The following is a 72089-nucleotide window of genomic DNA, read 5'->3' as shown; positions in this document are numbered from 1 at the left end:
GCTTTGAGATGCCACTTTTAAAGGTGATAAATAAAATCAAGGCTTTAACTTGCTTTAACTCCGCAAGTCTGAGTTCTCGTGTCTGTCCTATCCGAACTTGAAAGTATTACAATATGTATCTTTATAGCAGGTGGTGTACAGCTTTTTAGTATAGATTACACTTGTCTAAAATGTATTTAAAAAATAAAAACGATTACAATCTAATCTTTCCACGTTTGATCCCAAGATCCCAAGAAAAATAAATCTAAACGGGGAGAAAGCTATGCTGAAAGTTTATTAAGATACTTAAAAGACAAAGATATCAATTTATGTTGCATTTGTCTGATTGTGAATCAAAAAACACATATATTTAAACCCGCGTTTGCGATTTAAATCAAAACGCGATTTGAATCAATATAAATGTTTATATTGTAATGCCTAGGTGACTATTCATTGTTATTAAAATGACTTAAATTCGATCATGTTGTGATATTTAGAAATATACATTTGTTTGGTGCGAGTGAGGTTTTATTTAATCTCTGACGCAGGGAAACGTTTCATTTTTTCAAAGAAATGTTTGTTAAAGGAAATTCATGGCTCCCATGGGATTCAATCACAGACCTTGTGACATGGGAGTCAGGAACCTAATCCACTGCACCACCAGCAAGGTCACATGCAGAGTGCTGAAAAAGCACTACAGAAACATTATCAACAGACAATGTACAGCGTGTATTATTCTTGTGTTGCGGTACATGAATATAATTATATCGTTATTAATTTCTTGAGATACGCGATTCCATATAATATTTCCTTTTAATCAAATTCTAAAAGTATGCTTGTTGACTCCGGTATCACGTTAGTTAAAGACTTCGATGCTTAAAATGTTTAGGGAGAAATGGAATATTGGTTTGTATTTTTTCTTTAAAGTACCAAGACCAGCCATATACTGTATGTTTATGTTCCAAAATTAATACCGTTTATGGCCTTCACACGCGTTGCAGTATGCTCCTATTCTTTTTATGCTCAGCTACTAAGATTTCCCTTCAGTGGTAAAATTCCATATAAATATTAAATACTAAAACGGACACCATAAAGACGTTTACTGTAAATCTTTCTACGACAGACCAACGGACCACGAGTGTCCCTGTTGGTCAACCAATCACGTACCGTGGTACCGCGCGTCATCGTGCGTCACAATGCGCGACGCCGTAGCCAATTACCTCTGGTACGTGTCTGTACCGCGCACTTTGAATGGCTGCATCTGTATGTTTTCTTTAAAGTACCGAGACCAGCCATATACTGTATGTTTAAGTTCCAAAATTAATATCATTTATGGCCTTCACACGCATTACAGTATGCTCCTATTCTTTTTATGCTCAGGCACTAAGATTTCCCTTCAATGGTAAAATTCCATATAAATATTCAATACTTAAACGGGCACAGTAAAGACATTAAATATACATATACATACTATATACAGTACAGTTTGCATATGGTAATATGTTTATGTTCCTAAATCAATCTCTTTTATGAGCATGTGAAAGGCATAGTGAATCGATTCTCAAAAATTACTGTACTTTGCATGATTGGAAACAAATGCGTGATTGCGAAATGCTGTGGTGTTACTTTTACAAAGACGGTCAATGAAAAAAAGAATGTGGACCAGGGCAATACTTTGAATTTACACTTACAGCTTGTCCAAGGTCATTCATTATTAATACTATTAGTGATATCTTCGTTAAAGACTTTGATGGCGACAGTTCAAACATGAGAGGTTGAGCTTTATTAGCTCAGGAAATTCCGGATTCTATTATTTTGCTTGCGGTATTATAGGAGAATTTACAGTAACTCGCGGTAAACTGCGTAAAGCGCACCACAAAATAATGCGGTATTGCCCGCGCATTTTAAATGGCTGCATCTGTATATAAATCACAACGTCTTTCACTAGTACAAACTTATGTGCAAAAATTGCCTCGGAAAATAAGATGCACAACATAAAGCATTGGAGAAATGCAAGAACACATTAAGAAACAGTCTCATGACTTGAATGATCTCCTAATTTTGCAGTGCAGTGTTTTGTCACTGTCACTTATTAAGTAGACCACAGATTTTGCTTTTAATTATCTTGCAGTCTGTGGGAGAAATTGTTTTGAAATTGGAATTTACATGAGCTAGAGTTTACAGTTTTTCAGGGTTGAACCTAATTTACTCTCCAACTTTTTTGGAAAAAAGCTAAATATTTTAGAGGCCACAGCACACCATATTTATATATTAGTGTAATAAAAAAATGTATATGCTTTTGTATAATATGGTTTAGTCATAATAGATATAATAGGTCATGATTTTAAACATTTAACTCACAAAGTAAAACAAATATCTGAATTTCACATTAATTAATCTGTGGAAGAATGTCAATACTTTTCTGAGGATGAATTAACAGACATAAACTGTTACACTAAGGAGAAATCAGCTGAATGGATCTACTATCACTATCTTACCATCATCACGGATTCACTGAATAATACTTTAGGTTCTTTGTCATTTTTTTCAAAACTGTAATTTATGATGTTTTAAATGAACACAACAGATCTGGTAATTGCATCTTAACGTAAAACATTTGAAAACACATAAAACTAAATCAGTATAAATATTTTATTTTTTTATTATGATAGCAGTTGGTACTCTATCAAAAAACTAAATAAACTGCATTTACCTTTTTAATCACAAATTGGAAAAAAAAATTAAACCTGAAGGCACATGAAATCTGGTAGATATGTTCTGGATGTGGGTAAATAACGCAATGAGAAACCTAAATATAGTCTGATCAAGAACCATTGATCACAGGACCATTTTCAGGGTCCTGTTTTGTGTGGCGAAGTACATGAGATATCAAAATGGTACGAATAAGATACAATGTTTTATTATGTAGTAATATTCTGTAAATGTATACTAATTGTATAATATATAATATCTAAAATAATTCTGATTCTTCTAGAGGTTGTATACAACTGTGTTCCTTTATGTTTAGTACAATGCATTGTTTTTTTTTCTAATTTCTGTGTCTTTCAACAGAAATTCACATATTACACAGTCCTTCTGTACCACAAAAAGAAGATAGAAATTGACAACTTTGTGGGATCTATGAAAACCCTGGCAGAGGGCATTGAAAAAACCCACAAGGGCACTGCAGTAGGCAGCATTGTGGGAGCTGGTGTTGGAATTGCAGGATCAGCTGCTACTATTGGTGGGATACTACTTGCTCCTTTTACTGCTGGTGCCTCTTTAGCACTTACAGTTGGAGGGGTTGTTGCAGGAGTAAGCGGTGGTGCCACTGTCCTAACCTCAGATATCACTAAGTACTTTGTTACCAAGAACAAGACAGATGATGCTAAAAAAATTCAGGAAGAAATACAGAAACACATGAGGGAGCTCCAAAACATAATTGAATATGTTGGCCAAATGATGAAAGTATTTAGAGAAGATCATGCTTCTTACATTGAAAATATGGCAAATAATATGCTGTGCCAGTGCTTCCAGGCTGTGAACTTACTTGGGCCTTTAGATGACATTATAGCTGCGGGGGCCAGCGTTGCAGGCCGCGTTGTCAGAGTGGCTGGTGGAATTCTTGCCGCAGCCACCATGATTTTTGATATATTAATCATTAAAAATAAAGCAAAGGAATTCAAAGATGGTTCTGAAATTGCTAAACAAATAAATCATCTGATAACAGATGTTGAAAAGGATCTCAATCGAATTGATGAGCACATACAAAAGTTTCAAAAACTAACTAGTACAATTTGCTGTGATAATTTTGAAGATCTTGCTTGACCTATCAAAAACAATGATTAAAAGAAATTACAAAAGGAGTAAGAGATCAACCGCACAAATTAAGAAAAAAAAAACACAAATCGAAAAGTACAGGAAATAATGCAGTAGAACTTCAAAATACTGTAGTATCCACAGCATTCGTCCACCCAAATTCCATGTAGAAGTAAAACAATCTTAAAGCATATTTGGTTCACAGTAAGATTCAGTTTCTAAAAGACACTTTGTCATGAAAGATGTCAATATCCACCAATGCAAATACGTTAATCGATGCACAGCACTCATCATGTTCTATTCACTGAACCTTTATGAATACTGTAAATAAATGAGTTAGTTATTGCATTGAATGTATCAAATGCTACTAAATTGGAAAATAACACAATGCATTCAATTCAATGACTGTAAAATAAATGCAAATCATTCAAATTAATACTACAGCATTTCCAGAAATTTCAAAAGTGATAATCAGACAAGCGAAGACATCAAAAGAAGAGACACGGTGTACGATACAAATGCTACAAAAGAAAGAAATGAGACTCTGGAAACTGTGTGAATGGATAATCTATTGTGAATCATGATGACACCATGCACTGAACCTTTAAACAACACTGCACTGTAGTCAGAAGGCTGCCTACACATCTGAAAGAGGACTTGCTATTACACAAAAAAATTGAAGTCATTTAAGTCTGATAAAATCTTAATACAAATTGAAATTAATATTTAATATTCTCCTCTGTAATGACATTCAGAAATACTTCAGTCATGTATTTTGGATACATACTACCTGAACACAAGTTTAAAATTGTGTATTGAATATTGTTCCATTTCTGTTTAACCTAATTCAGATGTCTGTGAATAGAACATGCTTTATTTTGTAGCTTAGACAGATCGCTGTGACTGAATGTATACTGTTTTCCTCTGTAACATGTTTAATGTGTTTTTTAATAAGATATAAATGTGGGAGGTGGGAATGTAAACCAAGATACCCAGCCATGTTGTTAAAGTGGATTCATTGGCTATTTTCAGGAAACAGCTGGATGGAATCCTCAGATTATCTGTTTTTGATTATTGTTTGATGTTGTTAAATAAAGAACTATCTTTGAAATTAATAACAAAAGTATATGTGCGTTTTGCTGAATAGTTAATTCACTCGTACAACATTAAATACAGTGCTCAAGCTGATTTTGACATTTCATCAAATACAACTAGAATGGGGTTTTGTTTATTATTTTAATTATAATTTTGCCATTGAGACATATTTTAAAAAAGGCATCTTCCTCTCTTACTGTCTCTTCTTGTAAAAAAAAAACACTTTCTCCTATATAATAACTTCCATTTTGTCTCAATCTTATTCTAGTGTATTTCAAATCACCTTTTATAGATTTATAGAAATGTACTCATTTTTCATCAACAGAGGATACCCCAGCAGTGTGATTGACAGGGCCCTTGCCCGAGCCAAAAACACCCCCCGGACCATCAACCCGATCAGGAACTCCCGCCATAACAACCGCATTCCTTTGGTGCTTCCTTACCACCCTAACACACTTCCTATCCCCAGGACCATTAACCAGAACTTTTCCATCCTACAGGATGATCCCTCCATTGGGGCCCTCTTTTCTGATCGACCTATCATCTCATATCGCCGACCACCTAATCTGCGTAACCTCCTTGTTCACAGCTCCCTTGACCGCCCTCAGCAACCATCCACACCAGGCACTTTCCCTTGCAACAGAGCTCGCTGTATCACCTGCAAGTACACAGCCACCACCACACTCATTCAAGGCCCCTCAGGACAATTCCGGATCACCCAGACAGCATCTTGTACCTCCAGCAACCTTATTTACTGTATCTCTTGCAGTAAATGCCCAGCCATCTACATTGGGGAAACAGGAAGGAGACTCGGAGACCGCTTCAGAGAACACGTCAGGGCTGTGAAGATTAAAGATCTCTCCAAGCCCATTGTTTCTCATTTCACCTCTGATGGCCACGACCACTCTAATCTCTCCGTCTGTGTTCTCAAAGACGGTTTTCCGAACTCATACATCAGAAAGACCACCGAAACTAAAATTATTCTGCAGCTAGGATCACACATTCTCCCTTCCCTTAACGACAGATTACTGTTCTTTTAAATTTTCTCCATTCATTGGAAGTTTCATTTCACACCTCTCTGCACCCATTCTGACTTCACACCTCTTGATTGGCCTCTCTTTCTGTCCCCTGCTCCCGCCTCTCACTCCTCCTCCCTCTCAACCTTTGTTCTCCCGCTACTTTACCTTTGCCTACTGCCCTGTCTCTCTCACACCTGAAGAAGGCTCCACGGCCGAAACGTTGTGTTCTCTTTCTTCTTTTTTCCAGCATGGAATAAACCTATTACTTGTTCCTTTGCAGCCTACGCATGCTGACGCAGCTACCCACCTGAACTATTATAACATATTCAATGTTAAATTATATTAATAATGGAATAAAAATGTGAATAAGGAAACGTGAATACTGTCAACTGTTCAACCAGTTTAATTCAAAACATTTTATTCAGTGGGGCAATTTAACAGACGCCTCAAGTCTTAACACGAAATCATATAGATTGTAATTAAAATCGAGAATAACAAAGCGGTACCTGGTTGCATTTTTAGAAACCTTAGTTTGAATAAACCGGATCCCAGGTGCAAGTGACTTCATAACGTGAGAAGGCATTATGCTATATTTTTTATGCATCAGTTGAAGCCTTCTGAAGTCTCTCAAAAACATAAAAATGTAACATAATATCGTGTGGCATGATGGGCAACTGATTCTTTTAATTTTAAAGAAAATCAAAAATAAGAAAAAACGTGTCTGCCTAAAACAGACACTGCATGATTTTAAAATCTAAATAGCTAAAAACACTTAATCCAAAAATGGGTGATTTTCCTTGTGATCAGATTAGAATCTTTGTGTAAGATGCAATTTTTTAAATTTTTGAATTAAACATTTTAAACACATTTCATACAGATACAGTACAATCACATTCTCATTTCTTCCCATGGTATGAAGCAACTTAGCAGGTAGCTGAGAAAATAGTGCACCCACTGAGCTCAGTCAGAGCAGAGGTGGTGCTGTAAGAAGACTGTTCTGCAGCTTGCAGTGTTTATGGCACTGAATGTGTCTGCCTTTAAAACATAGAAAAGGAATGTCAATCATTTAGTTTAACTTGAAATCTTTTAATTGTCATTAAACAGCTTTCTTACCAGTTAGTTTTATATTTGAAACCATCGTTAAACAAAACATTGTTGTACTTTCTAATGACATTACACATAGAAAGATGATACAGTTTAATCATTTTTATTTTTTTAAATACATTTTAGAAGAGTTTAATCTATACGAATATCACAGACTATTTTGGATTGTATTTCTGAATGTTAAGTCACAGTTCAATATTTTATATACATCTAAAAGTCAGGCATCAGGTGCATAACTATTAGTAATCAATAATTAGTATTAAAATTCTCACTGTGACAAATTGTTACACTTCCGCATCTTGTAAAAACATTAATTTGCAAAACTGTGTTCAAATATACATTAAATCCGACTATAAAAATAAGTAAACTATATTAACTTATAAAATAAAAAAGAAGGTAAAATATAATATAAAATTAAACCAGGGTTAATTTTTTTCTGTCTCTTGCTACTCTCTCTCACCCACTATGATTCAGACACAGAATGGTTAAAAATGGGAACAGGTCAGGCAGGCAGAGGGAAGGGGGAGGGGGGAGAAGGGAGGCGTCTTCCCACCTTTATGACTAAACTGCCAAAGAGAAAAGGCTTGAGAGACATGCAGAGCCGAAAAAGTTTGGTGCCGTGTTCTTTGCTTTGGAAGAATTTTCACCTTGAATATTTGCCCACCAGCTGACACACCAGCTGACACACAGAACCAAACTGAATACAAAATGTACTTGCAAGAATAACGATTACAAACATTAAAAAAACATTGCTTTACACTGTTATACTGTACAGTGTAATAAAACAGTTTATGGTCACTACACTGTGAGTAATGCTGTTCACTAAACCTCTTTCCCACAATTTCACAGGGCAAGGTCACATAGCTCATTCAAAACTGGATATAATTTTGTCTTGCAAAAATTGTGATATTTGTCAACATATTTACTAAAACTCTCCATCACAGCAATCTCACTGTGTTAGTCTCACTGTACGCCCCAGTGCTCACTCAATGTTCACACTCCCAGTAAAATAAAAAAAACGTTTTCCACATTATCACCTCGCACCAGGGGGGAAGGAAAAGTGCCCGCTGTCATTTTTTTTCACTGACAGACGAAGTTGATTAAAAATCATTCAAAAGGGAGTGGTGTGTTAACACAAACTCTGCTTAACAGAGCCGCTTGTAAGAGAAAGGTGACTTTCTTCTAAACTAAATAAAGCTACAGTACAGACAGATTTTAAATTCTTCAAGCAAAATTAGCTGTTCGTCAAAATCTGCTATTTTGGAAGCAGTACACGACTTCTCAAAAGGTACCTTTTGTCTCTCGTGCAAACTCAACACAGATATATTTTTTATAATTCTAAAATTTGAATGGTATGCCTCAGGGACTCATTTTAGTATTGTAGCAAATACGGTTTGCGCAGAAAAAACAAAATACCTTCCCCCCCTCCCAGATGGATCTCGCCTCCTGCTGTTCCAAAGCTGTATGGTTTCAAAGTATGTGTGAAATATCTCGTCTTACTCCAGTTATTAATCCGATCTATTTTTACTAATCCGGCTATGGAAAAAATATGGCCAAAAGGATCGCTGCAAAGGTTAAATTCCAAGCTGAAAAGACAAGACTCAACATGTCGTCTCTAACTCTTCAGTTTACAGTTCATCGATGGTCGTTCATTATTAATATTGTAACAAACGACAGGCATACAAATGGTACAAGCCGGTTGCAGCCACTAGTACTGAAGGATGTTTTCTGTAGCTCAGCTGAAAAAACCTTCTGTTAAGCAACACAGGAGACCTGGGTTTGAGCCCATGTGTTGAAGGGTGAACTGGGGCAGGAGCACTGAAGGCACAAGCCCAAGAATCTGAATTTGTTATAATGTTATTAATAATATATTCTGTATTGCATTTAAATTGGAATGTTTTTAGAAATATATATAACCTTTGTCCCTCCTTTAACTTAAAGAATTGCATGAAGAAATCCTAAATCACAAAACCATAACTTTTAATAATTAATCCAGATACACACACTCACACCAACATCATGCTATAATAGTGGACTATTTTTATATATTCGGCTATGTAAGAAACAAAGTAATTCTCTGATCACGCTTTGAACCGTCTGGGTGCAGCTCACTACATTACCAACTACAAGGACAATATAATTTTTTTTTTAAAAGAAACGAATGGCAAACTGTTTCCTAAATGTCCACTTGTAATACTTTAGCTGCTTAGTTATACTATTCCATATTAATATAACAATCAAGTAATCAAGTGATGTTAAATCACTACAACATTTATCTTTTTACAATAACAAAAACTGGTGTTCTTACTACGTATTCTTAGAAAAGGATAAAACGTTATAGCTTTTTATGAAGTACAGAATATAAGATTAATAATGTTAGAACAAACACATTAAAACCAGAACCCATGTAAGTTACCAAGTTAAAGACTTTGATGCTGATACGTCCCAGTGTGTTTTTGTTATGTTCCACACTGCTGACCTTTGATTGTTCTCCCTCCCGCATTGGCCCACCATTACACCACTGTTTCAGTATGATGTCATCATCAATCAGCTTCTCAGCCAATCAGAGTGCATCTTATTCAGTATAAAACATGGTGGCTTTCAGAAGGAAGAGGCCTTTCGTTTGACTTCAATTCTGCTTGGCTTTGGTTATCGCTTCACTTTTGATTTTGCTTTGGCTTTGTTGGTTTCTGTTTGTTTCTTTGTACTTTTGTTTGTTTGTGTGTATATCCTTGTTTTGCATTTACCTTGCCCTAAGGTGTTATATGTTCACCTTTTGTGTTCCTTTGTACCCTGTTCCTGTTGATTACTCTCGTTTTCCCTTATTTGTATTCCTAGTTCACTCATGTTTTTGTGTGAGCTTTTGTGTATAAGGTTAGTTTAGGTTGTTGAGTACATTCTACAAACTTAGTTGATTTTGTATTAGTAACACTAGTTTAGTGCGGGTGAGTTCTGTTTGTCTTGTATGGTTTTGGGCAGACAGTGGAGGTTAACTAGGGTGTTGAAGATGCCGAAGACCGTGTGTTTTGGGTTTTCTTTTGTAGTCAGGTTAGCTTTCCCTCACTTTCCTAGCCAGCTCCATTTTGTTTGTTATTTTCTCTTCTTTGGCACCACTCTAGTTCCTGACCCCTATGTGTTATTGTCTTATTTCATACCAGTCACTTATTCAACTTAAAATCATCACTTTTTTACCGACCCTTAATATCACGCTTCCTAGTCCCTCACCAGAACCGACCTGCTTCCAAAAATTATCCTAAATGTTACACCCCTTTACCCCTAGACATTTGAGGTTGTAACAGATGCATAAAATATTCATGCATAATTAAAATATTTCTGATGAAGGTGGAGGGTTGTGTACTTTTGTCCTACTTAGCAATCTTGCTTTAATAAAATATTCAGACTTTTAAATGTATAATGATTAACATGCTGTAATACACAGTTTAAAATTATTAAAACTCTAAAGAGTATACAACTCATTAATTGGAAAAAGATTTTCCCTAAGCACTAACTGGGATTCGAAAGAGGGTGTTTTCTTGCAACAGACCAAATGCTATACATGAGAAGTTAATAGTGCCTCAGCCTCTTACCTCAGCCCCAACCTGCAGGTGTCCTACTAAATATTTTGTCACTCCTATCTCCTGCCATCCAATATAGCTCAGTGGCAGCTCCAACTGTTCAATCCCTACCTTCTACTTCATCTATCCCATCATTCCCTCCCGCACCACCTGCTGGTCATGCTCCTGCTTCCATCTCTCTTGCCTCATTCCCCCTTAACAGAGATTTTTTTTTTCTCCGAACAGCTTTTCCTCTTTCAGCTCCTCCTAACACACTGGTGTTTCGTCCTCCTTCCATTCCTCTCTTACTCCAGCAGCAAATTTTAAAAGAAATTTGGGAACCAGATGCATACTTGAAACCTTGTACAATACCTCGTTATTCAGAACTCTCATTCTTCTCAATCATCCTTTCCATCACTATCTCCAGCTGGCACTGGGCCATCCTGTCCTGTCAGGGATTGCTCCTCACACTCTCGGCTCTTACTGGACTGCCTGGAAAAGTTTCCAATCCTTCCACCTCTAAACAAACAAAGTTTCTATCTTTCGATATTCTCACACTTTTATCTGCCATTATAGAAACTTGCTCAAAATGCAGGTATCCACTACTAAGGCATACCTCCATCCAGTTCTTCCACAAACTCCTTTTTGGCATGACTTGTCCATCTCTTATTCACCCTCAAATCACTCTCTTTCTAAAATGCTTCCAACGATCCGAGAAACCCCTTCCAAATCAATGCACACCATTTACCTAAGACATCCTGGCATCCTGCATTTATGTTCTCAGATCTGATTATCGCACACCCTGGGTTGACAGCACACTCGAATCTTTACTTATGCTAGCATTCTTCGGCTTCCTGAGATGCTCTGAATTTACTGCTACTTCTGCATCCTTTGATCCTTCTTCCAAGCCTTGTTTATCCAAGATCAATAACTTATCTCCCAATACGTTAACCTTCTATCTCAAGAAAAGCAAAACTGATCAGTTAGGGTCTAGCACCCTTACATATTATTTCAAAATCCATTCTTACATCAGCCCATATGAGTCTCTATCCCATTATGTGCAACTTCACACCAGAGCTTTGCCTACTGATCCTCTGTTTGTGAATGAGAAGGGACCCGTGGCTGGTTTCTCCATCACAATGTACACCTGCTGGATTTCCTGATTAATTCTCTGGCTTCAGGGCCTCTTCCTCAGCTGCTTGACAAGGCATCCCAGAGTATCTTATCAAACAACTCGGCCGCTGGTCCTCAGAAGGTTATCATGCATATATTAAAACCAATCCTGATATCCTCAAACAAGCATTTTCTCTCCTCAGATGAACTTAGGTCAATGTCCATTGTTTTTTCTGCACTGCTGGTTGGGGTCCCACTTGGTTCATTTATGGGAGGTTGGCCCTCAGCTAAGAGTCTTCACATCTCAATAAACAATTCTACTTTCTCTCAATCTTTGGCTGCTGTCATTCCTTGTGAATTGTTTTAGGGATCTCACCCAGCCATTTGTTTAGTCCAGATGCCTCCTGTGAGCTGTCTTTTTTATTGTCTCACCCAGGTCTTCTCTCCAAGACAAGAGGTGTCGGGTCTGTGCTGACTGGAGGTTGGTATTGACTGGCCAGTGTCTCTATGAGTCTCTATGAGTGTGGGCACACTAAGGGTTCCAAGCCACCTTAACATTGCTACTGTAGATGCTGTAATCAGCTACAAAAGCTAAATTTTACTGCATTTAGTGGTCACCATCTCTTATATGCTGGCCGGACAAGAGACCTCCTACTGACACAGACACAGACAAAGCAGTCCAAGACACTCCAGGTTGGATTGAACTGTCATCTTTGGAAGATGTGGTAACAGGAAACAAAACAGATCATAGAACACATTGAGGGACTGTTTGTACTGCTTAGCTGTTGACACTGACTGACTCTCCCAGATATCGAGAAGAGAGCACTGGCTTCTGTCTAGAAAGCAGATCAATTCATTTTAACTAGTCAGTCAGATCTAATGAGCTTTACTGCCCTTAACAAAATTGGACACTTTTCATCTCACTTCCTCCAGCTCCCCCCTGGAGCAATAACCCATATTAGTGTTCATGACCTTCAGGCCCCTCTGGTTCCCAGTAGAACCAGGAGATGGGGGGATTGTGTTTCTGTACATTGTCTGCTGTTGTAAAACAAGTTATCGCTTGGGTTTAAAGACCCTCCCTCAAATCTGGTGTGGCTCCTATATTTACCCCTTATTCTCAGGACTGACCCTGTAGCTCAGCTGGGTTCTTAAAAGCTCAATCAACAGTCTTCTAGATCAGCTAAACTGCAGGAGGCTGGATTTCACACTGGGGTATAACAGACCCTGGTGTGAGAGTGAAACGAGGGAGGGGAAGGGATGTGCTCCTGCAGAGCTCTAGCCCTCCTGACCTGCCGTCTTTCCTCTCCCAGTTACTCTTACCACAGTTTATAAACTCCAGCAGTGCTCTACTTGCTCTTGTTCAAATTCCATTTTAGTATTTAAACAAAATGGTTGGTTAGGTGTATTCTTGATACACCACAAGGGGGAGCTCTTCCTTCAACTCACTTAGCCACTGACGGAGACTCGTAAACTCATAAACCTTTACAGAGATTACGTGACGGAAGTCAGTAATGAGCTCAGTCAGACCCACTTTAATTCTTTCACGCCAACACCCCTTAACCGCAATTCACATTAACCACATTTGACATGCTTCCATTAATCATTATTCTACTTCCTATACCCTTATATAATAACCTTACCCAAGTGAGGAACCTGGTTGAAAGCCCTATTTTTTGTAGTACTCTAAACATATACTCATAAGAGATACGATCGTAAGCTTTCTCAAAATCCAAGTTTAGGACAGCTAATCTAATATTCCTCTCTCTCACATAACCTATGGTATCTCTAATCAGTATCAGGCTGTCCGTGATCCTCCTCCCTGCCACACCACAAGCTTGATCTGGATGAATGACTTCCCCCCCAGGACAGATTTTAGTCAAAGCGTTAAACACTTGGAGAGCAGTTTAAGATCACAATTCAATAAAGTTATCGGTCGCCAATTTGCCAGGTCTGTGCGATCATTCTTTTTGAATAGTTAAATCACAACTCCCTCTTAAAGCTGTCCTGTATTTCTTCTAAAACCTCAAATTCTTTAAAAATCGTTAAAAGATCTAATGCTAAAATGTCCCAAAAGGCCCTGTAAAACTCAATGGGTAGACCATCCAACCCTGGAGTCTTGCCCATTTTGAAGGTCTTCAAACTTTCCATTAACTCCTCTACAGAAAGGCCTTTTGATAAAACAGTATAATCTTTTACACTCTTTGGAATCACTTTCACAAATTTTTCTAACAAATCCTTAGACACTTGTTTCTTGCCAAACAACTCCCCATAGAAATCCTCAGCTACAGAAGCTACGTCTTCCGTAGAAGTTTGCTAAACCCCCTCTCGTCCCTTCAATGCTGACATTAGTCCCCTCCCTGCAACCCTTTTCTTGAAAAAGAATCTTGTACATTTTTCACCTTCTTCAAGCTCTTTCACTTTGCTTTGAAACATGTTTTAAATATTTTCTCTAGAGATTTAAAAGCTAATTCTTTAGTTATTTAATTTCCTCACTGAAGTCCCACCACTCTTGCAATAACTTAACATACCTCTGTAATCTATTTTGTAATCCCTTTTCAACCCTTCGTATCCTAGCCTGTTTTCTCTTCCCCATCTCTATGAAGAATGTTTTTGTACGCTCCTTCACCTCCTCCCACCACTGTGCTCTTGTGCCAAACAGGTCGTACAAAGACTGCCATTCCTTATACAGTGCCTTGCGAAAGTATTCGGCCTCCTTGAACTTTTCAACCTTTTGCCACATTTCAGGCTTCAAACATAAAGATATAAATTTTTTATTTTATGTGAAGAATCACCAACAAGTGGGACACAATTGTGAAGTGGAACGAAATCTATTGGATTTTTGAAACTTTTTTAACTAATAAAAAATGAAAAGTGGGGCGTGCAAAAGTATTCGGCCCCCTTGCGTTAATACTTTGTAGAGCCACCTTTTGCTCCGATTACAGCTGCAAGTCGCTTGGGGTATGTCTCTATCAGTTTTGCACATCGAGAGACTGAAATTCTTGCCCATTCTTCCTTGCAAAACAGCTCGAGCTCAGTGAGGTTGGATGGAGAGCGTTTGTGAACAGCAGTTTTCAGCTCTTTCCACAGATTCTCGATTGGATTCAGGTCTGGACTTTGACTTGGCCATTCAAACACCTGGATACGTTTATTTGTGAACCATTCCTTTGTAGATTTTGCTGTATGTTTGGGATCATTGTCTTGTTGGAAGATAAATCTCCGTCCCAGTTTCAGGTCTTTTGCAGACTCCAACAGGTTTTCATCCAGAATGGTCCTGTATTTGGCTGCATCCATCTTCCCCTCAATTTTAACCATCTTCCCTGTCCCTGCTGAAGAAAAGCAGGCCCAAACCATGATGCTGCCACCACCATGTTTGACAGTGGGGATGGTGTGTTGAGGGTGATGAGCTGTGTTGCTTTTACGCCAAACATATCGTTTTGCATTGTGGCCAAAAAGTTCGATTTTGGTTTCATCTGACCAGAGCACCTTCTTCCACATGTTTGGGGTGTCTCCCAGGTGGCTTGTGGCAAACTTTAGACGAGACTTTTTATGGATATCTTTGAGAAATGGCTTTCTTCTTGCCACTCTTCCATAAAGGCCAGATTTGTGCAGTGTAAGACTGATTGTTGTCCTATGGACAGACTCTCCCACCTCAGCTGTAGTTCTCTGCAGTTCATCCAGAGTGATCATGGGCCTCTTGGCTGCATCTCTGATCAGTCTTCTCCTTGTCTGAGCTGAAAGTTTAGAGGGACGGCCAGGTCTTGGTAGATTTGCAGTGGTCTGATACTCCTTCCATTTCAAGATGATCGCTTGCACAGTGCTCCTTGGGATGTTTGAAGCTTGGGAAATCTTTTTGTTTTCAAATCCGGCTTTAAACTTCTCCACAACAGTATTACGGACCTGCCTGGTGTGTTCCTTGGTCTTCATGATGCTCTCTGCGCTTTCAACAGAACCTTGAGACTATCACAGAGCAGGTGCATTTATACAGAGACTTGATTACACACAGGTGGATTCTATTTATCACCATCAGTCATTTAGGACAACATTGGATCATTCAGAGATCCTCACTGAACTTCTGGAGTGAGTTTGCTGCACTGAAAGTAAAGGGGCCGAATAATTTTGCACGCCCCACTTTCAATTTTTTATTTGTTAAAAAAGTTTCAAAAATCCAATAGATTTCGTTCCACTTCACAATTGTGTCCCACTTGTTGGTGATTCTTCGCATAAAATAAAAAATTTATATCTTTATGTTTGAAGCCTGAAATGTGGCAAAAGGTTGAAAAGTTCAAGGGGGCCGAATACTTTCGCAAGGCACTGTATCTTTCCCTGAACCTGCTCGTCACTTCCTCATCCTCCAGAAGTGAAAAATTCAGCTTCCACACACCCTTCCCCACAGTAATGGCCTTTGGAATAGAAAGTGTACATGAGAGTAGACAATGGTCAGAGAAAAAAAAAACAGGGGTTGTGCAAGTAAAATCACGTATCAAAACAAAATCTATGTGTGAGGCTTGGGTCCCATTAGACTTGTGCCATGTGAAACCTGCCCTCCCCTGACTATGAAGTTTGAAGGCATCTTTCAGTTTAAAATCTTTACATACCGTTTGCAATAATATTGATGATTTATCAAATTGGACCCGTCTCTCACACCTCATTCTGCCTTCTCTTTCTAAAAGGCAATTAAAATCTCTAGCTAAAACCAGTGGTTCCCATGCCAATAAATATTCTCTCAATTCATGAATTAGGACATATCTATCTGTCAAGTGGGCAACTCGGACAATAAAAACCTAAAACCTAATAAAATCCATGTAAGTCTCCCTTTCGTTCCCAATGCACATAACTGAATATAAACCAGTCAAGTTCAGGTACTTTTCTGATGTATCTGAATAGTTCTGGCGCAGCTGTTATAACAAAGATACTTACTAACTTTTTTTTCATACGAGCTCTTGCCGTTTTTAAATCGAATATTTTTTTGAATTCGCTAAAGCGCACAAAACACCAGCATCACTCATCATAAGCATCTGACCAATCACATTCCTGAATTTTAAACCCATTTAGTATTTATTTTTAACTTGTTTTATTTTTTTAAAATAAATTACACACCAGTTTGAAGTATTCTTGCCATTTTTAGCATATTGTAAGGGGATTTTTTCAAAACATTTTATGTTTTTAAATCATATGAAACACAATCAACCCACTGTAATTTCCCATTGATAATTCTTGAGCTTTATAACTGTGTATTATTTCTTTTTAACTTTTAACTTTTTACCTTGTTTTAATATTTTTTAAATTATTTTTGCATTTTACAGTGCTTTTTTAATATATTGTGAGCATTTTAGTGTCATTTTAAAATAGGACTATCAATGCTCCTGACTTTTAAACCTGTATTTATTCTGATATAATTCTCTCCACCTGCAGATGAGGGAGGTATTTGATTTTAACTTTGTTGATTTGGGGGGAAAATGTACATTAATTTCCTTGTACATTTCCTTCCTTGTTATCACAAGTGGGAAACCTGGCATTTTTGGATGAATTGCAATCTTTACTGCAAGGCCTTCAGACTGATACAGAAATGATGGGAGATTTAAATGAAACATTTGATAAATCAGACATGAACAGCATAACATCTAAAATGGCAGAACCCTCTTAAGTACAGAAAAAGTTCTGGCATATTCATAATAAATAACATTTATTTAATTTGAAGCATAAAATTTGCTTTAAAAAGAAAACCACAATTTGTACGATATCATATTTCAATATCAACGTTCAGATGAAGGATTTGAAGAAGCAACAGCGATAGGAAAGTACATTGATTTTAGGACAATGTTTGCATCTGAATAATCCTTGGTCCTGGAAAGAAGGGAAAAAAAGGTTTTGATTCTCAGTCTTCAGGATCCCCCAAAAAATGTGCAAATTTGTTTCCGATGTATTTTGGATAAAGATATAACTCTCATAGAAGATACATTTTATCAGTTGAATACAGTCGATACTTTCGACTTTTTATATGATGACAGGACCTACATTTAGGGCTCAGTACTGATAACACTGCTGCTATTGATGGAGTAAAAATAAGTGATGTACTGGCAGTTTGTTTTTTTTCTGAGGCAAGAAGTCCTAGAACACCTCCTATAAAAATGTTAAGATTCAGAGTAAGAAATATTTTTCCACCTCACCTAATGCTATTGCATTAACGAGGCTGGAGTTGGCTTCTTATTCACCAGCTGCTGCTTCGCGTTTCTCATTCCATTTTAAATGCTGCTGCTGTGATGTTATGTCATCTTTCGCCTGTAGATGGCTCTCTACAGTCATTTTTAAAAATACTTATCCAGATGTATTACTGTACATATCCTCAGTAAAATGGAATATGTAAGTAGAGACTGTCCAAATTGCATTTTTGTATGAAACACATTTCAGAAACACAACTCACAATAAAACAAACTGGCATGTTATACCACGAGTAAATAAGACAAAGGCAAAACGTAAATTCACTGGAACTTTCTGCATATTTTCCACGACCTTGCCTTCTGATCATAAAAAATCTCAAACTCTTGCATTTTGCAAGAAATTTTAATATAGCAGTTTTAAATGGGACATTTAGAACATGGCATATGAGAATATATGGTTAACTGAGGATGAGCAGAGGGTGATCGCACTTTCTGCTTATTGCTGTGAACCTACCTCCTGGTTATAAAAATGTCTAAAAATTCTGACACAGATGTGTGAGAGACAATGGAACTTCAGGACATTTTACTGTACCGTTTTTTAAATACGACCCTCTGAACATGGCATGAGAGAATACATTGTCAAATGGTAAATGCAATGTTTGCTATATTGCTAGGGCTCTCCCTCCTGATTTTAGAATCGTCTCATATTTCTGACATCAAGGTGTGAGACACAATATAACAGACTGTCAAAATCCTGAACTTCAGGACATTTTACGGTACCATTTTAAAAATATGACCCTCTGAGCATGGCATGTGAGAAAATGGCATGTGAGACTGCATTGGGAAAAGGTGAATGCAATTTCTGCTGAATTGCTATGGCCCTCCCTCCTGATTACAAGCTCGTCTCACAGGTCTGACACTGAGGTGTGAGACACAATGTATCAGGCACTCATAATCGTGAAGTACAAGAGATTTTACTGTAACGTTTTTTTTTAATAATGACCCTCTGGCATGTGAGGACTTGTAGTCAACAATATAGCACACATTCTGCCAATTTACTTTGTCCCTCCTTCCTCGTTAGCAAAACATCTTAGTATACCGACACTAAGGTAAATGTCTCTAAATCCAGAAGTTAAGTTGTCAAAGTATATCGGAGTCAACCGATACTGATCAGGTTCTGCTGATGCTGAGCCCGCAGCCTTCACCATAAGGTCCAATTCCCCAAGCCTGCTAACCTTATATGTCCATCCCTTCTCATCAAAATTCGTATTTTCACAGGGTACCCTTCAGAAATCGCAGTATAGAATGAAAAAACTCCAATAGATATCTGCCACTGTTGGCGATTTTCCTTTAAGATAGATAGAAAATACTTTATTAATCCCGTAGGGAAATTGACAAATGATTCTCCAGAAATTTTATGGAGTGTATCACTTTCACTGAGACGGAGAAGTGTTAAGCTGTATGTGAGTCTTTGTGGTTCGGTTGTTAACCAAAAGGGTGGTGGTTTGAGACCTCCCAGGGACGCTGAGCCTTTAAATGAACACACCCTCTTCACTTCATTTCTCCATGGCCGGTCTTGTACGGCAATCAAATACAGAGCCCGTAGGGGGCAGTAAGCTCGCATATATAGCTCACTGTGTATAAAATGAAGAAGCAGAGGTTAGTTTCTCATCTGCATGTTGCAGAGCCTTACGCAACTCGTACCAACAGCTGAGGTTTGATCCCTGCACGGGCTATTAGTTGAAAGACCATTGTAAATGAGGTGTAACAGATTTATCCAGCTGGCTTTTATGTTTCATACTAAATTGCTATCTTGAAACCAAAATAATTAGAAATATGGAACACAACTGTTGTTCCCCATGAAGGAAAGCTGTTTTACACTGACGTCACTCCTTTTTATTTAATCCAGATTTTAAAAACAACTCCGACCTATCAAAGGAAAATGTTACACAAAAGTTGGAAAGCACACTCTGAATCCATCTGTATATTTGATCTCCGCAATCCGTTCAAGGCTGCCTATGTTAATCGTAAGTGTATAGATGAAACATTTAATATATTGTTCAGTTTAAATCAAAATGCTTTACTACTACAAGAGAGAAGTATAGTATGGAGGATGCGACAAATGTGTGATTTCTTGGAAGAAAACTACTTTTCTTTGCGTTCGAAATTAATTCGAAACAATTGACACACAAACCCTTTGTCTTTTTTAAAGAGATTATATCTTTAAACAGACAAATGTATAAAATGTGTTTTTTTTACCTAGAGATTTTGGACAGGGGCGATGTATTACTAGTAGAGGCTGCTGACTAACACTGTACTGTCTGGAGATCAGCTCCATTTGCAATAAAAAAACGTGCGTAACAAAGCTGGAGAGCAGCTGAACTTGTGCTCAGTAGTCAGTATGGTGCTGAGGGTTCAATACTGTCGTTGTTGTATTAGCACGAGCTGCACAGGCTCTGAATCAGACCATTTCAATTAGTCTGATCAGTGCAGGACAAGTTAATGTAGAATTATTGCTTTGTCTGTCTCTTGTTTGTATATAAATGGATGTCTCTGATAACTTAATGTTAGTTTTTATTTTAGTTTTACGATGTAGGTCATGCGTTGATATATGACATGTCTCATTCCTGATTCAGCTCATGTTCCATAGGAGAGAAGAGATTCCTCCTGTTTCTCGTACAACCATATCAGAACAGAAGCCCATGTCACCCAGCTCTGATTCAAGATCGAGTTGCATCTTCAACATTTTGTTTTTGTTTCTGATCATAATTTTCTTTAGTTATGATCAATATTGAACTTTTTCTAAGTAAAACAAAACGAATCAAACATGCAGGCAGATTTTTGAAAAGTATTAGGAGTTGATAGGGCGCTCCTTCGGAATAGTCGTCAGAAAATGTGAGAAAAGGAAAGTTACGTAAACTCTCACACACAGCATTAAAGACCGGAATCTGATCATAAAAAAACTAGCTGTCTCCCCGTCGGTAATCAAACCCCGGTTTCCCGCGTGACAGGCTGGGACACGAACAACTTTACTAACTAGGAGCGCTTGCTAGCTATAAGGAGGCATTTACTCTTAAATATGTTACTGTTTTGGGTTTCGACTTTAATTTTCTCGATACCAGTTTTTTACAAAAGTAAAGGCACATGGCACATGTGTGGCACATCACGTCCAAGTTTAGTGACAACTACCTCAGAGATTGTAAGCTGGGTAGTTTCAGATCACTTTTTTTAAAGGTTCAAGCAAACCCGAATACCTTTGTGTAATCGTTTTTCATAAAGTGTAATTGTATTATAGCATGTGCCCCTGACGATTTTCTTGATACGTTATATGTGCTCTTGTTTGTATTGTATGTAGTTTTGTTGTTCAAATAAAACGTAAAAGACACAACTTTCCGGATGCGGCTGCTGTAAAAATAAAATGACATCAAGGGTGCTGTACGCAGAGGTCTGAAACCTGCTCCACAGAAGATCTTTATCCAGAGGTGTAAAAGAAGTCGAGATCTCGCCATGAGAGGGGAAGCATCTCAGAAAAAGCAGGTGCAGTCGGTTCCACGGTCATAACGCCACTAAGTCGGGCGACAAGAGCAAAACCCACCCGGCTTCCTCCGGGCAAGTAATGAGACAAAGAGACAGTGCACAGCGGGTAGCGTGGCCGAGCTGTCTAAGGCGCTGGATTAAGGCTCCAGTCTCTTCGGGGGCGTGGGTTCAAATCCCACCGCTGCCAGGTGCTTCTGTCGAGACCCCCTTTCAGCTGGCTTCAGACGAAAGGGAGGGAACTGCTTTCTGGCAGTCTCTCGAGAAACTAAGCAAAGTGTTTAAAGATACTTTCTCAGCTTGACATCAAGGCACAAAACAAAAACCTTCTTGCGTCCTCTCAACCCAAAAGCGCTTTGTCACTTTTTGCGTTATGCAGGGAGCGATGTCTGCCCAGATCACTTTTGTGTCAATGCAAATCGTAGTGTGCCCTCCGTTTTAATGTTGGCTGTGCTGGCGTGCTGCTTCTGTCTGTGAAACTTGAATGTTCTGCTTCTTCACACCAAATCGTCGGCGGGGGTTGAGCTTGTTAAATCTTTGCGCATAGCGCTCCTTTGGAAGTACTTTGTCCAAGTTCAAAAGCAATCGTGGGATTTACTTCATGCGTGCAAAAAGCATGCCTCGCACGACAGATTTAAATGGGGAATGGAGCCTGCTTCTTGCTGTTTTTCCTGTGGTTGCAGTTACAAAGTTGATCGTGCTTTCACATTCTGTTAACAGTATTCACTGGCTGAGCTTTATCAGTTGGTTCGTAAAGGAATCTCTGCTTCGGTTCCAGAAAAGTCATCTGTAGTGTGTTTTTTTCCGTGCCCATGGCAGTCTTTTAAAGCTGGTAGTAATGGCGGCGAAGTTAATTTTTTATCCTCTTTAAAAGAATAAGGACGGGCTGGGGCGAGCTCCATTTACCACTCTTTCAGCTAACCGCCGAACTCGCGAACTGATTACACTGCAGAGCCACAGGCGCCTCGCTTTTCTCCATTCTCTGGGTCAGGGTGAAAAAATTTTTTTGCTGGTATTAGCTGGCCTGCTGGGAGTACCTCTTCTTCACTGATAAGCAAGATTTGTGTTTCATCTTTCGCAAGCTGTATAGATTTCTTTCAAAACAAGTTGTTCCAGAACGGAAACGGACACTTGCATTCACCTGAATTAAAAGGCATGGGATTTGCCCATAAGGATAAATTCTGTACAGTAAGACAGGAAGAAAGGCACCGCTAGGAATCGGACCCAGGATCTCCTGTTTCCTAGACAGGCGCTTTAGCCAACTAAGCCACGGCGCCGGCAAAGTGCTGTCCTTTGACAGCCACTTGGACACGTCTCTACTGCTCTGAGACATCTGCGTTCGGTGTGCACCGAGCCTGCTCGCCTTGCAAGTTGCCTCATTTACATGCGATAGTTCCACCACTAAGAGAAAGGATGAGAAATGGCTTTTATCTGTCACTTTTCATGTCAGAGGATCTCAATCTGCTTTCCCTGTACAAGAGGATGTCCAACTCATGTAGCTAAAGACGTAGACGACAGTGCTCTACTGAAATCTTGATCTCACAACCCTCGGCATGACTCCGCTGTGTTCTGCTTTAGACAAAGGGGGGAAAAGACTTCTTTCATCACACGTTTTGCACTGTTTACGGTGTTTGCAGTGCTCTTTCTTAAATGAAAACCAGGAATCGGCACCATATGAGGTGAGACTAGATAATATTGGAACAAGTAGCCTTGCCATTCCATGCGTGACGTGAGCAAAGTGTAATTCCTGTCTTTATAGTGTGCTTGTTAGAGACATAGCTGGCACCCAGAGCGCTTTAAATCCGGGAGTCAGCAGCCCAAGACAAGAGAGTTTCCTTCGTCTATGTTTTTTGCGTGAAGGGGGAAACCATGCGTGTGCTGCAAACGATCTTAGTATCGAAGTGCCGTCCCACATAACCGATCCGAACAATCTGCTTTACAGAGGAGCACTGCCGGAGCTTATCGTTGGCAAACTGAAGACCAGGCTGACCTCTTCTGTGACTCTTCAACACTGAGTCTCAAGGTTGTGAATTCAAGCTCCACGCTGGCGGGAAATTCCATAGGTAATGATCACATTTTCTTGCATGCTAATCAAAAGAAATATTAAGAAACTTTTCCCGATACCAGTTTTTTACAAAAGTAAAGGCACATGGCACATGTGTGCCACATCACGTCCGAGTTTAGTGACAACTACCTCAGAGATTGTAAGCTGGGTAGTCTCAGATCAGATCACTTTTTTTATCAAAGGTTCAAGCAAACCCAAATACTTTTGCAAGAGACATTTCAGAATCCCAGACAAATCCAGTACGATTGCTGGATCCTTTGAATTCGACTGAACTATTGCACAGATCTGCAGTCCACCATTAGAATACTGTGGGTGTGCTGTATGAGCCATACCGCCCAAAATAGTTCTAAAACAGGAGAAGCATCCTCGTTTAGGAATGTGGTATAAAGTGAAATGGTCTGGGAAGAGTCCTACATTTGAACAGTTCAAAATAGACGTAAAGGGGTATTTACGGACTCTTTCGAAATGTAAGAACAAGCTGTGCGGACCTTATCTTTATTTACTTTGTGTAATCATTTTTCATAAAGTGTCATTGTATTATAGCATGTGCCCCTGACGATTTTCTTGATACGTTATATGTGCTCTTGTTTGTATTGTATGTAGTTTTGTTGTTCAAATAAAACGTAAAAGACACAACTTTCCGGATGCGGCTGCTGTAAAAATAAAATGACATCAAGGGTGCTGTACGCAGAGGTCTGAAACCTGCTCAACAGAAGATCTTTATCAAGAGGTGTTAAAGAAGTAGAGATCTCGCCATGAGAGGAGAAGCATCTCAGAAAAAGCAGGTGCAGTCGGTTCCACGGTCATAACGCCACTAATTCGGGCGACAAGAGCAAAACCCACCCGGCTTCCTCCGGGCAAGTAATGAGACAAAGAGACAGTGCACAGCGGGTAGCGTGGCCGAGCGGTCTAAGGCGCTGGATTAAGGCTCCAGTCTCTTCGGGGGCGTGGGTTCAAATCCCACCGCTGCCAGGTTCTTCTGTCGAGACCCCCTTTCAGCTGGCTTCAGACGAAAGGGAGGGAACTGCTTTTTGGCAGTCTCTCGAGAAACTAAGCAAAGTGTTTAAAGATACTTTCTCAGCTTGACATCAAGGCACAAAACAAAAACCTTCTTGCGTCCTCTCAACCCAAAAGCGCTTTGTCACTTTTTGCGTTATGCAGGGAACGATGTCTGCCCAGATCACTTTTGTGTCAATGCAAATCGTAGTGTGCCCTCCGTTTTAATGTTGGCTGTGCTGGCGTGGTGCTTCTGTCTGTGAAACTTGAATGTTCTGCTTCTTCACACCAAATCGTCTGCGGGGGTTGAGCTTGTTAAATCTTTGCGCATAGCGCTCCTTTGGAAGTACTTTGTCCAAGTTCAAAAGCAATCGTGGGATTTACTTCATGCGTGCAAAAAGCATGCCTCGCACGACAGATTTAAATGGGGAATGGAGCCTGCTTCTTGCTGTTTTTCCTGTGGTTGCAGTTACAAAGTTGATCGTGCTTTCACATTCTGTTAACAGTATTCACTGGCTGAGCTTTATCAGTTGGTTCGTAAAGGAATCTCTGCTTCGGTTCCAGAAAAGTCATCTGTAGTGTGTTTTTTTCCGTGCCCATGGCAGTCTTTTAAAGCTGGTAGTAATGGCGGCGAAGTTAATTTTTTATCCTCTTTAAAAGAATAAGGACGGGCTGGGGCGAGCTCCATTTACCACTCTTTCAGCTAACCGCCGAACTCGCGAACTGATTACACTGCAGAGCCACAGGCGCCTCGCTTTTCTCCATTCTCTGGGTTAGGGTGAAAAAAAACTTTGCTGGTATTAGCTGGCCTGCTGGGAGTACCTCTTCTTCACTGATAAGCAAGATTTGTGTTTCATCTTTCGCAAGCTGTATAGATTTCTTTCAAAACAAGTTGTTCCAGAAAGGAAACGGACACTTGCATTCACCTGAATTAAAAGGCATGGGATTTGCCCATAAGGATAAATTCTGTACAGTAAGACAGGAAGAAAGGCACCGCTGGGAATCGGACCAAGGATCTCCTGTTTACTAGACAGGCGCTTTAGCCAACTAAGCCACGGCGCCGGCAAAGTGCTGTCCTTTGACAGCCACTTGGACACGTCTCTACTGCTCTGAGACATCTGCGTTCGGTGTGCACCGAGCCTGCTCGCCTTGCAAGTTGCCTCATTTACATGCGATAGTTCCACCACTAAGAGAAAGGATGAGAAATGGCTTTTATCTGTCACTTTTCATGTCAGAGGATCTCAATCTGCTTTCCCTGTACAAGAGGATGTCCAACTCATGTAGCTAAAGACGTAGACGACAGTGTTCCACTGAAATCTTGATCTCACAACCCTCGGCATGACTCCGCTGTGTTCCGCTTTAGACAAAGGGGGGAAAAGACTTCTTTCATCACACGTTTTGCACTGTTTACGGTGTTTGCAGTGCTCTTTCTTAAATGAAAACCAGGAATCGGCACCATATGAGGTGAGACTAGATAATATTGGAACAAGTAGCCTCGCCATTCCATGCGTGACGTGAGCAAAGTGTAATTCCTGTCTTTATAGTGTGCTTGTTAGAGACATAGCTGGCACCCAGAGCGCTTTAAATCCGGGAGTCAGCAGCCCAAGACAAGAGAGTTTCCTTCGTCTATGTTTTTTGCGTGAAGGGGGAAACCATGCGTGTGCTGCAAACGATCTTAGTTTCGAAGTGCCGTCCCACATAACCGATCCGAACAATCTGCTTTACAGAGGAGCACTGCCGGAGCTTATCGTTGGCAAACTGAAGACCAGGCTGACCTCTTCTGTGACTTTTCAACACTGAGTCTCAAGGTTGTGAATTCAAGCTCCACGCTGGCGGGAAATTCCATAGGTAATGATCACATTTTCTTGCATGCTTCTGTAGGGTTTGGGCATTTACTTGGACAATTATTAATTGTAGCAGTAAATCACAAAATTGATTCTTTTGATGGCTTTAGAATCCAACCATGCAATATAACTCAAACAACGCACACACACAGGTACTAATACACGAGGATACATTTATTAATACATAGAATATGCATATAAACAGATCTTATCGAGAGGGTTATCAGAATACAAAAGATATATATTCAGTCAGTTACAAAGAGTTACATATATCAAGAGGACATACATTCAGTATATCATTCATTTAGACCGTTTCGTAATTGAACTTGGTTATAACTTCTACATTAGATACTCAAAACAAGTACATAACTCTTGTTGGGATAACAATTGAATTCTCGAGCAGTAATGCAGTGAAGTTGAATACTCATCCAATCTCTGGGGATTCAGATCTCCTGCGGGCACAAAGAAACAGTTGCAGGCTGTTGCTGTCCAATCTGCGCTCTCTGGCTCGGTGCCAGGCTGTGCTGTGCGGCTTGTGACGGTGCGCTGCTGATGCTCTCTGAATACTGGCTAGTTAGTTTTGGCTGAAACTAGCGAAGTTTGTGCACAGGAGAAAAGATGACTGTGAGTCCCAGCAGGTCAGGAAGAAGACCAGTTCGTTCCTGATGAAGCGCTAGTTCTGAATAGTAATTCAGCTGTCCACAGTTCTGACCTTTTCACCAGGCCTGCTGCTGGTGCTAACCTCGGGTGGATCCTCTGGTTACTCTCTGGCAACCTCCGCTCTCGACTCTTAGAACAAAGGAAAGTTCTGGCACTCGGACACACTGGCCGTTCCGTGGTTGTCCGGGCTGAGTCTCAGGATGGTCAGGAGGCGCGCTGCGAGAATGTCCTGCCCTTGGGAGCCTTCTGCTCCTGGGCCGTCCTGCCCTGGAATTCTCCTTTGAATTCCCTTTAGAAAAGTCCACAGAATTCTACACTTAAGGCTCTCTGTGTTGCCTGTTTTTACCTGGAAGAACTTCAGCTCGTTGATTGGCTGAAAGTTCCATGGGCATCAGAGTCCCACGTGGGTTACTCGGCCCTACCAGTCCCTGATTGGTTGATCAAGGTGAGATATGAGTCACTTACTCCTGACACTTAGGAATGCAGTCCAGATGTCCATCTGGCACTCCCTAGACAGATAGGCGCCAATGGATGACCATTGATCATGATAGCCAGGCTTAGCTAAGTGCACCCCCCTTTGGGAGCTGTCCCTTATCAAAAGAAAACATCTTTAAATCAGCCTGCATGAATAGTTTCTCTGTGGCTGCACCACAGAGATGAACAGAGAGATGAGGCCTCATTTGGGAAAGCACTGAAACACTTAATTCTGTCTTATTAACAAGCATTGCCGCTACACTGGGATAGGACATTCCACACTGGAGTATTATTATTGAGAGACAGGATCACTGTCTGTTCCCCAGGCTGGGGCAGGAGATCCCACACTGTATCATTATTATTGAGAGACAGGCTCACTGTCTCTTCCTAAGGCTGGGAAAGGAGGTCTCACGCTGTATTATTATTATTATTGAGAGACAGGTTCACCGTCTGTTCCTCAGGCTGGGACAGGAGATCACACACTGTATTATTATTTCTGAGAGACAGGCTCACTGTCTGTTCTTCAGGCTGGGGCAGGAGATCACATTGTATTATTATTTTTGAGAGACAAGCTCACTGTTCCTCAGGCTGGAACAGGAGATGACACACTGTATTATTATTATTGAGAGACAGCCTCAGTGCCCCCCAGGCTGGGTCAGGAGATCACACACTGATCTATTATTATTGAGAGACAAGCACACTTTTTGTTCCTCAGACTGGGACAGGACATCCCACACTGGATTATTATTATTGAGAGACAGGATCACTGTCTGTTCCTCAGGCTAAGAAAGGAGCTCACACACTGGATTATTATTATTGAGAGATAGGTTTACTCTCTGTTCCCCAGGCTGGGACAGGAGATCACACACTGTATTATTAATATTGAGAGGCAGGCTCACTGTCTCTTCCTCAGGCTGGGACAGGAGGTAACACACTGTATTATTATTATTACTGAGATACAGGCTCACTGTCTGTTCCTCAGACTGGGACACGAGATCACACACTGTATTTTTATTATTGAGAGACAAGCTCACTTTTCCTCAGGCTGGGACTGGAGATCACACACTGTTCTATTATTAGTGAGAGACATGCTCACTGTTTGTTCCCCAGACTGGGACAGGACATTCCACACTGGATTATTATTATTGAGAGATAGGTTTACTGTCTGTTCCCCAGGCTGCGACAGGAGATCACACACTGTATTATTATTATTGAGAGACAAGCTCACTGTTCCTCAGGCTGGGACAGGAGATCACATTGTATTATTATTATTGACAGATAAACTCACTGTTCCTCACTGTTGTTATTATTGAGAGTCTGGCTCCCTGTTCCCCAAGCTGGGACAGGAGGTCACACACTGTATTATTATTATTATTGAGAGACAGGCTCGCTGTCTGTTCCTCAGGCTGGGACAGGAGATCACACACTGTACTATTATTATTGAGAGACAGGCTCAGTGTTTGTTCCTCAGGCTGGGACTGGAGATCACACACTGTTCTATTATTATTGAGAAACAGGCTCGCTGTCTGCTCCTCAGGCTGGGACAGGAGATCACACACTGTATTATTATTATTGAGAGACAGGGTCACTGTCTGTTCTTCAGGCTGGGATAGGAGATCACGCACTGTATTATTATAATTGAGAGACAGGCTCGGTGTCTGTCCCTCATGCTGGGAGAGGAGATCACACACTGTATTATTATTATTGAGAGACAGGTTCGGTGTCTGCTCCTCAGGCTGGGACAGGAGATCACACACTGTTGTAGTGTGCTCTCACGAGGCACCAGTTCTGTAGGGGTTTGTGCATTTACTGGGACAATTATTAATTGTGGCAGTTAATCACAAAATTGATTCTTTTAATGGTCTCAGAATCCAACCATGCGAGATAACTCAAACAACGCACACACAGGTACTAATACACGAGGATACATTCATTAATATATATAATATGCATGTAAACCAAACAGATCTTATCGTAAGGGTTATCAGAATACAAAAGATATATATTCATTCAGTTACAAAGAGTTACACATATCAAGAGGACATACGTTCGGTATATCATTCATTTAGACCGTTTCGTAATTTAACTTGGTTACAACTTCTGCATTAGATACTCAAAACAAGTACATAACTCTTAGGAATTACATTGATATCAACTGGTTGGGATAACAATAGAATTCTGGAGCAGTAATGCAGTGAAGTTGAATACTCTTCCGATCTCTGGGGATTCAGATCTCCTGCGGGCACAAAGAAACAGTTGCAGGCTTGTTGCTGTCCAATCCACACTCTCTGGCTCCGTGCCAGGCTGTACTGTGCGGCTTGTGACGGTGCGCTGCTGATGCTCTCTGAATACTGGCTAGTTAGTTTTGGCTGAAACTAGCGAAGTTTGTGCACAGGAGAAAAGATGACTGTGAGTCCCAGCAGGTCAGGAAGAAGACCAGTTCGTTCCTGATGAAGCGCTAGTTCTGAATAGTAATTCAGCTGTCCACAGTTCTGACCTTTTCACCAGGCCTGCTGCTGGTGCTAACCTCGGGTGGATCCTCTGGTTACTCTCTGGCAACCTCCGCTCTCGACTCTTAGAACAAAGGAAAGTTCTGGCACTTGGACACACTGGCCGTTCCGTGGTGGTCCAGGCTGAGTCTCAGGATGGTCAGGAGGCGCGCTGCGAGAATGTTCTGCCCTTGGGAGCCTTTCTGCTCCTGGGCCGTCCCGCCCTGGAATTATCTCACAGCCCTGGAATTCTCCTTTGAATTCCCTTTAGAATAGTCTTGGAGCTCTGTGTTGCCTGTTTTTACCTGGAGGAACTTCAGCTCGTTCATTGGATGAAAGTTTCATGGGCATCAGAGACCCACGTGGGTTACTCTGCCCTACCAGTCCCTGATTGGTTGATCAAGGTGAGATATGAGTCACTTACTCCTGACACTTAGGAATGCAGTCCAGATGTCCATCTGGCACTCCCTAGACAGATAGGCGCCAATGGATGCCCATTGATCATGATAGCCAGGCTTAGCTAAATGCATCCCCATTTGGGAGCTGTCCCTTATCAAAAGAAAACATCTTTAAATCAGCCTGCCTGAATAGCTTCTCTGTGGCTGCACCACAGAGATGAAGAGAGAGATGGGGCCTCATTTGGGAAAGCACAGCAACACTTAATTCTGTCTTATTGACAAGCATTGCCGCTACAATTAGTAGGAAGTAAGATCCAATGTTTTGAAAATGTAATATGTTTTAAAGGATTAAAGGGAAAAGAAATACTTTATATAAACTAATTCAACTGAGCTCCTCTAAAAAATATAGCCTGAAGAATTGCCAAAGCACAATGTATCAATTTGGGTGACACTGGGGAAAAAGGATCACAACATTGAAAACCACTAGGCTTATTTTCAACAGCAAAATTTGTGCTTGATAATATTTGACAAAAAAAGGAATATTACACGCACGGAAACCAATATTTACCACTAGGATAGAATCCAGCATAGAACAGTTGGATAGAAGGTTAGTGTAACTCTATAGTGCATCACAGAGGTCAGTCTCTTCCCCCTCATTATGCAGGCTGACTTCACTGTCCTCCAGCGATAGTCAGCTGTAATCACTGATGCAGACATGATGTTAATACTCTGACAGCATCTTGGCTGATTTGGTTAAAGTGTTTTCCTATTAAACAGGAGATTCTGCGCTCAAATCCCAGCAGTGTCTTTCTTCCTGTCTTGTCTTACAAAATGTTTCACTATGGATGATTACATGCAGCTTGATTTTGTTTAATGCAAGTTTTCATTCCCTTACTGATGGCTCTCTACAGTAATTTTTAAAAATACTAATCGGGATGATTACTGTACATATCCTCAGTAAAGGGGAATATATAAGTAGTGACTATCCAAATTGCATTTTTGTGTAAAACACATTTCAGAAAATCGAAAACCAATTTTCAAAACTCACAATAACAAGACAAAGTTCACTTTCACTTTATGCATATTTACCACAACCTTGCCTTCTGATCATAAAAAGTCTTAATTTTAATATAGCAGTTTTAAATGGGACATTCAGAACATGGCATATGAGAATATATGGTTAACCGAGGATGAGCAAAGGATGATCGCACTTTCTGCTTATTGCTATGAACCTACCCCTGGTTATAAAAATGTCTCAAAATTCTGACACTGAGGTGTGAGACACAATGTAACAGGCTCTCATAATCCCGAAATACAATAAATTTTACTGTAGCATTTTATAAATTTGACCCTGTGAACATTGCATGTCCCTCCTTCCTCATTACCAAAACATCTCAATGTCCCAACGCTATGTACATTTGTAATTACAACACTTCACTGTTTCATTTATGAGTTGTGACATTGTGAACATGGCATGTTAAAGTATATAGAAAATCTAGATCAGAACAGGCTAAATGCAATTCCTAGTGATTTATCATTTTCTTACTTTCTAAATGAAAAAAATATTTTTTCAGTGATTATGACACTTCAGTATGACATAAAATATGCTTCAATGACAGAATAAATAATAATAATAATAATAATAAATAAGCATGGAAAAAATACCCAAAGTGGACATTCATAGTTGTGATTATAGAATGTTAGATATCGGGTGGGTAGCTGCGTCAGCATGCGTAGGCCGCAAAGGAACAAGTAAAGGACTATTCCTGCTGAAAAGAGAAGAAAAGAATCACAATGTTTCAGCTGTGGAGTCTTCTTGATGTGTGAGAAAGACAGGGCAGTAAGCAAAGATAATTTTCTTTTTATCTTTGCTGAGTGCAGTTTATCACTGATGACAACATCAAAGACATTAAGGAGTTTTTACGGCTTACAGCTCCATATCAACTTCCTTTCATAACTAACCTCATCAGATCCCTCAACTCCCAACTCTTCCAGTTTCTCACTTCAGAGAAGGATAAAAAACTCAAAATCCTCTACAGAGAAAAACCATCAACACCCTTATCACCTCCACCAATCCTAATCTTGGTGTTACTACACCCTCTGACCTTTCCCTTTCACCCCTTTGCATCCTCAGCTAACATATTTTAATAGTACAACAAAATTACAATAGATTGTACAGTATTTATGTTTAAAATCAAGGTAAATATGTCAAAATATCGAAGTCCAAATGCACGTTGCTAATGTAACAATGCTTGCATGTTCTTAAACAAATCTGCATTGTATTTTTAAAATATTTCAGCAGAGGATGCAACGGGGGTATAAATGACGACTCGACTTTTTCTTGGGTGAATATGGTTTTCTGGGGAGTTGCGACGTTGGGCATACAGTAATTGGACATTTCCCGGTGATTCTGACACCTGTTAAGCACTCGCATTTCCTACAAATATTAAAATGGTTAAGGTTTCGCTGAGAAATCCAATCGACCTTTGCGAAGACAATGTTTACATCGCAAAAGAAATCCATCCCTGGGTGGACTCGAACCACCAACCTTTCAATGAACAACCGAACACGCCACACAGATGGAATGGTGGGTCCATGTCTCCCATCACAACTTTCAGGTTAATTTTTTTTTTTGCCAGCTGGCAATATTTCTTCTGCACTTATAATCAAGAATTGAATTTCATTTCTCGCAAGCTGTGTGAATTTCTTGAAATACAAGTTTTCCAGAAAGAAAATGAATACATGCATTCAACGAAATCAAGCCATTTGTGATAGTCCGAAATGGTACGTTATGTACCACAAGATAGGAAAAAAAACATGACTGGGATTTTAACCTGAGTAAAGTTAGCTTGAAGTTCGAAAACGATTTTGGCACGCCTGTAGCGTTTACACGAAACCTCTTAGAATCGCGAGAATACTTTCTTTGTGTATAAAATACATTGTGAATGCTTTCTCAGCCTTTACTTTTTCGTTTATATGACATTTTTTTGACCAAGCACGAATATTCTTTTGTCCATATCTTCGCAACGGAAGCACAGAACGCCTTCAAACCAAATGCATTTTAAAATTTCCACAGCCTCTACATCTAAGTATCAGTGAGCTAATTATCTTTTTTTAAACCTCCGGTTTTTCATCGATGCGTAATTACGCAATAACTGGAACCCGGGGGACCGCTGTATACACAAGTTCACAACGCGAGAAATACTGTTCAATACGGCTTCGTGCGAAAAACCCGTATATGACCATAGGCAACAGAATAGTGCAGTCTCCAATTACTCAGACTGTAAGCACGGGAATAAAGCTTTGTCTGAATTCTGAAACCCTTCTTTTACGTCCTGTTTTCATTCAAGGTAAGAGTCAACTATATTCACAATACTACTGACAGCAGGAAGATTAAAATATTCTTTACTCAGTAGCTTATTAAAAACAGCTCCCATGATGTTCAAACCGATTTTTTACACAGAACACTAACACAGCTTTGCGTTCTGAATCTCTTTTTCTCGTGCGTTTATTTAATGTGGCACAATGCACTGGGATAGGGGTATTCTGTTCACAAACCAATAGCATTTAAACCACAGCTCCCACAATGCTGCAAGTAAGTGTTTTGCACACTAAGCAGAGAGCGATGTCTTCCTCGTTAGTATAGTGGCGAGTATCCCCACCTGTCACGCGGGAGACCGGGGTACATCAGGACGTGCATTGAAGTGAAAGCAGGATGTGCTGCGACATGCACTGTGCAGATCCCGCCACACTAAGAGGTGAGTGGGTCTGTTCGATCACAGCGCTAGACGAATCCCCAAACAGTGTGTGTGGCGACAAACGAAACGGGCCTGTTCCCGCCCGGTTTTGAACCGTGGAAATCGGGCCCAGTAGAATGTGCAGAATGTGGCGCTGCCTTGTAGAATTCTCCACTCTTGTAGAATTCAGGAAACAGTCTCTTTTTGCACGCTCCTGTACTTCACAGAGGTCTTGAGGACCGGTCATTTGTTCCCAATGTATTTCCGGTGCCTTCATGCACTCTTGTACCAAATGCATGTTCCTTCTGTACACGGAGCCGATCATTTGCAATTGGGCGGTGCCGACAGACCAGGACGAGCTCTGTCGGCTCAAAAGCAGCGCAGGACCTGCAAGAACAACAGAAAGATTAGCATCTAGTGGGGGCATCTTACTGAGCCCAAGATCTCATCAAGAATCGGCTCCAGCAACAGGGCTGGGCGGATTGTTCCATTCTCCGACCACTCTCGGTGTAAACAAGTCCCTCCTGGTCTCTGCTTGAAATGCACTTTCCTGCGTTTGCTTTGGTGTAACTGGCTTCCCCTGCATGGGCGAATGTGAAGAAGATCCTTAGTAAGTCATTGAAGAAAACCGAGAAGAGGTCGGAGTGGCCTCTGTCGTTCATCAACGACCCAGTCAGGCAGTACTCCTCTGTAAAGCGCCGTTCGTTCACATCGATTGGCTTTTTTTTGCCTTCATTCGTGCAAGTAATAAAAGCAGACGCCCCTATTCTGCCGTGACCCAGACTCAAACCCTGGTTGTTACGGCCACATCACAACGTACTGACCACTATATGATCACGGCGAGTTACTGAGACACACGGGGCAGGGTGGAAAAGGCTGTGCTCTCTTTGTGTGACATACAGATGCAGCCATTCAAAATGGGTGGGGTATGTCGCGGCATACCCTGGTGGGCGTGTCGCGGTATCACGCAGTATCACGCGGTTAATCGCGTCCTTTGACGCCATGCCAGAAAGTATCCGGTATCACCTTGTAAAACCGCCAGGGGGAGCTTAACCTCTCATGTACAGCATTTGAGCTTTTAAATTTGAACTGTGTATTACAGCATGTTAATCATCAGTCATTAAAATGTTGGTATATTTTATGAAAGCAAGATTGCTCAGTTGGACAAAAGTACACAACCTACCTTTATCAGAAATATTTATGCATCAAAGCCTTTACCGAAGATATTACTAATAGTATTAATTATGAATGACTTTGGACAAGTTGTATACTCAAAGTATAATTTCTTTAGCACATTTGTACAAGCACTTGGAATCTGTCCAAGCCCTACTTTGTCAGGCATTTTGTTTTACTTCAACGGGCATAAAAACTTCCTTGCTTTTAACAGGGCGTTTCATAATTTCTAACTACGAAAATGATTTAAAATGTGACACTTATCATTCAACTAAAGCTCAAAATATCACAAGGATCCTCAAGAGCACAGCAAAGACTGTATTAAAAGATACTTGTATGAGATACATGAGAATCCAGGCTTTTTTTATCAACGCTTTCTTTTCTGTATACCAGATCTTATGGAACCACTTCAGAAGGGTGTCAGCCAGTCAGATTCCGGGAATCGGTACATTAAAGGAAAAATACACATTCCATTTCTCCCTAAACATTTTAAGCATCGAAGTATTTAACTAACATGTGAAATAGCGTGTGAAAAAGTGGTAGTTTTAAGCTTTTCTCCTAATATAATATGGAATCGCGTATCTAAAGAATTTAATAACGATATGATTATAGTCGTGTACTGCGACAGGGCTGTGTAGGGCTGTTTCGCCTCAGTCTTCATGTGATTTCCCTTGTAGCCTACTGGTCTACATGCCTGACTACCAACTCACAGGTTGTGTGTTTAAATTCAGCTAGTGCTGGACTTTCCTTTTAACAAACATTTCTTCGAAAAAATAGAATAGCAATATTATGGACAATCAATTGACTTTTATATTTCAAAGTATCACAACATGATCGATTCTAAGTCATTTTTGATAACAATGAATAGTCACCTTCTTCCCTTCTGACAACGGTCCCTGCTTCTGCTTCCTGCTTCTATTGTGTGTGTGTGTGTGCAATAGAGTAAATTTTTATAGAGAAATGGAGGCTGGACAGTATGCGTTACAATATAAACATTTATATTGATTTAAATAGTCTTTTGATTTAAATTGCAAACGCATGTTTAATTATATGTGTTTTTTAATCATAATCAGGCTAATGCAACATAAATTGATACAGTATCTTTGTCTTCTAAGTATCTTAATAAACTTTCAGCATAGCTTTCTACCCGTTTAGATTTATTTTTCTTGGGATTTTGGGATCAAATGTGGAAGGATTAGATTGTAATCATTTTTATTTTTCAAATACATTTTAGAAAAGTGTAATCTATACCTGCCCAGACTGTACGCCTTCCTATACCCCGCCTTTCATTCCTGTCCTGCTCTTCCCCGCGCACCCCAGCCGGGAGCTCTTCGTTCTCTGCCCGGGACGAATGTATATTTTGATATTTACACCCGGCACTGCACCGAGGGAGTGTCTGCATTTATAACTTAGTTTTTAAAATTAGTCAAGCAATATGAAGCATCTCCTTTTACTTTTAAGTCCCTTAAATACATTGAGCACAGCTTTCTCACCACTTAAGATTGCTTTTTGATACCATCCTTACACAAAGCAGAAACTTTCCGATGACATACAGTACAAGTGGAAAGATTACAGATTTTAATCGTCTTTAATTTTGTTACGTTATACGTTTCAGGAACGTTTAATCTAAACAAACACCCCAAAACTATTCTCGATTGTATTTCTGAATGTTATGTTACACCTACAGTAGTTCACTGCTTTAAATACATCGAATTAAGAAAGTTATGTGTAGCACTTTAGATCTTTTTTTCTGAACCAGGGAAAACCTGATCATGTTTCTCTATAACAATAATAAAAAACTTTATTTTAAATATCACCTTTAAAAGTGGCATCTCAAAGCAATACAGTAGATCGAAAAACAGTTAAAAGGGACCAAAGTAAATACCAGACAAACGCAAACGCGTTTTTAATAAAATGCTTTTATTCATTCAGCAGAGAGTGAGAGAGACATCCAGCAGAGAGAGACACACACACCGGTTTCCATTGACAAAATTGTTTTTTTTCAATTCCTCTTGTCTAACAGGAATGTTTTGTTTGTGGACAGACTGTTAGACTAGAGGAAAAGAGCGCCTCCTTCTACGAAGCATTTCGTTGATCCGATCACAAATTCTTTTCCAGCCGCACGCAGTAAGGGTTGAGAATCTCTGATTCACCATGCTACTAATGGTTTCCCGGAGATTGCAAGGCAAGGCACTTTTGCCTCTGGACCCATCGAAATTAACAGACGTGGTCCACCCCCAGTAAATTTCAAAAGTCACAAGATTTCGAAACACGAGGGCGGCGTAGCGGTCGGCTCTTGCTTTCCCGTCTATGCCGATGCACTGCAAGTACAACCCCCCCTCCATCTCCTGAGTGATGGGTAGCAGTTGGACATCTGGGAGAATTATTCGTCCCACTGGCGTCTGTGAATTCCGCTGTGTTTCCTGGGGGGAGATAGACGGCGGGGACAGCATCAACAGATTCCTGCGTGGTGGTGAACGGAGAGGCCGGGATGGAGTGTCCTGAGGCGGTGTGTGCTCTGCGGGGGGCAGAGCTTCCGCCAGGCATTGCAACCTGCGCGGCGGGGAGAGGCACTTTTCGGGAGACAGCTGCTCAACTGCTTGACTGCTGGAACATACTGTCTCCTTCCTCTGCATTTTCAGGAGTGTCTCTAGCCTCCCAATCCTCCCCAACAATGCATCGTACTGCTCCCGCTGCTGCCGAAATGTCTCCATACAGGTGCTGCTTCTACAGGTTGGCACTCTGGCCAGTGGCCGAGAGCAGAGACCCACGGCCTGTGGCAAAATAACATAATTCATGTAAGAAATAAAGTCACACAGTAGTATTCATCAGTCGCGGAACAGACATCAAAATAAACTTTTCTTTTTTTCCGTCTTACCACTTTCTTTTATACTGTCCTGGTGGTAGATTTCGAAGATCGTTTCGCCCGTGCAGTGTTTTCTTGAAGAACAGGCTACGAAGAAATAATTATAATTGAATTTAAAATTCAAAATGGCAATAATACCTTGTAATATGCGCTGTAATCGCGTATTTCAGATGAAGTCTGCTGTATTTGCTTACCCTTCGCTCTTTGGAAGCTGGGGCGGCACAAGCACCCCGTCTCTTCCCGTAAAAGGTCTTGGTCTCCATACTGTACTGTGGTCACTGTAGTGCAGGTTCGCAGTTTTTTTTGTGATGGGAGCTCACCCAATCCCTTTGTGTATTTATGCTATATTCACATGTACGGCTAGAATGTTCATTGGCTTCCAATGAAAGGCGGGTGCCTTTTGCCAAAGTCTGGAGACATTAGAGGCTTGCTACACCCGGACTGTTAAACCAACGCATTAGCACGTCAAAGCCCATTGAGGAGCCGGGCGCAATAATTGTTTTGTCCCTTGATTTACTGATCTGCATTAATTATGGAAATCAAGTTCCTGCTCTTTGCAGACGACCTGGTCCCGCTGTCGCCCACAGAACAGAGGCTGCGCCAGAACCTGGCGCTGCTGGAGCAGCACTGTCAGACCTGGGCGCCGACAGTCAATCTGGACAAGACCAGAGTTATGGTTTTCCAGAAAAAAAGCCAGACCTCAGGGAAACAGGTACAAATTCACACTTAACAACGTTTGTATTATATTCCCTATTAATCAAACTCTACTCTACACAGAGAGGGGCTTGTCCCCTCCTCCCGCCCCTCTCTGTGTACAGTAGAGCCTCCTGTCCAGCCAGCACATGTCCACAGTCCACAACAGCGACATATCATAAAACGTTTGCACATATAGTTAAATTATTAGTTGTTTTTCAGGAAGTTAAAAAAAAACACTTGAAATACTTATCCAGTCTCTCGAAATAAAGTTATTTTTCAAGCAATGCAACAAACGTCTGGCAATGTGTTTTTTTTAATCCAACATTGACAGCCACATCTTAAATCTTGCCAGTCAGCTCTTTTTTCTCTATTTGAATTGTGGCTTACACTTCGCACGACTTTAAAAGCTAGAAAGACAGGTTTCAATTCACATTAGCTGGCGAGCCTTGTTAACAAAAAAACAGACAATACACAGGGAGGGGGAGGTCAAGCCAGAGAGAGAGTTTTTTACCCTCTGTCTAAAAACCCAAATAACCCGGGGCTGAGACTCTGGGGGGATCATTGCGTTCTTTCTTCTTTTTTTCAGCATGGAATAAACCTGTTGCTTGATTCATATGGATGCCTGGTTCCGCCGGGGATTCAAAACATTTTTTATTTTTTTTTAATCGGGTATCAAAGGGAATAGCAGTATAACCCTGTTCATGCACAAACAGTGGCATGTTACATTATTGATTTGGGTGTCTCCTCTTGCCAGAAAGCTCTAAATTGCATTTTGAGCGTGGTTTTTGACTTTTTTTAAATTGCATTTTGAACGCGGACAGCACATACAAGGGTTAATTGCACAATGAACTGCGCCAAGAAATTTAAAATATTCTTCTTTAGGTGTGATACAGTCTTTTAATACAGTCTTTGCTGTGCTCTTGAGGGTCCTTGTGGTATTTCGAGCTCTGGTTTAATGATAAGTGTCGCAGTTTATTTATGGATTGCAATTTAGAAAAAGTCAAAAACCCGCACTCAAAATGCAATTTAGAGCTTTCTGGCAAGAGGAGACACCCAAATTAATAATGTAACATGCCACTGTTTGTGCATGAACAAAGTTATACTGAGATTTTCTTAGATACGCGATTAAAAAAAAAAAAAAAACAATTTGAATCCCCGGCGGAACACATTCCATAAGAATCAGCGCTTTTACAGTATATATCGCCTTTAAAGGTGGCTTCTCAAAACGCTTTACAGGATAAAAACAACAAGAACAGCAACAACAACAATATTGTATTTCATTGCACTTTGAAAACCAAGTAATAATTTAACTATATGTGCAAACGTTTCATATGTCGCTGTTGTGAATGTCTGTGGAGTGTACTGTATCTTATTTGCCTTACGTCCTGGTTATCTCACTCGCCCTCCCCCCCCTCTCTCCCTCAATTCAATTCAATTCAAGGTGTTTTATTAGCATGACAGATGGGTACAATCAGTGTTGGGTATTTACTTTGCTTTGAGATTCCACTTTTAAAGGTGATATATAAAATTTTAACTAAAATAAATCAATGAAATCGCTTTAACATGCTAATGCATTGGTGTAACAGTCCGGGCATGGCAAGCTTCCAATGTCAACTCGACTCGATTGGAAGACAATGAACGTATTCTAGCCCTAAATAAATTAATAGCAAACATGGTTTATGTAAAAGACATTTTTCCAAGAAAGTTTATAATAATACGATCTATAGTTGAAATCTGAGCCTAAATATAAAGAAAAAGCATTTTCAGAGAGCAATCACGCTGTGTTTATGTAGAAAAAGCGATTAGGTTTATGAGCAATCTAATTACCTATTTGCTTAAAACGCTATATAAAATAAAGTTTATTTAAAGATTAATGATAAGTGTCGCAGTTTAAATAATTTTTGTAGTAGGGCTTGGACAGATTCCCAGTCCATTTTTGCAATTTACGTTGCAATGTCCAATGTGCTGCTGTAATACAGTTTAGAATACAGTAAGTCTAAACTGTATCAGCTTTATTTATGGGTTGCAATTTAGAAAAAGTCAAAAACCGCACTCAAAATGCAATTTAGAGCTTTCTGGCATGAGGAGACACCCAAATTAATAATGTAACATGCCACTGTTTGTGCATGAACAAAGTTATACTGCAATTTTCCTTAGATACGCGATTAAAAAATAATAATTTTTTGAATCCCCGGCGGAACACATTCCATAAGAATCAGCGCTTTTATACAGTATATTGCCTTTAAATACATATATTTAAACACGCATTTACGATTTAAATCAAAACGCGATTCAAATCAATATAAATGTTTATTATGTAACGTGACTATTCATTGTTAATAAAAATACTTAAATTTGATCATGTTGTGATATTTGGAAATATAAATTTGTTTGGTGCGAGTGAGGTTTTATTTAATCTCTGACCAAGGGAAACGTTTCATTTTTTCAAAGAAATGTTTGTTAAAAAATAAAGTCATAGTTACATGGGAATCAGGAAACTAACCCACAGCACCACCAGCACAGTCACATGCTGAGGGCTGAAAAAGCACTACAGAAAAATTATCGACAGACAATGTACAGATTTGATAAAGCTATAAAATAATGTAATTAGGCACAGAACAAGTTTACAGCACAGTACAATAATAAATGCTGACCACGACTTTAGAAGCATAAATTACCTTACACTCAATTTAAACACAAGCTTTTTAGCCCTCTAAGCTGGTTCATACAGAAATGTAGAGAACCAGGATCAGAACACACAGCTTCATTAGCGAATACATATGCAGGACAACTGGAGAAGACGTTTTACAGTGGATGGATTTTTAGAAACATCCCATCAGTGACATCACTGAAGTCAACTCCTAGGTAACTGTCGTGTGGATAGTTTCACAAGAATCAGACAAAGGTTTAAGCATCGCTTGTTCTAGATAAAACTGCAAATAAAAAAAACAACAACCCATAATGTACTTCTTTGCGGCTCTGTTTGCCACAACGTGAAATTAGAAAATAATATTACGTAACCAAAATCCGCAATATGGAAACAGAACCTGTGTAATTGTTGACAGATGATGTACTCGTAACATTTTTACAAGACGAACTACAACATTTAAAAATTGACTTGTATGTACTTGATATCTCTAATCAATCCACGGCGATATAGTTAAAGTAGAGTCCCCGCACAAAACGAAACTAAAACGCCCTGGGCATAAAGTTGCGCGCTTCTTATCAGTTGCTCAAAAGTAATTTGACCGTATGAAATGCATAATATAAACCTAGAAACATATACGTGAGCAGTATTTACGTAGTATCGGTGTCAAGACATACCTCTCAAATACTGTAAATCAAGTTAAAAATATCTCAAGACTGATTCTGGTCATAATGAAACCATGTTTCGTGTATGTTTTCTTTAAAGTACCGAGACCAGCCATATACTGTATGTTTATGTTCCAAAATTAATATCGTTTATGGCCTTCACACGCCTTACAGTATGCTCCTATTCTTTTTATGCTCAGCTATTAAGATTTCCCTTCAGTGGTAAAATTCCATATGAATATTCAATACTACAACGGGCACAGTAAACACGTTTACAGTAAATCAGTCTACGACAGACCAACGGACCACGAGTGCCCCTGTCGGTCAACCAATCACATACCGCGGTACCCCGCGTCATCTTGCGTCATCTTGCGCCAAAATGCGTGACGCCATAGCCAATTACCTCCAGTACGTGTCTGTACCGGGCACTTTGAATGGCTGCATCTGTATAAATTTAATTGTTCTATTTTTCAGGCTTGCATAGTCTTATTCATATTTCAGTTAAACCTTTTCTTCTGTAGTAATTTCATTTGTTATTAAAATTATTCCTGATTTAAGAATTTTGTAATAAGTTTCAGTTTCAGTTTAATCGTGCCCAGAAGCTACCAAAACTGGTAATGTTCACATAATGTGTAATGCAAAAGCAGCAGTTGGGGTGGGAAACAAAAGGCATTTCTTGGTATGAATCCTAAAACTTCATAGATGGCGTTCTAGGACTTCTCGCTTCAGATAAAGCTATCAATACATCACAGATTTCTACTCAATCAATATCAGCAGTGTTATCACTACCGAACGCTAAATATAGATCCTGGCAATACTTCATGAGTTGTTCGTTAGAAAATTGTTTGTTTTTTTTAACATATTTTCAATACCAGACAAAAAGTCAAAGTTTCAATTTCATGCAACTGATGAAATCTCTCTTCGATGGAAGTTATAAGTACAGTACATCCAAAATACTGCGGAATCAATCAAATTTACATGTTTCTTGTGGATCCAGAAGATCATTTTGAGACTCAAAACATGCCTGTCTTTTCTTTTTTCGAGGATGAAGGAGTAGCAGCAGGAGTAGCAGTAATGGCAAGAACGTGTTTAGAGTTCAGCACTTCTCATTTCTAATGCAGAGCCATCGACTCGGAAAGCACCGCCCGCAATAAAAGAAATTGCAGAATCGGTCTGTTCATGCTGCCTACACGCTTTGAATTGCTGGCATTTTCTGCAAGCGTTCCTTTTTGAGGGTTCATGAAATTCCTCACATTTGAGCCAACACTAAAATATTTCATTCGGGGTCGCCTAATTCATAGTGCAAACCGAATCTACAGGGGAATGCTGTGGCACATGAAGCCGTTTGTTAGTCTGTTGTGAGGGGCGGAATGCAAATCGAGTTGGTGAATAGAAAATGAAACAGGAGTCACTTCTTGAGCTACGAATTCCAAAAAGTATGAAAACCTGTGCATTTTAACAGTGCAGAATACTCACAAATTGCACTGAGTTGCTTGCTTTCTTCTGCTGCTTTTATATTTCAGTCATTCACTGTCAGCTAGCACTGGAACAATTCAAGAGAGGTAAAAACAGAAGCTGTCAGGAGTGGGATTTGAACCCACGCCTCTATTTGGAGACCAGAACACCCAAGCCAGCTGGAAAGACACATGTCCTTGAGTCTGGCGCCTTAGACCACTCGGCCACCCTGACAAGCAAGAGCAAGTGATGTGCTGAATGCACCAGTAGTTGACTAAACTGAGTTTCTTCCCTGAAATGATTTGCTTGCGAAGAGCCAAGTTGCCTTGAATGGATCTTGGAAATCAAATATACGGATGGATTGTTATTCGGTTGTGAGTTTTGAGGGGCGTATTATAAATTGAGTTGGTGAAAAGGCGCTTTTTGTTAGTCTGTCGGGAGGCTGCACAAGGTGTTTAGAGGGAGAACTTCTAAAAGGCAGGCTCCATAGGTAATGATCACATTTTCTTGCATGCTAATCAAAAGAAATATTAAGAAACTTTTCCCGATACCAGTTTTTTACAAAAGTAAAGGCACATGGCACAAGTGTGCCACATCACGTCCGAGTTTAGTGACAACTACCTCAGAGATTGTAAGCTGGGTAGTTTCAGATTAGATCACTTTTTTTTATCAAAGGTTCAAGCAAACCCGAATACTTTTGCAAGAGACATTTCAGAATCCCAGTCTAATCCAGTACGATTGCTGGATCCTTCGAATTCGACTGAACTATAGCACAGATCTGCAGTCCACCATTAGAATACTGTGGGTGTGTTGTATAAGCCATACCGCCCAAAATAGTTCTAAAACAGGAGATGCATCCTCGTTTAGGAATGTGGTATAAAGTGAAATGGTCTGGGAAGAGTCCTACGTTTGAACAGTTCAAAATAGACGTAAAGGGGTATTTACGGACTCTTTCGAAATGTAAGAACAAGCTGTGCGGACCATATCTTTATTTACGTCGTGTAAACGTTTTTCATAAAGTGTAATTGTATTATAGCATGTGCCACTGACGATTTTCTTGATACGTTATATGTGCTCTTGTTTGTATTGTATGTAGTTTTCTTGTTCAAATAAAACGTAAAAGACACAACTTTCCAGATGCGGCTGCTGTAAAAATAAAATGACATCAAGGGCGCTGTACGCAGAGGTGTGAAGCCTGTTTCATAGAAGAACTATATCCAGAGGTGTTAAAGAAGTCGAGATCTCACTACGAGAATGGCAGCATCTCAAAAAAATCAGGTGCAGTTCGTTACACAGTCTTAATGCTACTAAGTCGGACCAGAAGAGCGAAAGCCACCTGGCTTTCTCTGAGCAAGTAATGCGACAAAGAGACACAGTACAGTGGTAACTGTGGCTGAACAGTGGAAAGCACTGGATTAAGGCTCCAGCCCCTTCAGGGGCTTTGGTTTGAATCTCACCTTGTTAGGTGCTTCTGTTGAGACCCCTTCCAACTGACTTCAAAAGGGAGGGAGCTGCTTTTTGGCAGTCTCTCGAGAAACTAAGCAAAGTGTTTGAAGATACTTTGTCAGCTTGACATCAAGGCAGAAAAGAAAAACTTTCTTGCGTCCACTCAAACCAAATGCGGTTTGCCACCTTTTGTGTTATGCAGGGAATGACGTCTGCCGAGATCACTTCTGAGTCAATGCAAATCGTAGTGTGCCCTCCATTTTAATGTTGGTTGTGCTGGCGTGCTGCTTCTGTCTGTGAAACTTTATGCAATCAAGGCATTTAATGTTTTTTTTTTGATAATTGGAAAAAAAAGTACTATTTTTTTCTTAAATATTGATGGTTTAAAAACTTATTTAATGTGAAACGGTCATTGTGATTGTAAAACGGTCAAAACGTTAGTGAAGAAATCAGTAATGTGAGGAAAGGTGAATTGTGGGAGCCTCTTGACTCCCCGTGTCGTGCTGTGTTTCTCTCTCTTTCTACTTGGAGTGGTGCCGTCACTTCTGGATAAAGTCTGTCTTGGGTCATCCCGGATAAGTCAGGTATGACTGTGCTTCACCACAAGAAGACACCTCACTTGCGAGGATCCCAACAGTATATTTCCCCTTTCAGAGCCCATGGGAGTGAATTTCATACACAATTAAAAAAGCCTAATTTTATTTAGAGGCTTCAGACACTTTTTTAATTAAAAAAGTGACCTGAAACGCCTTAGCTTTCAGGTTTGCTAGAACCTGTAATAATAAAGTGGTCTCAAACTTTCATTGTCTGATGTAGCTGTCTCTAAAGTTGGACATGATGTTTTGGAGATGCTGAGAAGAACTCAACTACATGGTGAGAAGTCTGGGTTCAGCACCAGCAGATGGTGAAGAACTCTTAGCTGACCCCAACCCAATTTGTACTCACAACTTTCAGAGATAGAATCAGCTACACTACCACTGTGCCACACCCTATAGTCTTCTTTAGCTCCCCAAAGGAGAAAAATCAGTGTCCCAAAAAAAGTGCTTCCCAAAATGTCTTTAACAGAAAGGAAAATTTAGACAGGCTTCCATTTCTGCATTAAGAACTGTTTGTGCTGTCCTGTAATTGAGGAAATATACCACCTAAATCAGCAAAGAGTTCTAAGTTTGAATAGTTCTAAATAGAAGAAGAACTAAACAGAAGAACTTTATCCAGAGGTGTTTAAGAATTCGAGATCTCACCATGAGAGGGGAAGCATCTCAGAAAAGCAGGTGCAGTCGGTTCCATAGTCATAACGCCACTGTTGGACAAGAGCAAAAGCCACCCGGCTTCCTCCGGGCAAGTAATGAGACAAAGAGACAAGACACAGTGGTTAGTGTGGCTGAGTGGTCTAAGGTGCTGGATTAAGGCTCCAGTCTCGTTGGAGGTGTGTGTTTGAATCCCACTGCTGCTAAGCGTTTTTGTGTTACAACCACCAAGTGGAGCAATGTGCTAAAAGCTACTTTATCAGCTTAACATCAAAGCAGAGAGAAAAAAGTGTTTTTTCTTCTCAACACAAATTCTTGTTTCCACCTTCAGCAGGGAAGTTTGTCTACCAAGATCACTTTTGAGCCAGTGCAAATCACAGTGCGCCCTCAATTCTAATGTCGGTTGTGCTCCTTTTATCTATGAAACGTTAATGTTCTGCATTTTCAAGTCGAGTCATCCTCAGGGGTAGAGCTGATTAAGTCTTTCCGCATAGCGCTCCATCAGAAATAACTTGTCTAAGTTCAAAAGAGATTGTGGGTTTCACTTCAAGCAATCACAAAGCATACCTGGTTGGTTACAAAGCTGAACATTTTTCCATGTTCTGCTAGAGTATCCACTGGCTTGCCTTTATCAGCTGTCTTGGAAAGATAAGCTGTGCTTCGTCTCAGGAAAAATCATCAGTAATTTTATTCTGTGCGTATGGCCGTTATTTAAAGTATATAAAAATCACGAGTTCATAGATTTATCCAAATATCAACAGCACCTTGTAAACCTGTCATAAGAATTCCTTCAATCCAATAGTTTCACTCCAGGGAAAAGGCAGGGAAACATAGGGAATTCTTATTTAAAGACAACATCCGTATTGGATTGCATGTAAGCAGGCACCACTCAGAATTCCTAATATGATTTTGAATTCAGTTTTGCAGTGCTTTAGTGCTTTACTACTTTCAGAGAGTCCTTTATTGACCTTGCTGAAGCAGAGAAGCGACATAATCACAATTGTGACCAGTTTTTCTGCTGTTTCTGGTTAATAATGATTATTATTTTGTATTTTGATTAGTATTTTTCGTAGCGTTCTTCCTCAGCTTTTAAGATATTTGGTGAGCAAGAACCACTGAGAACGAGTCTGAATCAATCAAGAACACATATGGTACTGCTGTCCTGTGTACAACTGCTTCGTCCTAATTGAGCTTTTCAGTGTTGAAGAAGACGTTTCCAATTTCGATTGCTGGTTTCAGAGGATGTGCTACAAGATCACAGATTCATTTGAAAAGATTTGGAGATGCATTGGCTGGGATTCAAACCTGGCTCAATTGGATGAAGGCACCTATACTCAGCAACGAGAGGAAAGGAGAAGGGGCCCGAGGTTCTGTGGCTGAATGGTCTAATATGTTGGATTTTAGGGTCCACTTGCTCAGGGGTGTGGGTTTAAATCCCACTACTGCCCAATGTTTTAAGACCTTACTTCCTGAGATTTGTAATATGGTCAGTAAAAGCACTTTATGTAAGTATCTCTTATGTCAGCGCTACAAGTCACTTACTGCTCCACAGGTCCGGGGTTCAATCCCTGGCATCTCCAGGTGTTTTATATTACTGTACTCACATCGCAATCTTCTGTTGAGTGAGAACTCTTTGCTCGTGTTCATAGAGAGCCAGGTTTACCTTTTAAATCTCACCCGGGATTTCCTGAGAGATCATTCAGCGAGCAAGTCCTCCCTCTGGATTCCGCTCTGAGCTGAAAGCTGTGCGAATTCCTCACTGCGTGTCCTGTACTGTTACAGGTGGTCCAGCGTAAATGTGCAGCACAGTGACAAGAATGCCTTGAGTTTTTTTCCATATGTGAAGGAAAATGCAAAAGAGCATGAAAAGTATTGATGGTATAAAATATCCATGGTACAACTCGAGAAAGAACTGAAGGACAAAACAATGACATTTGATGATTACAAGAGAAACACAACCGTCCGAACATGGGCTTGGATCCTGACCGCTTGCGTTAAAAGACAAAGCAAAGGATATAACCTGTAAATGTCTTCATGTCTTACAGTTTATGAAATAACACAATTTCTTACTTTCTTGATAATTTCTTACTATTGATAGATGCTTTTTTAAATTTTAACAGAATCACAATTACAAACAAATGGGGTTTAACTGTTATTCACATACTCTAACGAAGAGAAACGTTAGTGTCTTCCGGTGTGTGAGCCCATCTCTCAAAAAATAAAAAAATAAGTTCTATAAATTGAATTGTTCTATTTTTCAGGCTTGCATAGTCTTATTCATATTTCAGTTAAGCCTTTTCCTCTGTAGTGATTTCATTTGATATTAAAATTAGTCCTGATTTACAATTTTTGGACATGGTTCATCTTAAAGAATTTTGTAATAAGTTTCAGTTTAGGAAAATCGTGCCCAGAAGCTACCAAAACTGGTAATGTTCACATAATGTGTAAAGCAAAAGCAGCAGTTGGGGTGGGAAACAAAAGGCATTTCTTGGTATGAATCCTTAAACTTCATAGATGGCGTTCTAGGACTTCTCGCTTCAGATAAAGCTGTCAATACATCATAGATTTCTACTCAATCAATATCAGCAGTGTTATCACTACCGAACGCTAAATATAGATCCTGGCAATAATTCATGAGTTGTTTGTTAGAAAATTGTTCATGGTTTTTTTTAAACATATTTTCAATACCAGACAAAAAGTCGAAAGTTTCAATTTCATGCAACTGATGAAGTCTCTCTTCGATGGAAGTTATAAGTACAGTACATCCAAAATACTGCGGAATCAATCAAATTTACATGTTTCTTGTGGATCCAGAAGATCATTTTGAGACTCAAAACATGCCTGTCTTTTCTTTTTTCGAGGACGAAGGAGTAGCAGCAGGAGTAGCAGTAATGGCAAGAACGTGTTTAGAGTTCAGCACTTCTCATTTCTAATGCAGAGCCATCGACTCGGAAAGCACCGCCCGCGATAAAAGAAATTGCAGAATTGGTCTGTTCATGCTGCCTACACGCTTTGAATTGCTGGCATTTTCTGCAAGCATTCCTTTTTGAGGGTTCATGAAATTCCTCACATTTGAGCCAACACTAAAATATTTCATTCGGGGTCACCTAATTCATAGTGCAAACCGAATCTACAGGGGAATGCTGTGGCACATGAAGCCGTTTGTTATTCTGTTGTGAGGTGTGAGGGGCGGAATGCAAATCGAGTTGGTGAATAGAAAATGAAACAGGAGTCACTTCTTGAGCTACGAATTCCAAAAAGTATGAAAACCTGTCATTTTAACAGTGCAGAATACTCACAAATTGCACTGAGTTGCTTGCTTTCTTCTGCTGCTTTTATATTTCAGTCATTCACTGTCAGCTAGCACTGGAACAATTCAAGAGAGGTAAAAACAGAAGCTGTCAGGAGTGGGATTTGAACCCACGCCTCCATTTGGAGACCAGAACACCCAAGCCAGCTGGAAAGACACATGTCCTTGAGTCTGGCACCTTAGACCACTCGGCCACCCTGACAAGCGAAAGCAAGTGGTGTGCTGAATGCACCAGTAGTTGACTAAACTGAGTTTCTTCCCTGAAATGATTTGCTTGCAAAGAGCCAAGTTGCCTTGAATGGATCTTGGAAATCAAATATACGGATGGATTGTTATTCGGTTGTGAGTTTTGAGGGGCGTATTATAAATTGAGTTGGTGAAAAGGCGCTTTTTGTTAGTCTGTCGGGAGGCTGCACAAGGTGTTTAGAGGGAGAACTTCTAAAAGGCAGGCTCTCTATGTTTAACATCAAGAAAGATTTTTGTTTCTCAATGGAAATGCTCTTTGGCGCTTTCAGCTTTACGTAGGGCACAACGTCTGCCGAGACCACTTTTGAGCCAGTGCAAATGGTAATGTGCCACCAAGTACATTTAATATTGGCTGTGGTAGCGAGCTGCTTTTGTTTGTGAAGCTTTTACTTCTTTAAGCTGAATCATCGGCAGGAGTAGCTTATTAAATCTTTGCTCATTGCGCTCCATCAGAAATACCTTGTCCATGTTCAAAAGAGATCAGGGGATTTACTTCATGCTTTCACATGGCATACCTTACACGAAAGATTTAAATGGGGAATTGATTGTGCTTCTTGATGTTGTTCCTGTGGTTGCCTTGGTTACAATGGTGAACGTTCTTCCACGTTCTGCTAGAGTATCCACTGGGTGGGCTTTATCAATTGGCTCGGATAGGTCATCAGTGCTCCGTCTCCAGAAAAATAATCAGCACTGTCTTTTTTCTGTGCGCATGACCGTCTTAATGCGAAAAAAAAAAACCAGCTCCTTGCATTAAGAGTCCTCCCTCTGGATTCCTCTGAAAGCTGCGCGAATTTCTCACTGCGTGTCCTGTACTGTGTAGCACAGTGACAAGAACGCCTTGAGTTTTTTTCCGTATGTGAAGGAAAATGCAAAAGAGCATGAAAAGTATTGATGGTATAAAATATCCATGGTACAACTCGAGAAAGAACTGAAGGACAAAACAATGACATTTGATGATTACAAGAGAAACACAACCGTCCGAACATGGGCTTGGATCCTGACCGCTTGCGTTAAAAGACAAAGCAAAGGATATAACCTGTAAATGTCTTCATGTCTTACAGTTTATGAAATAACACAATTTCTTACTTTCTTGATAATTTCTTACTATTGATAGATGCTTTTTTAAATTTTAACAGAATCACAATTACAAACAAATGGGGTTAAACTGTTATTCACATACTCTAACGAAGAGAAACGTTAGTGTCTTCCGGTGTGTGAGCCCATCTCTCAAAAAATAAAAAAATAAGTTCTATAAATTGAATTGTTCTATTTTTCAGGCTTGCATAGTCTTATTCATATTTCAGTTAAGCCTATTCCTCTGTAGTGATTTCATTTGATATTAAAATTAGTCCTGATTTACAATTTTTGGACATGGTTCATCTTAAAGAATTTTGTAATAAGTTTCAGTTTAGGAAAATCGTGCCCAGAAGCTACCAAAACTGGTAATGTTCACATAATGTGTAAAGCAAAAGCAGCAGTTGGGGTGGGAAACAAAAGGCATTTCTTGGTATGAATCCTTAAACTTCATAGATGGCGTTCTAGGACTTCTCACTTCAGATAAAGCTGTCAATACATCATAGATTTCTACTCAATCAATATCAGCAGTGTTATCACTACCGAACGCTAAATATAGATCCTGGCAATAATTAATGAGTTGTTTGTTAGAAAATTGTTCATGGTTTTTTTTAAACATATTTTCAATACCAGACAAAAAGTCGAAAGTTTCAATTTCATGCAACTGATGAAGTCTCTCTTCGATGGAAGTTATAAGAACAGTACATCCAAAATACTGCGGAATCAATCAAATTTACATGTTTCTTGTGGATCCAGAAGATCATTTTGAGACTCAAAACATGCCTGTCTTTTCTTTTTTCGAGGACAAAGGAGTAGCAGCAGGAGTAGCAGTAATGGCAAGAACGTGTTTAGAGTTCAGCACTTCTCATTTCTAATGCAGAGCCATCGGAAAGCAGAGCCATCGGAAAGCACCGCCCGCGATAAAAGAAATTGCAGAATTGGTCTGTTCATGCTGCCTACACGCTTTGAATTGCTGGCATTTTCTGCAAACATTCCTTTTTGAGGGTTCATGAAATTCCTCACATTTGAGCCAACACTAAAATATTTCATTCAGGGTCGCCTAATTCATAGTGCAAACCGAATCTACAGGGGAATGCTGTGGCACATGAAGCCGTTTGTTTTTCTGTTGTGAGGTGTGAGGGGCGGAATGCAAATCGAGTTGGTGAATAGAAAATGGAACAGGAGTCACTTCTTGAGCTACGAATTCCAAAAAGTATGAAAACCTGTCATTTTAACAGTGCAGAATACTCACAAATTGCACTGAGTTGCTTGCTTTCTTCTGCTGCTTTTATATTTCAGTCATTCACTGTCAGCTAGCACTGGAACAATTCAAGAGAGGTAAAAACAGAAGCTGTCAGGAGTGGGATTTGAACCCACGCCTCCATTTGGAGACCAGAACACCCAAGCCAGCTGGAAAGACACATGTCCTTGAGTCTGGCGCCTTAGACCACTCGGCCACCCTGACAAGCGAAAGCAAGTGGTGTGCTGAATGCACCAGTAGTTGACTAAACTGAGTTTCTTCCCTGAAATGATTTGCTTGCGAAGACCCAAGTTGCCTTGAATGGATCTTGGAAATCAAATATACGGATGGATTGTTATTCGGTTGTGAGTTTTGAGGGGCGTATTATAAATTGAGTTGGTGAAAAGGCGCTTTTTGTTAGTCTGTCGGGAGGCTGCACAAGGTGTTTAGAGGGAGAACTTCTAAAAGGCAGGCTCTCTATGTTTAACATCAAGAAAGATTTTTTTTTCTCAATGGAAATGCTCTTTGGCGCTTTCAGCTTTACGTAGGGAACAACGTCTGCCGAGACCACTTTTGAGCCAATGCAAATGGTAATGTGCCACCAAGTACATTTAATATTGGCTGTGGTAGCGAGCTGCTTTTGTTTGTGAAGCTTTTACTTCTTTAAGCTGAATCATCGGCAGGAGTAGCTTATTAAATCTTTGCTCATTGCGCTCCATCAGAAATACCTTGAAAGTCCATGTTCAAAAGAGATCAGGGGATTTACTTCATGCTTTCACATGGCATACCTTACACGAAAGATTTAAATGGGGAATTGATTGTGCTTCTTGATGTTGTTCCTGTGGTTGCCTTGGTTACAATGGTGAACGTTCTTCCACGTTCTGCTAGAGTATCCACTGGGTGGGCTTTATCAATTGGCTCGGATAGGTCATCAGTGCTCCGTCTCCAGAAAAATAATCAGCACTGTCTTTTTTCTGTGCGCATGACCGTCTTTTAAAACATATAAAATCACGAGTTCATTGATTTCTCCAAATAACAACAATACATTTTAACCCTTCAATCCAATAGTTTTACTCCAAGTAAAAAGCAGCGCAATATATAGAAAGATGACATTCAAAGATTTCAACGTTCTTATTGGATTGCCTGTATGCAGATATCACTCAGAATTGCTAATATGATTTTAATTCAGTTTTTCTCTACTACTTTCAGAGTCTTTTATTGACCTTGCTGAAGCAGAGAAGTGACAATCACAAATGCAACCGGTTGTGCAGCTGTTTCTGGTTAATAATGATTAATGCGAAAAAAAAAACAGCTCCTTGCATTAAGAGTCCTCCCTCTGGATTCCTCTGAAAGCTGCGCGAATTTCTCACTGCGTGTCCTGTACTGTGTAGCACAGTGACAAGAACGCCTTGAGGTTTTTTTCCGTATGTGAAGGAAAATGCAAAAGAGCATGAAAAGTATTGATGGTATAAAATATCCATGGTACAACTCGAGAAAGAACTGAAGGACAAAACAATGACATTTGATGATTACAAGAGAAACACAACCGTCCGAACATGGGCTTGGATCCTGACCGCTTGCGTTAAAAGACAAAGCAAAGGATATAACCTGTAAATGTCTTCATGTCTTACAGTTTATGAAATAACACAATTTCTTACTTTCTTGATAATTTCTTACTATTGATAGATGCTTTTTTAAATTTTAACAGAATCACAATTACAAACAAATGGGGTTAAACTGTTATTCACATACTCTAACGAAGAGAAACGTTAGTGTCTTCCGGTGTGTGAGCCCATCTCTCAAAAAATAAAAAAATAAGTTCTATAAATTGAATTGTTCTATTTTTCAGGCTTGCATAGTCTTATTCATATTTCAGTTAAGCCTATTCCTCTGTAGTGATTTCATTTGATATTAAAATTAGTCCTGATTTACAATTTTTGGACATGGTTCATCTTAAAGAATTTTGTAATAAGTTTCAGTTTAGGAAAATCGTGCCCAGAAGCTACCAAAACTGGTAATGTTCACATAATGTGTAAAGCAAAAGCAGCAGTTGGGGTGGGAAACAAAAGGCATTTCTTGGTATGAATCCTTAAACTTCATAGATGGCGTTCTAGGACTTCTCACTTCAGATAAAGCTGTCAATACATCATAGATTTCTACTCAATCAATATCAGCAGTGTTATCACTACCGAACGCTAAATATAGATCCTGGCAATAATTAATGAGTTGTTTGTTAGAAAATTGTTCATGGTTTTTTTTAAACATATTTTCAATACCAGACAAAAAGTCGAAAGTTTCAATTTCATGCAACTGATGAAGTCTCTCTTCGATGGAAGTTATAAGAACAGTACATCCAAAATACTGCGGAATCAATCAAATTTACATGTTTCTTGTGGATCCAGAAGATCATTTTGAGACTCAAAACATGCCTGTCTTTTCTTTTTTCGAGGACAAAGGAGTAGCAGCAGGAGTAGCAGTAATGGCAAGAACGTGTTTAGAGTTCAGCACTTCTCATTTCTAATGCAGAGCCATCGGAAAGCAGAGCCATCGGAAAGCACCGCCCGCGATAAAAGAAATTGCAGAATTGGTCTGTTCATGCTGCCTACACGCTTTGAATTGCTGGCATTTTCTGCAAACATTCCTTTTTGAGGGTTCATGAAATTCCTCACATTTGAGCCAACACTAAAATATTTCATTCAGGGTCGCCTAATTCATAGTGCAAACCGAATCTACAGGGGAATGCTGTGGCACATGAAGCCGTTTGTTTTTCTGTTGTGAGGTGTGAGGGGCGGAATGCAAATCGAGTTGGTGAATAGAAAATGGAACAGGAGTCACTTCTTGAGCTACGAATTCCAAAAAGTATGAAAACCTGTCATTTTAACAGTGCAGAATACTCACAAATTGCACTGAGTTGCTTGCTTTCTTCTGCTGCTTTTATATTTCAGTCATTCACTGTCAGCTAGCACTGGAACAATTCAAGAGAGGTAAAAACAGAAGCTGTCAGGAGTGGGATTTGAACCCACGCCTCCATTTGGAGACCAGAACACCCAAGCCAGCTGGAAAGACACATGTCCTTGAGTCTGGCGCCTTAGACCACTCGGCCACCCTGACAAGCGAAAGCAAGTGGTGTGCTGAATGCACCAGTAGTTGACTAAACTGAGTTTCTTCCCTGAAATGATTTGCTTGCGAAGACCCAAGTTGCCTTGAATGGATCTTGGAAATCAAATATACGGATGGATTGTTATTCGGTTGTGAGTTTTGAGGGGCGTATTATAAATTGAGTTGGTGAAAAGGCGCTTTTTGTTAGTCTGTCGGGAGGCTGCACAAGGTGTTTAGAGGGAGAACTTCTAAAAGGCAGGCTCTCTATGTTTAACATCAAGAAAGATTTTTTTTTCTCAATGGAAATGCTCTTTGGCGCTTTCAGCTTTACGTAGGGAACAACGTCTGCCGAGACCACTTTTGAGCCAATGCAAATGGTAATGTGCCACCAAGTACATTTAATATTGGCTGTGGTAGCGAGCTGCTTTTGTTTGTGAAGCTTTTACTTCTTTAAGCTGAATCATCGGCAGGAGTAGCTTATTAAATCTTTGCTCATTGCGCTCCATCAGAAATACCTTGAAAGTCCATGTTCAAAAGAGATCAGGGGATTTACTTCATGCTTTCACATGGCATACCTTACACGAAAGATTTAAATGGGGAATTGATTGTGCTTCTTGATGTTGTTCCTGTGGTTGCCTTGGTTACAATGGTGAACGTTCTTCCACGTTCTGCTAGAGTATCCACTGGGTGGGCTTTATCAATTGGCTCGGATAGGTCATCAGTGCTCCGTCTCCAGAAAAATAATCAGCACTGTCTTTTTTCTGTGCGTATGACCGTCTTAATGCGAAAAAAAAAAACCAGCTCCTTGCATTAAGAGTCCTCCCTCTGGATTCCTCTGAAAGCTGCGCGAATTTCTCACTGCGTGTCCTGTACTGTGTAGCACAGTGACAAGAACGCCTTGAGTTTTTTTCCGTATGTGAAGGAAAATGCAAAAGAGCATGAAAAGTATTGATGGTATAAAATATCCATGGTACAACTCGAGAAAGAACTGAAGGACAAAACAATGACATTTGATGATTACAAGAGAAACACAACCGTCCGAACATGGGCTTGGATCCTGACCGCTTGCGTTAAAAGACAAAGCAAAGGATATAACCTGTAAATGTCTTCATGTCTTACAGTTTATGAAATAACACAATTTCTTACTTTCTTGATAATTTCTTACTATTGATAGATGCTTTTTTAAATTTTAACAGAATCACAATTACAAACAAATGGGGTTAAACTGTTATTCACATACTCTAACGAAGAGAAACGTTAGTGTCTTCCGGTGTGTGAGCCCATCTCTCAAAAAATAAAAAAATAAGTTCTATAAATTGAATTGTTCTATTTTTCAGGCTTGCATAGTCTTATTCATATTTCAGTTAAGCCTATTCCTCTGTAGTGATTTCATTTGATATTAAAATTAGTCCTGATTTACAATTTTTGGACATGGTTCATCTTAAAGAATTTTGTAATAAGTTTCAGTTTAGGAAAATCGTGCCCAGAAGCTACCAAAACTGGTAATGTTCACATAATGTGTAAAGCAAAAGCAGCAGTTGGGGTGGGAAACAAAAGGCATTTCTTGGTATGAATCCTTAAACTTCATAGATGGCGTTCTAGGACTTCTCACTTCAGATAAAGCTGTCAATACATCATAGATTTCTACTCAATCAATATCAGCAGTGTTATCACTACCGAACGCTTAATATAGATCCTGGCAATAATTAATGAGTTGTTTGTTAGAAAATTGTTCATGGTTTTTTTTAAACATATTTTCAATACCAGACAAAAAGTCAAAAGTTTCAATTTCATGCAACTGATGAAGTCTCTCTTCGATGGAAGTTATAAGAACAGTACATCCAAAATACTGCGGAATCAATCAAATTTACATGTTTCTTGTGGATCCAGAAGATCATTTTGAGACTCAAAACATGCCTGTCTTTTCTTTTTTCGAGGACGAAGGAGTAGCAGCAGGAGTAGCAGTAATGGCAAGAACGTGTTTAGAGTTCAGCACTTCTCATTTCTAATGCAGAGCCATCGACTCGGAAAGCACCGCCCGCGATAAAAGAAATTGCAGAATTGGTCTGTTCATGCTGCCTACACGCTTTGAATTGCTGGCATTTTCTGCAAGCATTCCTTTTTGAGGGTTCATGAAATTCCTCACATTTGAGCCAACACTAAAATATTTCATTCGGGGTCGCCTAATTCATAGTACAAACCGAATCTACAGGGGAATGCTGTGGCACATGAAGCCGTTTGTTTTTCTGTTGTGAGGTGTGAGGGGCGGAATGCAAATCGAGTTGGTGAATAGAAAATGGAACAGGAGTCACTTCTTGAGCTACGAATTCCAAAAAGTATGAAAACCTGTCATTTTAACAGTGCAGAATACTCACAAATTGCACTGAGTTGCTTGCTTTCTTCTGCTGCTTTTATATTTCAGTCATTCACTGTCAGCTAGCACTGGAACAATTCAAGAGAGGTAAAAACAGAAGCTGTCAGGAGTGGGATTTGAACCCACGCCTCCATTTGGAGACCAGAACACCCAAGCCAGCTGGAAAGACACATGTCCTTGAGTCTGGCGCCTTAGACCACTCGGCCACCCTGACAAGCGAAAGCAAGTGGTGTGCTGAATGCACCAGTAGTTGACTAAACTGAGTTTCTTCCCTGAAATGATTTGCTTGCGAAGACCCAAGTTGCCTTGAATGGATCTTGGAAATCAAATATACGGATGGATTGTTATTCGGTTGTGAGTTTTGAGGGGCGTATTATAAATTGAGTTGGTGAAAAGGCGCTTTTTGTTAGTCTGTCGGGAGGCTGCACAAGGTGTTTAGAGGGAGAACTTCTAAAAGGCAGGCTCTCTATGTTTAACATCAAGAAAGATTTTTTTTTCTCAATGGAAATGCTCTTTGGCGCTTTCAGCTTTACGTAGGGAACAACGTCTGCCGAGACCACTTTTGAGCCAATGCAAATGGTAATGTGCCACCAAGTACATTTAATATTGGCTGTGGTAGCGAGCTGCTTTTGTTTGTGAAGCTTTTACTTCTTTAAGCTGAATCATCGGCAGGAGTAGCTTATTAAATCTTTGCTCATTGCGCTCCATCAGAAATACCTTGTCCATGTTCAAAAGAGATCAGGGGATTTACTTCATGCTTTCACATGGCATACCTTACACGAAAGATTTAAATGGGGAATTGATTGTGCTTCTTGATGTTGTTCCTGTGGTTGCCTTGGTTACAATGGTGAACGTTCTTCCACGTTCTGCTAGAGTATCCACTGGGTGGGCTTTATCAATTGGCTCGGATAGGTCATCAGTGCTCCGTCTCCAGAAAAATAATCAGCACTGTCTTTTTTCTGTGCGCATGACCGTCTTTTAAAACATATAAAATCACGAGTTCATTGATTTCTCCAAATAACAACAATACATTTTAACCCTTCAATCCAATAGTTTTACTCCAAGTAAAAAGCAGCGCAATATATAGAAAGATGACATTCAAAGATTTCAACGTTCTTATTGGATTGCCTGTATGCAGATATCACTCAGAATTGCTAATATGATTTTAATTCAGTTTTTCTCTACTACTTTCAGAGTCTTTTATTGACCTTGCTGAAGCAGAGAAGTGACAATCACAAATGCAACCGGTTGTGCAGCTGTTTCTGGTTAATAATGATTAATGCGAAAAAAAAAACAGCTCCTTGCATTAAGAGTCCTCCCTCTGGATTCCTCTGAAAGCTGCGCGAATTTCTCACTGCGTGTCCTGTACTGTGTAGCACAGTGACAAGAACGCCTTGAGGTTTTTTTCCGTATGTGAAGGAAAATGCAAAAGAGCATGAAAAGTATTGATGGTATAAAATATCCATGGTACAACTCGAGAAAGAACTGAAGGACAAAACAATGACATTTGATGATTACAAGAGAAACACAACCGTCCGAACATGGGCTTGGATCCTGACCGCTTGCGTTAAAAGACAAAGCAAAGGATATAACCTGTAAATGTCTTCATGTCTTACAGTTTATGAAATAACACAATTTCTTACTTTCTTGATAATTTCTTACTATTGATAGATGCTTTTTTAAATTTTAACAGAATCACAATTACAAACAAATGGGGTTAAACTGTTATTCACATACTCTAACGAAGAGAAACGTTAGTGTCTTCCGGTGTGTGAGCCCATCTCTCAAAAAATAAAAAAATAAGTTCTATAAATTGAATTGTTCTATTTTTCAGGCTTGCATAGTCTTATTCATATTTCAGTTAAGCCTATTCCTCTGTAGTGATTTCATTTGATATTAAAATTAGTCCTGATTTACAATTTTTGGACATGGTTCATCTTAAAGAATTTTGTAATAAGTTTCAGTTTAGGAAAATCGTGCCCAGAAGCTACCAAAACTGGTAATGTTCACATAATGTGTAAAGCAAAAGCAGCAGTTGGGGTGGGAAACAAAAGGCATTTCTTGGTATGAATCCTTAAACTTCATAGATGGCGTTCTAGGACTTCTCACTTCAGATAAAGCTGTCAATACATCATAGATTTCTACTCAATCAATATCAGCAGTGTTATCACTACCGAACGCTTAATATAGATCCTGGCAATAATTAATGAGTTGTTTGTTAGAAAATTGTTCATGGTTTTTTTTAAACATATTTTCAATACCAGACAAAAAGTCAAAAGTTTCAATTTCATGCAACTGATGAAGTCTCTCTTCGATGGAAGTTATAAGAACAGTACATCCAAAATACTGCGGAATCAATCAAATTTACATGTTTCTTGTGGATCCAGAAGATCATTTTGAGACTCAAAACATGCCTGTCTTTTCTTTTTTCGAGGACGAAGGAGTAGCAGCAGGAGTAGCAGTAATGGCAAGAACGTGTTTAGAGTTCAGCACTTCTCATTTCTAATGCAGAGCCATCGACTCGGAAAGCACCGCCCGCGATAAAAGAAATTGCAGAATTGGTCTGTTCATGCTGCCTACACGCTTTGAATTGCTGGCATTTTCTGCAAACATTCCTTTTTGAGGGTTCATGAAATTCCTCACATTTGAGCCAACACTAAAATATTTCATTCAGGGTCGCCTAATTCATAGTGCAAACCGAATCTACAGGGGAATGCTGTGGCACATGAAGCCGTTTGTTTTTCTGTTGTGAGGTGTGAGGGGCGGAATGCAAATCGAGTTGGTGAATAGAAAATGGAACAGGAGTCACTTCTTGAGCTACGAATTCCAAAAAGTATGAAAACCTGTCATTTTAACAGTGCAGAATACTCACAAATTGCACTGAGTTGCTTGCTTTCTTCTGCTGCTTTTATATTTCAGTCATTCACTGTCAGCTAGCACTGGAACAATTCAAGAGAGGTAAAAACAGGAGCTGTCAGGAGTGGGATTTGAACCCACGCCTCCATTTGGAGACCAGAACACCCAAGCCAGCTGGAAAGACACATGTCCTTGAGTCTGGCGCCTTAGACCACTCGGCCACCCTGACAAGCGAAAGCAAGTGGTGTGCTGAATGCACCAGTAGTTGACTAAACTGAGTTTCTTCCCTGAAATGATTTGCTTGCGAAGACCCAAGTTGCCTTGAATGGATCTTGGAAATCAAATATACGGATGGATTGTTATTCAGTTGTGAGTTTTGAGGGGCGTATTATAAATTGAGTTGGTGAAAAGGCGCTTTTTGTTAGTCTGTCGGGAGGCTGCACAAGGTGTTTAGAGGGAGAACTTCTAAAAGGCAGGCTCTCTATGTTTAACATCAAGAAAGATTTTTTTTTCTCAATGGAAATGCTCTTTGGCGCTTTCAGCTTTACGTAGGGAACAACGTCTGCCGAGACCACTTTTGAGCCAATGCAAATGGTAATGTGCCACCAAGTACATTTAATATTGGCTGTGGTAGCGAGCTGCTTTTGTTTGTGAAGCTTTTACTTCTTTAAGCTGAATCATCGGCAGGAGTAGCTTATTAAATCTTTGCTCATTGCGCTCCATCAGAAATACCTTGTCCATGTTCAAAAGAGATCAGGGGATTTACTTCATGCTTTCACATGGCATACCTTACACGAAAGATTTAAATGGGGAATTGATTGTGCTTCTTGATGTTGTTCCTGTGGTTGCCTTGGTTACAATGGTGAACGTTCTTCCACGTTCTGCTAGAGTATCCACTGGGTGGGCTTTATCAATTGGCTCGGATAGGTCATCAGTGCTCCGTCTCCAGAAAAATAATCAGCACTGTCTTTTTTCTGTGCGCATGACCGTCTTTTAAAACATATAAAATCACGAGTTCATTGATTTCTCCAAATAACAACAATACATTTTAACCCTTCAATCCAATAGTTTTACTCCAAGTAAAAAGCAGCGCAATATATAGAAAGATGACATTCAAAGATTTCAACGTTCTTATTGGATTGCCTGTATGCAGATATCACTCAGAATTGCTAATATGATTTTAATTCAGTTTTTCTCTACTACTTTCAGAGTCTTTTATTGACCTTGCTGAAGCAGAGAAGTGACAATCACAAATGCAACCGGTTGTGCAGCTGTTTCTGGTTAATAATGATTAATGCGAAAAAAAAACCAGCTCCTTGCATTAAGAGCCCTCCCTCTGGATTCCTCTGAAAGCTGCGCGAATTTCTCACTGCGTGTCCTGTACTGTGTAGCACAGTGACAAGAACGCCTTGAGGTTTTTTTCCGTATGTGAAGGAAAATGCAAAAGAGCATGAAAAGTATTGATGGTATAAAATATCCATGGTACAACTCGAGAAAGAACTGAAGGACAAAACAATGACATTTGATGATTACAAGAGAAACACAACCGTCCGAACATGGGCTTGGATCCTGACCGCTTGCGTTAAAAGACAAAGCAAAGGATATAACCTGTAAATGTCTTCATGTCTTACAGTTTATGAAATAACACAATTTCTTACTTTCTTGATAATTTCTTACTATTGATAGATGCTTTTTTAAATTTTAACAGAATCACAATTACAAACAAATGGGGTTAAACTGTTATTCACATACTCTAACGAAGAGAAACGTTAGTGTCTTCCGGTGTGTGAGCCCATCTCTCAAAAAATAAAAAAATAAGTTCTATAAATTGAATTGTTCTATTTTTCAGGCTTGCATAGTCTTATTCATATTTCAGTTAAGCCTATTCCTCTGTAGTGATTTCATTTGATATTAAAATTAGTCCTGATTTACAATTTTTGGACATGGTTCATCTTAAAGAATTTTGTAATAAGTTTCAGTTTAGGAAAATCGTGCCCAGAAGCTACCAAAACTGGTAATGTTCACATAATGTGTAAAGCAAAAGCAGCAGTTGGGGTGGGAAACAAAAGGCATTTCTTGGTATGAATCCTTAAACTTCATAGATGGCGTTCTAGGACTTCTCACTTCAGATAAAGCTGTCAATACATCATAGATTTCTACTCAATCAATATCAGCAGTGTTATCACTACCGAACGCTAAATATAGATCCTGGCAATAATTAATGAGTTGTTTGTTAGAAAATTGTTCATGGTTTTTTTTAAACATATTTTCAATACCAAACAAAAAGTCGAAAGTTTCAATTTCATGCAACTGATGAAGTCTCTCTTCGATGGAAGTTATAAGAACAGTACATCCAAAATACTGCGGAATCAATCAAATTTACATGTTTCTTGTGGATCCAGAAGATCATTTTGAGACTCAAAACATGCCTGTCTTTTCTTTTTTCGAGGACGAAGGAGTAGCAGCAGGAGTAGCAGTAATGGCAAGAACGTGTTTAGAGTTCAGCACTTCTCATTTCTAATGCAGAGCCATCGACTCGGAAAGCACCGCCCGCGATAAAAGAAATTGCAGAATTGGTCTGTTCATGCTGCCTACACGCTTTGAATTGCTGGCATTTTCTGCAAGCATTCCTTTTTGAGGGTTCATGAAATTCCTCACATTTGAGCCAACACTAAAATATTTCATTCGGGGTCGCCTAATTCATAGTGCAAACCGAATCTACAGGGGAATGCTGTGGCACATGAAGCCGTTTGTTTTTCTGTTGTGAGGTGTGAGGGGCGGAATGCAAATCGAGTTGGTGAATAGAAAATGAAACAGGAGTCACTTCTTGAGCTACGAATTCCAAAAAGTATGAAAACCTGTCATTTTAACAGTGCAGAATACTCACAAATTGCACTGAGTTGCTTGCTTTCTTCTGCTGCTTTTATATTTCAGTCATTCACTGTCAGCTAGCACTGGAACAATTCAAGAGAGGTAAAAACGGAAGCTGTCAGGAGTGGGATTTGAACCCACGCCTCCATTTGGAGACCAGAACACCCAAGCCAGCTGGAAAGACACATGTCCTTGAGTCTGGCGCCTTAGACCTCTCGGCCACCCTGACAAGCGAGAGCAAGTGGTGTGCTGAATGCACCAGTAGTTGATTAAACTGAGTTTCTTCCCTGAAATGATTTGCTTGCGAAGAGCCAAGTTGCCTTGAATGGATCTTGGAAATCAAATATACGGATGGATTGTAATTCGGTTGTGAGTTTTGAGGGGCGTATTATAAATTGAGTTGGTGAAAAGGCGCTTTTTGTTAGTCTGTCGGGAGGCTGCACAAGGTGTTTAGAGGGAGAACTTCTAAAAGGCAGGCTCCATAGGTAATGATCACATTTTCTTGCATGCTAATCAAAAGAAATATTAAGAAACTTTTCCCGATACCAGTTTTTTACAAAAGTAAAGGCACACGGCACATGTGTGCCACATCACTTCCAAGTTTAGTGACAACTACCTCAGAGATTGTAAGCTGGGTAGTTTCAGATTAGATCACTTTTTTTTATCAAAGGTTCAAGCAAACCCGAATACTTTTGCAAGAGACATTTCAGAATCCCAGTCCAATCCAGTACGATTGCTGGATCCTTCGAATTCGACTGAACTATATCACAGATCTGCAGTCCACCATTAGAATACTGTGGGTGTGTTGTATAAGCCATACCGCCCAAAATAGTTCTAAAACAGGAGATGCATCCTCGTTTAGGAATGTGGTATAAAGTGAAATGGTCTGGGAAGAGTCCTACGTTTGAACAGTTCACTCTAGTCGTAAAGGGGTATTTACGGACTCTTTCGAAATGTAAGAACAAGCTGTGCGGACCATATCTTTATTTACGTCGTGTAAAGGTTTTTCATAAAGTGTAATTGTATTATAGCATGTGCCACTGACGATTTTCTTGATACGTTATATGTGCTCTTGTTTGTATTGTATGTAGTTTTGTTGTTCAAATAAAACGTAAAAGACACAACTTTCCGGATGTGGCTGCTGTAAAAATAAAATGACATCAAGGGCGCTGTACGCAGACGTGTGAAGCCTGTTTCATAGAAGAACTATATCCAGAGGTCGAGATCTCACTACGAGAATGGCAGCATCTCAAAAAAAGCAGGTGCAGTTTGTTACACAGTCGTAATGCTACTAAGTCGGACCAGAAGAGCGAAAGCCATCTGGCTTTCTCTGAGCAAGTAATGCGACAAAGATACACAGTACAGTGGTAACTAAGGTTGAACAGTGGAAAGTGCTGGATTAAGGCTCCAGCCCCTTCAGGGGCTTGGGTTTGAATCTCACCTTTTTAGGTGCTTCTGTTGAGACCCCTTCCAACTGACTTCAAACAAAAGGGAGGGAGCTGCTTTTTGGCAGTCTCTCGAGAAACTAAGCAAAGTGTTTAAAGATACTTTGTCAGCTTGACATCAAGGCAGAAAACAAAAACTTTCTTGCGTCCACTCAAACCAAATGCGGTTTGCCACCTTTTGCGTTATGCAGGGAATGACGTCTGCCGATCACTTTTGAGTCAATGCAAATCATAGTGTGCCCTCCATTTTAATGTTGGTTGTGCTAGCGTGCTGCTTCTGTCTGTGAAACTTTATGCAATCAAGGCATTTAATGTTTTTTTTAATAATTGGAAAAAAAAATGTACTATTTTTTTTCTTAAATATTGATGGTTTAAAAACTTATTTAATGTGAAAAAGGCATTGTGATTGTAAAACGGTCAAAATGTTAGTGAAGAAATCAGTAATGTGAGGAAAGGTGAATTGTGGGAGCCTCTTGACTCCCTGTGTTGTGTTTCTCTCTCATTCTACTTGGAGTGGTGCCGTCGCTTCTGGATAGTCTGTCTTGGGTCATTCCGGACAAGTCACGTATGACTGTGCTTCACCACAAGAAGAGACACCTCACTTGCGAGGATCCCAACAGTATATTTCCCCTTTCAGAGCCCATGGGAGTGAATTTCATACACAATTAAAAAAGCCTAATTTTATTTAGAGGCTTCAGACACTTTTTTAATTAAAAAAGTGACCTGAAACGCCTTAGCTTTCAGGTTTGCTAGAACCTGTAATAATAAAGTGGTCTCAAACTTTCATTGTCTTATGTAGCTGTCTCTAAAGTTGGACATGATGTTTTGGAGATGCTGAGATATTGAGAAGAACTCAACTACATGGTGAGAATTCTAGGTTCAGCACCAGCAGATGGTGAAAAACTCTTAGCTGACCCCAACCTAATTTGAACACGCAACTTTCCGAGCTAGAATCAACTACACTACCACTGTGCCACACCCTATAGTCTTCTTTAGCTCCCCAAAGGAGAAAAATCAGTGTCCCAAAAAAAGTGGGGATGCACTTAGCTAAGCCTTGCTATCATGATCAATGGTCATCCATTGGCGCCTATCTGTCTAGGGAGTGCCAGTTGGACGTCTGGACTGCATTACTAAGTGTCAGGACTAAGTGACTCATATCTCACCTTGATCAACCAATCAGGGACTGGTAGGGCCGAGTAACCCACGTGGGACTCTGATGCCCATGGAACTTTCAGCCAATCAATGAGCTGAAGTTCCTCCAGGTAAAAACAGGCAGCACAGAGAGCCTGAGAGATTCAGATTCAGATTCAGATTCAACAATTCTAAAGGGAATTCAAAGGAGAATTCCAGGGCAGGACGGCCCAGGAGCAGAAGGCTCCCAAGGGCAGGACATTCTCGCAGCGCGCCTCCTGACCATCCTGAGACTCAGCCCGGACAACCACGGAACGGCCAGTGTGTCCGGGTGCCAGAACTTTCCTTTGTTCTAAGAGTCTAGAGTGGAGGTTGCCAGAGAGTAACCAGCAGCAGGCCTCGTGAACAGGTCGGAACTGTGGACAGCTGAATCACTATTCAGAACTAGCTCTTCATCAGGAACGAACCGGTCCTCTTCCTGACTTGCTGGGACCCACAGTCATCTTTTCTCCTGCGCACAAACTTTGCTAGTTAAAGCCAACAGTGAGCATCAGCAGCGCACTGTCGCAAGCCGCACAGCACAGCCTGGCACGGAGCCAGAGAGCGCGGATTGGACAGCAACAGCCTGCAACTGTTTCTTTGTGCCCGCAGGAGATCTGAATCCCCAAAGATTGGATGAGTATTCAACTTCAATGCATTACAGCTCGAGAATTCAATTGTTATCCCAACCAGTTGATATCAATTTAATTCCTAAGAGTTATGTACTTGTTTGAGTATCTAATGTAGAAGTTGTAACCAAGTTCACTTTACGAAACGGTCTTAATGAATGATATACTGAACGTATGTCCTCTTGATATATGTAACTCTTTGTAACTGACCGAATATACCTTTTGTATTCTGATAACCCTCTCGATAAGATCTGTTAGGTTTATATGCATATTCTATGTATTAATAAATGTATCCTCGTGTATTAGTACCTGTGTGTGAGCGTTTTTTGAGTTATGTCGCATGGTTGGATTCTAAAGCCATCAAAAGAATCAACTTTGTGATTTACTGCTACAATTAATAATTGTCTCAGTAAATGCCCAAACCCTACAGAACTGGTGCCTTCAGAGAGCCACTATGATTACATATTTGGCGTCCCTGAACCAGTTTTCCCTACATTATTTGGCGTCCCTGGCACGGGCGTGGCAAGACTGAAATGAGTCAACCAAGCGGAATAATTCAATATAAAACGCCGCGGGTTTCATACACGACAATACCGTGTGCTGAAAGCCGAAAGAAAAAGTTCCCCTTGCTCTTTAAGCAGTGCTTGATTGTCTTGTGATCTTTTGCAATCTACCGGGTTGATTGCATACTTGATCTTGTGGTTTTCTGTGGTAAAACTGTGATTTCGTACTTAAAAGTAATACTCTTTAAGTTAACGATGGTTGCTAAAAGGTCTGAATTCGAGTCGCTATTAAGCACTCTCTCTAGCAGCGACAGGTCTGACCACGATCTCTTCCATATCTCCGTCAGTGGAGAAGCTAGTAGAATAAATCTCCATTCTCTGAGAGAGCTAGCGAAGGACATAGAGAGATTTGACCCCGCAGTGTCAGAGAATAATATCGAGAGTTATATTCAAGACCTCAGGTATACCCTGCAGTACCTGCCAAACGCCACAGAACAGGAGAAAGTGTTTCTGGTCAGGAAAACTACCAGCAGAGCTGTACATGAGTGGATGGCTAGGCAGATGAAAGAAGTCTGTAATGATTTTGAGCAGCTTTGTCAAGCACTTATCGAAGAATACAGTGCGTTTATTGACCCGACTGCTGCGATAGCCGCCGCTCATAACATTAAGCACGAGAGAGCAGAGTCCACTCGCGAATATTACGAGAGACTTAGACGAACTTATTTTGCAGGGCGAAATGATGAGGGTTGCGAAGAGAACACACATTTATAGGGTTTATTCATTGCGAATCTCCACCCATCAGTCAGAAAGATGATCTTAATGCATACAGATGCACAGACCATGAAAATGACTGATATTAAGAGATTCGTGCAGAAAGCCTGGGAGTATGATGTCCAAAGTCGCTCTGAGCAAAAAGCTGTTAAAGCGACTGTGTTCGCCGTCAGAGCCAGCAGGGTTAATTCCCTCCTGCTCGAAGGAGCACAGGCTCCTGAGCTGGCTAAGCCCCGTTCCAAAGCAGGCACACAGGACCGCACCCAGCGTCCTAAGTGCCATGAGAACACCGAGGGAGGGAAAGGGCTAGATAAAGCTGAACAAAAGGATTCAGTAGCCGCCCGCCTGGCCAGGCTTGAACAAGCTTTATTAGGACAGGGACAACCGCTCCCCAAGGCTGCCGGAAGCGTGAATGAGCTGATACTCTCCACTGGAGGAGGCGGAGACCTGCCCCCTCTCCCTCCCTCAGTCTATCTGATTGAGCGGAAAGGTTCCTGCCTGGATGAATTCAGCCACTCCCAAGTGAGTGCTGGCTCCACCCCTGAAGTCACAGAGCAGGCAGTAAAACACAGAGGAAAAGCAGGAAGCTTTTACCTCAAGGCTGCCATGGGAGATGTCTTACACAGTGAGACACTGATTGACACTGAGGTTGAACGGTGTTTGATGTCACACGGCAAGCTCAAACGGGTTGAAAAAGAAAAGGGCATGCGACTCAGAGAGGAACCTTTGGTGGATCGCCAGAAAGGCAAAGTGTGGAAACAGGTCAAGGCTCCTAAGCCTTCTGTACAGAAGGAAAGGGGGGCCAAGAGGCAGACTGTGCTCACACAGTGCCCACCAAACACAGAAGCCCATGCGGAGATTCCTTCTGTTCCCTCTGGACAAGAAATAAAAATATTTACTTGTTCCCTGGATATACAGGGAAGTCGTGTCCCGGCTGAGGTCACAACAACCTCCCTGCCACAGGAGCGGTGCTCCGAGCAGCCGCCTGATCCACCAGGTAAAGCACACACCTTTTACATCCCTAAAGAGGAGCAGATCTCCCCACCTGGCGATGAAAAGGAGCTTTCCCTGTGCACCCTGGCACCCAAGAGGGGTCAGGACCACCACCCCGCAGTGGTGGAAGGGATCCAGATGGCAGGAGAGCAGGTTGGCGATGTAGCCCTCACCCTTAGCCCTGAGAGGTCCTCTATTAGTGAGGATCTGCTTGAGCAGCTGTCGCAGGGCCACCGCAGGTGCCCCTGGTGCAACATTCACAGGTTAGACAGGAGGTCCAGCTGGACGCTGAGACTACTGCGCTGTGGACACACCTGATCCCAGATGCTGATTCCCTCTGCTGTGATCCAGGGAACCTGCAGTCAGGTAACATTATTTCTCACAACTACCAGGTAGTGAGTGAGACTGACCTGATTGTTCCTGCCTCAACGGCAGGGTTGCCAACACACCCAGTCCCCCAGAAGGGACAGGGAATGAAAGCCGAGCCGGTTTTCTTACAGCCACCAGCTCAGTCTGTCAGTCTGAGTCTGACCAACAGTGATTCAACCAGACTGGAGCTGGATGGTAAAGTCACCCGCCTGCCAGTGCAGGACATCTCAAAGAGGGGTGTCAGAATCCCCGCCTGCACTGACATGGGCCTGGTGAGTGATAGTGAGTTCAAAGACAGTGAACTAGCTATCCCACTGCTGGGGCAGCTCCCTGAACCCCTAGCGAGGGAAGGGGGGAGCGAGCAGGTGTCCTACACCTACCCCCAGCGAACGATTGTAAACATGCCGATAGAGGGATTCCTCAATCAGGAGGTGTGCAGGGTGGACCTGAACAGTGAGAATAGGGTAACAATCCCAGATCACTCAGGTGCTCCAGATGACCACTCAGCCGAGGGTCAGGCATGCTCCACCGCTGCACCGCCCCCTGCAGGGTTCCTAGAGCACAGGCATGAACAAATCAAAAAAGCAGATGCCCTGGAAATGGAGGAGCAACATCAGCCGCTGCGTCAGATCTCCCCAGATTTCCACGATGTTGGTGCCCAAGATGCCACAGGGCATACTGAGAAAGACACCATGTACACGCTGCGCCAGCTTAGAAAGGTAACAGTCACTCAGAAGGAGATACCTGGGATCAGCCACCCGAAAAGACTTTTTTGAGGACTGATTGCTGCCGCTACTGTTGTGCGTTTGCTTTTTCTGGTAGGTTTGTGTGCTACTGGCACTCTAACCCTGACTGCCCCAAGAAGGCAGGGGTCAGAGATGCCAGAGGGTAGTGACAGACTGTATCAACAGCAGCAAAAGTTGGAAAGCTTAGGGAAAACCCTACAGGCAACTTCCTATGCAACAGGGTTAAACCTTATTCCCCAACCAGTGGACATGATTGTTGGTGTTATACAGTGGGTTTATGCTTGTGTGCAACAGGCCAGAATGTTGACACAAGACCTGTTAAGGGAGCTTAGTGCCACTGTAGCCAGTCTAGCCATGGCACAAATCCCAACCCACTTGATTCCACTCTTCTCAGTAGAGGAGTATGTGACATTAACCCCATCGCTCATAGCTCACCCAGAAGGCAATCCAAGATTGAATTTGGTTCCAAATCTTGAGATGGGTATGGCTACCAAAGCTATCCATTGGCTGTGTCTAAACAATTCACCAATGAAGGGTGTAAAGCTACTAACGAGCAGAGGGAGGTTAATGAACCCCATGAAGAGCAGGTGGGAAGTAAATGGCTGGTCAGCACACCACATTTAACTGACACTATGACTTGTGACAGGCATGATACAGCTACCGCAATGCAGCTACCTAATCAAACAGTTTTCCTGCAAGTTCCCGAGGAGGCCATAGTACAGCATGGTAACTTAACACTGTACGGTCTGGAACCAGACAATATAAGACCAAACTTGAGGTCGTGGATGCCTTCAGGTGCCACACTATTGAATTGGATAGAAATCCAAGAAACAGTAAGCCCTGAAGAGGTACAGGTAGTTGAGTTTGCTTTAATGGAACAAACCTCCAAACCACCCTAGCAGATACCCAACACAGGTGTTGTGGTTTATCGGGGGGCTGGGAACAGGAACTGTTGTTATTGTAACACTACTGCCAGGTAGCTGGATCATGACTGACAGTGTACTCTGAATGCAGTACTCTCACATCAAGATGTACTCCGGGTAGCACGAATGAGTCAAAGGTAGCATGTCAAAAGAAAGGAAGTGACTTCTCCCCAAATATCTACTACAGAGGTATCAGATATTGACAGTGAGCTTCCTGATGTGTAATTCCTAGACTGAGATAATGTCTCCTACCGTGTTTATACATACTCCAGATGTTATTCATCCTGTTTGTATCCAATACTGGTTCCGGTATGAATTCTCGAGGAGTGGACATTAAAGGTTAATGTTCTAATGGCAAGGGACATCACTTAACTCTGTTTTGTTTTGAAGGCAACAATGCCTCAGGACCTCGTGACCTTCAAAAAGGGGGGATATGTAGTGGCAAGGCTTAATAATAAGGCAGAATTAAGTGTTTCTGAGCTTCCCAAATGAGGCCCCATTTCTCTGTTCATCTCTGTGGTGCAGCCACAGAGAAACTATTCATGCAGGCGGATTTAAGATGTTTTCTTTTGATAAGAAACAAGCTCCCAAAGGGGGATGCACTTAGCTAAGCCTGGCTATCATGATCAATGGTCATCCATTGGCACCTATCTGTCTAGGGAGTGCCAGTTGGACATCTGGACTGCATTACTAAGTGTCAGGAGTAAGTGACTCATATCTCACCTTGATCAATCAATCAGGGACTGGTAGGGCCGAGTAACCCACGTGGGACTCTGATGCCCATGGATCTTTCAGCCAATCAATGAGCTGAAGTTCCTCCAGGTAAAAACAGGCAACACAGAGAGCCTGAGAGATTCAGTGAGATTCAGTAAGAATCTGGAGAGGATTCTGTGGACTGTTCTAAAGGGAATTCAAAGGAGAATTCCAGGGCAGAACGGCCCAGGAGCAGAAGGCTCCCAAGGGCGGGACATTCTCGCAGCGCGCCTCCTGACCATCCTGAGACTAAGCCCGGACAACCACGGAACGGCCAGTGTGTCCGAGTGCCAGAACTTTCCTTTGTTCTAAGAGTCTAGAGTGGAGGTTGCCAGAGAGTAACCAGCAGCAGGCCTTGTGAACAGGTGGGAACTGTGGACAGCTGAATCACTATTCAGAACTAGCTCTTCATCAGGAACGAACCGGTCCTCTTCCTGACTTGCTGGGACCCACAGTCATCTTTTCTCCTGTGCACAAACTTTGC

General features: G+C 40.6%; 10 non-coding genes across 10 annotated transcripts; 2 read left to right on the top strand and 8 right to left on the bottom strand.

The window, feature by feature from the left end:
* The first annotated feature begins 21483 nt into the window (after positions 1 to 21483).
* On the top strand, positions 21484 to 21565 carry trnal-aag (transfer RNA leucine (anticodon AAG)). The gene has a single exon. It is a non-coding gene; the product is annotated as a tRNA-Leu (tRNA).
* Positions 21566 to 22578: 1013 nt separating this feature from the next.
* trnap-agg (transfer RNA proline (anticodon AGG)) lies at positions 22579 to 22652 on the bottom strand. The gene has a single exon. It is a non-coding gene; the product is annotated as a tRNA-Pro (tRNA).
* Positions 22653 to 24330: 1678 nt separating this feature from the next.
* trnal-aag (transfer RNA leucine (anticodon AAG)) lies at positions 24331 to 24412 on the top strand. The gene has a single exon. It is a non-coding gene; the product is annotated as a tRNA-Leu (tRNA).
* Positions 24413 to 43661: 19249 nt separating this feature from the next.
* trnal-caa (transfer RNA leucine (anticodon CAA)) lies at positions 43662 to 43774 on the bottom strand. The gene is made up of 2 exons: positions 43737 to 43774; positions 43662 to 43707 (listed from the first exon to the last, which is right to left on the bottom strand). It is a non-coding gene; the product is annotated as a tRNA-Leu (tRNA).
* Positions 43775 to 49632: 5858 nt separating this feature from the next.
* trnal-caa (transfer RNA leucine (anticodon CAA)) lies at positions 49633 to 49745 on the bottom strand. The gene is made up of 2 exons: positions 49708 to 49745; positions 49633 to 49678 (listed from the first exon to the last, which is right to left on the bottom strand). It is a non-coding gene; the product is annotated as a tRNA-Leu (tRNA).
* A 2470-nt stretch (positions 49746 to 52215) lies between these two features.
* Positions 52216 to 52328, bottom strand: trnal-caa (transfer RNA leucine (anticodon CAA)). The gene is made up of 2 exons: positions 52291 to 52328; positions 52216 to 52261 (listed from the first exon to the last, which is right to left on the bottom strand). It is a non-coding gene; the product is annotated as a tRNA-Leu (tRNA).
* A 2773-nt stretch (positions 52329 to 55101) lies between these two features.
* On the bottom strand, positions 55102 to 55214 carry trnal-caa (transfer RNA leucine (anticodon CAA)). The gene is made up of 2 exons: positions 55177 to 55214; positions 55102 to 55147 (listed from the first exon to the last, which is right to left on the bottom strand). It is a non-coding gene; the product is annotated as a tRNA-Leu (tRNA).
* A 2463-nt stretch (positions 55215 to 57677) lies between these two features.
* trnal-caa (transfer RNA leucine (anticodon CAA)) lies at positions 57678 to 57790 on the bottom strand. Its single transcript has 2 exons — positions 57753 to 57790; positions 57678 to 57723 (listed from the first exon to the last, which is right to left on the bottom strand). It is a non-coding gene; the product is annotated as a tRNA-Leu (tRNA).
* Positions 57791 to 60548: 2758 nt separating this feature from the next.
* On the bottom strand, positions 60549 to 60661 carry trnal-caa (transfer RNA leucine (anticodon CAA)). The gene is made up of 2 exons: positions 60624 to 60661; positions 60549 to 60594 (listed from the first exon to the last, which is right to left on the bottom strand). It is a non-coding gene; the product is annotated as a tRNA-Leu (tRNA).
* Positions 60662 to 63419: 2758 nt separating this feature from the next.
* Positions 63420 to 63532, bottom strand: trnal-caa (transfer RNA leucine (anticodon CAA)). Its single transcript has 2 exons — positions 63495 to 63532; positions 63420 to 63465 (listed from the first exon to the last, which is right to left on the bottom strand). It is a non-coding gene; the product is annotated as a tRNA-Leu (tRNA).
* Between the last annotated feature and the right edge of the window lie 8557 nt (positions 63533 to 72089).

Source organism: Lepisosteus oculatus, chromosome 14, assembly GCF_040954835.1.
Source record: "Lepisosteus oculatus isolate fLepOcu1 chromosome 14, fLepOcu1.hap2, whole genome shotgun sequence".
NCBI classification, from domain to species: Eukaryota; Metazoa; Chordata; class Actinopteri; order Semionotiformes; family Lepisosteidae; genus Lepisosteus; species Lepisosteus oculatus.
The sequence above is the reverse complement of the archived record's forward strand: the minus strand, read 5'-3'. Positions and strand labels throughout refer to the sequence as shown.